The sequence below is a fragment of the Melopsittacus undulatus genome, chromosome 9 (assembly GCF_012275295.1).
Source record: "Melopsittacus undulatus isolate bMelUnd1 chromosome 9, bMelUnd1.mat.Z, whole genome shotgun sequence".
NCBI lineage: Eukaryota > Metazoa > Chordata > Aves > Psittaciformes > Psittaculidae > Melopsittacus > Melopsittacus undulatus.
This window is the reverse complement of record NC_047535.1, coordinates 8,938,888-8,997,431: the sequence shown is the minus strand read 5'-3', so window position 1 is coordinate 8,997,431 and position 58,544 is coordinate 8,938,888. Positions and strand designations below refer to the sequence as shown.

The 58,544-nt window shown below is 38.3% G+C and overlaps 1 protein-coding gene across 6 annotated transcripts; it reads right to left on the bottom strand.

Moving 5' to 3' along the window:
• Positions 1-214: 214 nt before the first annotated feature.
• Positions 215-35,953, bottom strand: IL16 (interleukin 16). 6 transcript variants are annotated; one of them, XM_031048638.2, is made up of 22 exons: positions 35,831-35,953; positions 34,816-34,953; positions 31,257-31,668; positions 22,137-22,273; positions 21,366-21,498; positions 19,119-19,212; positions 18,503-18,645; positions 15,612-15,722; positions 14,876-14,990; positions 14,585-14,658; positions 14,289-14,505; positions 13,114-13,231; positions 11,961-12,093; positions 11,004-11,091; positions 9,858-10,333; positions 7,518-7,659; positions 5,264-6,353; positions 4,574-4,757; positions 2,906-3,007; positions 1,954-2,203; positions 976-1,101; positions 215-720 (listed from the first exon to the last, which is right to left on the bottom strand). In XM_031048638.2, exons 3-22 carry the CDS (start codon positions 31,623-31,625, stop codon positions 527-529), a joined length of 4,296 nt encoding a protein of 1,431 aa, XP_030904498.2. In that variant the 5' UTR covers positions 31,626-31,668; positions 34,816-34,953; positions 35,831-35,953; the 3' UTR covers positions 215-526. The 6 variants fall into 6 exon arrangements, with proteins under 6 accessions (XP_030904498.2, XP_033921809.1, XP_030904500.2 ...); XM_034065918.1 differs by having other exon boundaries at positions 7,518-7,656; XM_031048640.2 differs by having other exon boundaries at positions 14,289-14,502.
• Between the last annotated feature and the right edge of the window lie 22,591 nt (positions 35,954-58,544).

The following is a 58,544-nucleotide window of genomic DNA, read 5'->3' as shown; positions in this document are numbered from 1 at the left end:
TCCTCTATGTTCTATGGTTTAAACAGAAAAGCTGCAGTTTTCTAGGACACACTGTCATTCTGACACACAGAATTGCATCCCCCTTTCTCTGCCCTCTTCACAGTCTGTAAGGTAGTGTTGAGATGTAGGCTTGTAGACATATTTCTCCTTGGAAAGTAAGGCAGGGAGCAAGACTTGTAGGACTGAAAACTTAGCACAGAATGAGCTTCCAATATTTAAGTTAATGGCTTTAAACAGGAGAGTACTATAGATGTCGTATATTTTATTACAACCAGTATATTATTAATAAAGTCATTATTTTATAATTCTGTACTTTAACATCTCTTTCTGAATGTTGAAATAAGAATCATGCACATCTTGTGCAAATCTTAGTTTATCTCAGGCAGCTTGTTCTGTAACTGCCAGCAAGATCATGTGTACTTTTCATATGCACTTTTGGAATATCTTGCTGTGCTAGCCAAATGGCTGCAAGTAATAAAACCCTTTTTTCTGTTTGTGATATTGGCAGTTGTCTAATTTCCTCCTCTTACAAAGTTTTGGATGAGTTGATGGTAATAGAGCTTGGATTCTTCCTCTTGATGATAGCTGTGATGGGCCCATCAGGTAATGCCTTGATTATATTCCATGCTTCAAAACGAGTGAGTCCTTGAATAGCAGTTGTGTGCACTTGTAGCAGCTCATCCCCAGGCTGGACAGGGCTGCTTTGTTCTAATGCAGTCCCTGGAGAAAGAAAATTATGTTCCTTTAATTCTTTGTGTGGGAGAGACTTTGATGTATCTTCACTTATTAAGGATAACCAGCATGTTTGGTATACACCACCTGGTCTCAGCAGGCAATGAATTACTGGCACTGCACAGGATAATGCTGTATTTCCAAACAATGTCATTTCCGTGGGTATAAATCAGCAGTTAGTTATGAGTTGTGCAGGTTTGCATCAGCTAAGAACCTGCCATGTACGTGTTTAAGTGTATTTACCTTTAAATATCCTGTTGACGATGATGGGTTTATCTCCATGAATAGATCCTTTCCCTCCTTCCAGGCTGAATCCTAAACCAGCAGGTGTTTTTTCTAGAGTTACAGTGCAGATTGTATGTTCAGTTGCTGGAAACAAATGGAACGTTAGCAGATGGGCACTACACAGTCTGAAAAGCTAAAACATCTGTTACAAAAAATGAACTTCAGTGTTGTTTGCAAAGGCACCATAAATTTCAAAATGAAAGAGAAAACTATAACTTTTATTTCCTCTTTTTACTATTATAAGGTCCCCTGGGAAGCTGGGGAGAGAAATTTGTGTTTGAATTTATGGCAGTGGAAATAAGAAGATGAAAGGTGGTGGCATTTGCTAGAATGAAAAAAGCATGCTCGATGAACAAAATTTAAGGAAAACTTACTTGATGTTAGTTATGAAATTGTAATATACACTACAAAGATGCTAATGTTTGTAAATGATGCAGTATGTAAATAAAGCCACAGATCTCTAGAGAAAACCCACAAAAAATATCTGAAGAATGTGAAAGTTTTTGCAAAAATTTGACCTTGCTGTGTTTCAGGTGTAGCCACCTGGTATCTCAAACAATAGCGCATTGCTTGTTCAAACCAAAATTCTCTTTCACAAAATCTTGTAAACTAGAATCTAATAATATTAAATAATCGCTGTTTACAGAGTTGTCATTATACCTTCACTTAGATCTATTATTACAATAATAATCTTTTTACATCTACAGAAAGGCATAGAGAGGATCACACTTGTTTATTTTACTCTAGAAATCCAATTCTTTCCCTTTCCAGCAAAGTTACTCCAAATATCTGTTCAGGAATGTTTTATTGACCATGCTGTCTTTAATTGTGGTTCTCAGATTGACTCAGCTGAGCTGCACTATGAACACCCGAATTTCAGGTAATGAGTAAACATTTAGCAGGTTAGGGGCTGGAAGGCAATGCCACTGGACTTACCAGAATCTGGTGAGGCATCACTTGCTACTGAAGATGTACTAGAGTTGATTGAAGCATTGAGATTTTCTCCATCTTTAGCTTTTCTAGTGACAACAACAGCTTGTCTGGGTTGTCGAGCCTGTCGCATGATTGCTGAAGCATCATTGTGAGTCACACCTTTAAGAGACTTTCCATTAATGGATAGTACTTCATCTCCTTTCTGAATAGTTCCTTCCTGAGATGCTAGTCCATTGGGAAACACTTTGTGAACCTGTTGAAGAGTCCAGTCACCACACATGCACCCAAGGAAAGAGGGGGAAAAAAAGGACAAACCACTAAATCAGGTAATAGTTTTCACAATGTGCATTTTGCGTCCTTTGTCAGGATCAAGTTGCTTCTAGGATGTTTCAGAACTGAGGACTGAAATAATTTGTACAGCATTCTCTTGCACACAGCCCTCCTCAAGCAGCTAGGCAACCTGTTTAGCCCATGTTATCAAGTGACCAAGGCCTTGCTGTCCATGATATGTACCTTGCTTATGCTACTTCCTGTCCTTGCTGCTCTGCTAGTATGAGGTAGAAGGCGTGAAGGTAGTCTCTAGCCTCCAGACCCCTTAAATGACTACATGCTTATCTCATTCCTCCTGACCACCCTACTTGGTCTTCTATAACCATGTGAATAAGATGGTTACTTCCTGCTGAGGGCTGTGTATTGTTCTGCCTTGAATTTCAGACCTGTTGGAGAGTATGGTGCCTGAAAAACAGGACACCGCTGCCAGTCAGCCGGAAAGGGCAGCTCTGCACAGTAGAGTCTTATTTTCACCTATTTGAGACCATGATTCCGAATCTTATCAGTACAGCAGCCTACTTTGATTATGCCAAAAGCCAGCCTCTGTAGTAGAAAACCAGTAAGTTGTGTATTTTTAGAGGGAGTTGTTGATTTTAGAGTATTTGTAAAGAAAGACGCTACTTACTGTTATCACTTTGTTTTCTAGATCAACGCCCCCAGCCAGGCTGAATCCAAGCCCAGTATCATCTTCTTTGTGCAAAATAGTAACGTGGATATCGTCAAATTCCTAGGTAAATAAAGAAATAAAGACAAAAACTTTCCAATATGTCAATATGATTAGGAAATCAGCATATTTCCTTTTTGTCTGTTGTGCATTTTATAATGAGACTTAGTGGCACAAGCATAATGCTGAGATGAGTAGTATTCAATTTTGATCAAATTTGCTTATCATTTACCTAGTTTACAAAACTCTATTCTGTGTCTAAAATTGTTCTGGTTTGTTAAATAGGTTATCAGTTGGATCTGGGCCATTAATTGAATTATAATGAAGAATATAGATGTACCGTACAAATAGAAAATAATACTGAATCATGTTAGAGAACCTTTTCATTGAAAAAATGGGAAAAGAATTTGGCACATAACTCAGATTGATACAAGTGTCAGAGCTTAAAAATTGTTTCTCATTCTTATTTTTATTTTTTAACAATATTCTACTGATAGGTAGATTAAGCTGTCCCTGGGTTATCCCAGAGATGAGTTTGTATAGGGTAACCACTCCCATTTAACCTAGTTGTCTAAGGAAACATGTCTTTTTTGACCACAATTTCACAATCATGTTCAGTATGTGAGCATCTGTAGTTGCATTTTTGATATTGTGTCTTGTTTACTTCCGTGATTAAATCCACTGGCCAGCTGCAACCAGGCAGAAGGTACATGCTGCTCAGGGTTTGTCCTGACAACTCTATGAAAACAAATGGCTTGATATGGAAGGATAATTTCCCATTGAGGGCAACATTGCAACATAGCTTTACTGCTAATAGGATCAAAAACATTAACATGGGAAGTTGATAAGCAACACAAATTGATACAAAACTTGGCATTCGTAAATTTGGCTTGTCATACTGCTTTTTGATTGCAGCATACTAACAAACCTTGATGCAGTCAGTAAGAATTTTGTTTCTGACTTGAGAATTCTCTACCCATGCTCCATGCAGTACGGACACAAGACAGGACTAACCTGGGAGACATGCCCCTGCACTTAGCCAAGAGGCAAACAGTATTATCTTAGACTCATTGCTGCATTAATGCAGATACACTGCTTTTGCACAGCTTGGAGTGCCTTAGCACAGCAAGCACATAGCTGCCAGCAGAAGATGAGCTATTTTCCATGTAGAGTTCTGAGTGTTGTCTGCTTTTTCTTTCAGTGTAAGCAGTCTCCAAAAGTCTTTACAGTTCTGGAATGCATATGTTTAAATTTGATTTTGACTTATTCTGAGCTTTGTTGCAGTTTTAGATTAATCCAGTAAGACTAAAAGTTGTTCAGTATCCCATAAATGATGCATTGGGTGTCTCAGACTGGCAACCCAAATGAAAAGTCTCAAAAATACAATGTCTACTTCTGCATACACTGACCTTACCCATTGAAGAAGTATTATTCTGTTAATTAAATGGGTATTACTTTTGCTTAGTTATCTTTGAAGACTTCAAGTTTTTTGATTGAGTTAAATGTTTCTACTGGTACATTTTGAGATGACTGTTTTATTTGTTACAATATCAAGTTATGAAGATTAACCTGGAGAATTAACTCCACAGCTTTCTGAAAATTATGCACAAAACCAAAAAGTAGGTTTACCTTTAAGGTGGCTTCATCTAGTGATTTGACTTCCTCTATCAGCTTTGCTAATTCTTCAGGGGAAAGCAGAGAGATGACAGACTGCCCTGACACACCGGATGCTTGAGGTGAGCCATGTTCCTGTTGCTCTTCCTCATTCTCATTGTCTGCTAGGCTCACAGTATATTCTCTCAATTCAGAGAGGCTATTGCATTGTGGCAAGAATAAAAAAGAAACATTGAGTTATGAAAGAACATACAAAAGCATAGCACAGACAATTTTGAAGCAGTCATCTTTTGACCTTATTACCATTTAACTGGGGTGGTAGCTCCCATAATACATATTTTAAATGCAATATGAATGTAAATTAATCACATTAGCATGTTAATAAGGTAGGATATGTCACATAAAAGAGTAGGAATAATCTCTTGGCTGCAGGCAAAACCAGAGTTAAACCTCCTTTATCATGGAGATGCTAAAAATATTCCAGTTTACATAGGAGGAGTTTTAACATATACATGTGTTTATATAGTACAAATTAAAACCAAATGTAAACCAAGAGTTATTCGACCTTTGTGCCCTAACATTCTTAACTTTGGCTGTGGTGTACTATTGTGTGCTACTGCCTTAGAATGCTAATCTGTCAGTGGATCAGCACAGGTGCTCACCAATGCTGATCTGTAAATCTGATTTTTAAATATGGTATCTTACTTCATTGAAAACCCAGTGTCCAGGTGATGGTTCTCACTTGCAGGTGAGAGGGAAGTCCCATCATCCCCCACAGAGGACTGAGACAATGTGTCCAGACTTTCCCATGCACTGTTTCCAGAAGAGGCTGGAGACTGAGGAAGGCAAAGCAAAGATCTCATTAAAGCAGATGACACCTGGCTGCTGATGGAATAGATTTTGCTACACTTTTCATTGTATGGATTTATTATCTCACAAGATTGGGTAGCTGTAAGTGGGAAGCTTCGTGATCTTAGGCTGTGTGCTTTTGCTACCCGTACAAGGTGGGAATTTGCAATGGCTTCTGTAGTTAAGAGACCTGAGGAATTTTCAGTGTTGCCATTATCGCATTTTTCTGAGCTAGCCACAAGGACCTCTCTGGGAGAGGAAGATCTATCAAGGCTCTTTGTACCCATGACCACAGGTGACTGTTGGCTAGTTTCACAATGTCGGAGAAAGGCTTGGTTTAAACAGGCTGGGGCCACTTCTGACCCTGTTGCAGTGGGAGAGTGTTCTTTCTGGATTGATGGCTTCAGGCTAAACCTTCGGTGTGTTTTTTCGGGTGACTGCGGAGCACTCAAGGATTCAAATGAGTTTATTCTTTGTTTTATTGATGATCCCCTAGGAGAGACACGGCATAAACTGGATTGCAGTTCTGTGCTGGAAATACTCTTGAGTTCAGGAGGACTTTGATCTGCCCGTGTTTTTACATCTGGATTTGCTTTCCTCAATCCTTTCAGACTTTGGCGAAACCACGCTGGCTTAGGTGCAACGGGAGGAGGGCCCTTTTTCACACTGTCATTTTCATCTGATTTCAGCACTTTTGAACCACCTATTTCTGATTCTGATTTCTTCAGAACTGTTTCTGAGCTGCTTCGATTTTGATTCTCTTTCTTTGTGTCCATGCCAGGTTGCAAATCTAAATGTACGTTGTCTTCACTCATGGTAGGATTGAATAAGCTTTTTATGCAGTCAGAAATTTTAACCCAAGGATCTTCTGTTGTTGTATCAAGACTATAATCTACTCGTGCTTGTCTTTTAAGTATAGGTCTTTGTATTGATGAAAGCGGATTCCCTGTATGAGGAAAACATTGATTATAAATGAGCAGCCTTCTACTTCCCCATTCCTTATCTATGCATTGTTATTAATTAATTATATTTGAATTTCTTTCAAGCCTCCAATAGATATCTTTTAATTTTCTAAAAGAACCTCTTTTAAAATTCACAACTCTTGAGCTGAAAGTTCTAACCCTTGACACTGGAATTAACAGAAAAACAAGGTTCTTCCCTCCTTATATACAAGATCCCTTTTCTAAAAGGCCTGCAACTTCTGAAGTTCTGGGGTGCTGGCATGGGCTACAACAGTTAAAACAGAAGGGTAAAGCCACAGTGATATTTGGAGGTAAGTGAAAAAGGTGATGTTAAATTATTAAAAAAAAAAAAGTTTTCTTTCCTACCTTTATAAGTATATCCTGCTTTAAAATAACTCTCCCAGTAAGATCTTTGATTAATATTTATGCTTCCTTAAATTTGTGCAGGCATGTCCAGTAGTATTTTTCCATTAAGTAAAAGCTTAATTCTAAATTAGGAATATCTTTTACTTCATAGGTTGATAAAGCATTTTGTTGTTAGACATGATAGAGCTGAATAGCAGCAAATTTTTTTTGTGCAGTTGCACAGTTACTGTTACCTGCTTCAGTATAAATAAAGAAAATTTCTTAGGACATCATTTTTTTAATGATCTGAGCCACAAGTTACAGAATTTCATAATGGTTTAGATTGTAAGAGACCTCTTAAGATTGTTTAGTTACCTTATCATTAAGTTTTCTTAATTCTAATTAGCACAACAAAATACTAATTTATTATCACTTATTTGTACTATTGCAATACTCGAGCCTTGAAACTGCAGAAAAACCCATTTAGAATGCTAAAAAAACCTTTACTATCAAATCTTCAATATAAATAGTATCATCTGAAGAAATACAGTAATAGTGTACCTGTCCATTATCACCTTTTTACAATAAATCATTTATTATGCTGCTTTTGAGCTAACTTTCCTTTTTTCTATTTCCAAAGATTAATCAGTAACTTTAATTTTGATCTGTTCAATCAAAAAATTACAGATATAGGTTGAAGTCTGCATTTAAGGAGAAAGATGAAGTCAGCTCAATACCCATTTTGCAATCCAACCTAAGTGCTAGGTTTAGCTGCAAAGAAAAGTTCATGGAACTAAACATACCAATATTTGCTTTTCTTTCTTGGTCTCTGCCGGCTGGAACAGCAGTTGTGCGTTCAGTATCATATGATGTAGGAGAAGTGGTAAAGTCACAGTGGGTTACATCAGTTTTATGTGCCTCTAGCACTGGCTCTCCAACTTCCTGCTGTACAAACAGGAAACAAGAGTGTGTCAGAATGCAATTATACAAACCACACCTCATGAATCTGAAAAGAAATATTGAACAGAAATCAAGCTTTCACTTCTGTTTGGGATTTAATCCTCATAGGACTTAATATATCGTAGATTACTAGACTGTTGGCATGATATTTTATGGTTGCACTTGTAAATGGACTGTGAAAAATGCAATTAATAGCTCAAATTTAGTAATAATAATAAACTAAAAGACTGCTCACAGTAATTTTCAATTTTTGCAAAACCACCCATTCAGTAGACTTTTGCAAATCAGTCAAGCAAACTTCCTCTAACTTCTTATGAAACTCTCTTTCCTGGTGAAGCCTTTTGCCCTTAAGCCTAAGCCAGACAAACTAAATTGTTAGTGCAGTTTCAGAGCTCTCCCTTTCTTGGTTTCACCTGGACACATAGGGTGAGAGGATTAGTTTGAGATTGCAGTAAGTGCAACTCTCAACATCATTAGCACATGCTGTAGAATTACTTGATACTTTTGTAACCGATGATACCAAATTACCATCTGCACTGCCTTGACACTGGAAGTGCTTTCTGCTATGTAGTTAAGTTTTAAGATTAATCTACTAATAGGAATCAAAACCGAACAGGACAGAAAGTGAAGGTCTAGAAACAAATGAGATTGTCCTGAAAAGAAAATCAGTAATGGAACAGTTTGTTAGCTTTTCTGTAATATAATTGTGTTTGTTTTGTAACTTTCTTATTCTAGGAAAGCTTTCTCTGTCTCCTGTTTACTAGGATCCTTCTTAAAAGTTGTGCATTGGTTCTGTTGCTATTAGATATGTACATCAGATATTCAATAGCCAATTTTGAAGCACTATGAACATATAGCTTGATCTTACTCTTTATTGATAGCAGTTATCTTTATACTGATGAAGTTCAGAGCACAGTCAAAAATATCAAACATTTTTGGCCATGAAAAAGCAACCTTATGCTCTACAGAACCCCTATATGAAACTGATATATGCAGGCCTTAAACTGACTAATACAAAATGTTTGGAGAATAAAGATTAAAAAAATAAGGTTTTCTCCTTATCATTTAGAATAACAGTACTGAAGGAGTAGCAAGTTGCATGCAGTGGTTAAGTTCAACAAGTACTTGTTTCCCTGTATTTTACTTCTGAAAGAGGATTTTCAGGTAGCTTCTGACAAGTGTTTCTACTGCTGTCTTCTTAGTGTGTGGTAAAAAAGTGACCTTACATGAGATGGTGAACTGAAACTTTCTTGGACATTAATATTATACATGGATTTCAGTCTGAGATAATTTTATTTTGATCTCTGCAGCTTAGGAACTGGCTTGGCTGTTTGGTGGGGTTGTTATTCTTCATTGCATTGAGATCTGTTCGTTCTACTGGCATATTACTAAACCCTGGGGGAAGAGGTTTCATTTTTAAACAAACCACAGCTTTGTTTCAACATGCAGATCTCTTAATCCCTCATGCTCATGCAAATATTAAACACTGTCTTTCTGTTCTAAGATGAAAGGGAACTGAAATATAGTAATAACAAATATACACTCAATTTTTCAAATACTGTAGCTCATGAACAAATATGTATGTGCCTAGCAATTTAAGTGGATTCATTTACTGTCTGGTCTCAAGAAATGTGCATGAGCCCCACATTACCTGCTGTACATCACTTTCTTCCAATAAGAATTCACTACTGAAACAAAGAAATTATTTCATGACTTCTCTACTTCATAAATGATTTGACTCTGTGAGTGTTGAGGTTAAGATCAACCATACCAAGCCAACCTCAGAGGCTATACAAGCTCCTCCAGTCCCAGCGCAGACCATGTCACTGCTACAGTCACACAGGAACCAGAGAGTGCTCGATACCACCAGTGGTACATATTCACAAGGTGAACAGTGAGGGAGGAGCTCATACTTGCTGCTGCTGTCATTGAGGTTTTAATTCAGATTCCTTGATATAGAAGAAAATTTCCTCCAGACTCTTCTCTGCCTTCTGACCTTAGTTTGAACATTATGTTTTGAACTAAACTGGCTTCACCAAGATACATGAATTATTTTCCAAACGAATGAGCCTCATCCTTTTCCCCCAGTTCTCACATACATACACACTCTCTTTCATCCTGCCATCCTTTCCTTGCCTCACAAATGTGCAAGCACAAGAAACATCTTGCAAGTTTTACTTTACCTGAACACTTGCAATAGGTGATACAGCCACATCTGACACAAGCTTTTCTTTTCTGTCCACATTACCCTGGTCATTACATGTACAATCCTGCTTAAAATATTTCCTTGGTGGAGGTTTGGGTTTTGATGATTTAGGTTTTCGAACAAAGATCTCCGATGATTTCTTAGTGTTTTGCAAGGGTTGACCTCCTTCACTACAAGTAGGAGGGGAACTTCTCTCTGACTTATTACCAGACAATGAGTATAGCAGGCCAGGTTGTCTGGTGATTGGTACATCAATGCTATGTACTCTTGCTTTCAAGTCGGTCAGTTGGTATGCAGCATCGTTACTACATGAGCATCTAGGGTTGTAGCTGCTGTCACTACTGGAGCGGGTCATTAGCTTCTGTGTCCTGTGGTTACAATGAGCAGCATTCCTTTCAATATGTTTTTCACATGGGTGTCTTGCATGCCAGCTCATTTCCAGCTTTTTAACACCTGTATTGGGAACATGTTCAAAATGTCCATTCAGATACATCGCTTCTAAGATTCAGCTGATAAAATTTGCAGCTAAATGGCATCATTGGTTGATGCAAATGTATGATATATACGTTAAACATTTGTAGAACAAGGATTCAACAGTTATGTTCTTGAACAACAAATAATGCTACATTTTTCGTATATATGTGTGTGTATATATAAATCAGAAATATAGTTTTGCTGATGATGATTATTACTTACAATCCTTTAGAAGAAATGGGGACACTAAAAAGAGTATTGTTGCAATACGTTACTGTGAAAGGATGTCATACCTGAACCCGACAAATAGCTCTAATCACAATTGTGTATGCCTTTCCTGATGAGGGGATTAACAAGCCATTTTTCCCCAGGACATCACCTGCATCATGCAGTTCTTTGTTATAGTCCTGTCACCTACTGACAGTTGTTTGAAAAGCTTTAAGTTGAGGCTATGAATTGGAAAAGATGGGTAACAGCAAGAGGAAACTTGCACAGAAATTTTTGCTGGCTATCAGACACATGTGGCCTTTCCTCCTCCCTCTGGTAATATATATTAGGAGGCATGTTAGGGGCATTGTCCTATGAGTTCCTTTGTTCCATTGTTCCTTTCTGCTTTAGTCAATTACCATGTCTCAATGAATGCACTTACCTTCAGTACTCCATTGGTGTCTCTCCTTTCCAAATCTGTTGTTCTCCACAGCTTGTGCAACAGCTTCTTTTAGCTGTTGCTCAGACACCTAGAAAATATCATGCCATTATACTTTCATGAGATTGCTGCTGGGTGATGAGTAGCATTTAAGAATTTATTCCTTTCACAAAAATTTCTAGGACCGGGAAGTAGTCTAATAGAAATGAACAGATCTAGTTATATCACACATAAATTAATTTTGAAGCTAAGTAAGTGTGCACTATTATGTTTATATATATTCCAGTATTGGTGAAGTATACTTATGGATATGCTATCGGTTCTTTAGGTAAAGTGGGATCTTTCAAAGATGCTCTTTTGCATATTTCATTAAAAGTGGATTTCTAGATTTACCACTACAAGAAAATTTAATACCATGTTTTTATGATAATATATATGAAAATTTATAGTTGATAATGTATATGTTTTTTGGTGTTACAAAACACTTTGTAGAAAAATCTTGCAAGAATATTTTACTTCAATATTGAATTAATTATAAAGATTGGCTGGGCAAGACTTAAATTTTAACTACTGAAAGATGGGTGCATAAGCATTTCTTTAATTTTTGGGATTGTGTTCTCTCTTTGAAATTATTTTTATTATTGTAAATTCTTTCTTGTGTAAGAAATATACTTCAGTTTTCTTCCTTACATCTTCTTTCTGTGTTCTCCTTATTCACAGCACAGAAACTCATGCAAGGCTGTCTCCAGTGAGTTTCAAATCTTACAGGATTATAATCAAGATACATCTCAGGTTTGTTTGTGGGCATTGATGTTTGCAAAGAGATTATCATCTTTGTTATCAACATTTTTTCACCTGTTTTAGATTAGCACCTACTAATCTTAACTTAGTCTTAGTTAAACTTAGTCTTAGTTCTCAGTATGTGCTTTATTGTAAGTCAGAAAGAATAAAGTGTGCTACCTGTGGTTCAGGGTGTCTGCTAATAATAATCTGCACTGCACCAGGATCACAATGGCTTAGCACAGCATAAACTTCATTAAGAGTTGTATTTTGTACTGAAGTTTCATTAATTTCAATAATTTCATCTCCACACCTAAGGAGAGATTGAAAAAAGAAAAAAGACTGAGGATGCAAACAAAACGGTTGTCTCACCCATGTGAAAATATACAAAAAGCAGATTCATGTGGTTGACCTCTAATTTGATCACAGATTAAATTGTTATGTCTCTTTGTTCCTGTTACAGAAAAGGGGATGGGAAAGAGTTGGACAGCAAGGTTTTTTTGATCTAAGTGCCTTATTGCATGCAACCTTTGAGCTTTCTTCATGCTCAGCTATGCACACGGTGTGTCTTTGATCTTTCTGCTGTACGCAGCTCAGCTCCTGCTACCACCTACGTCTTCCTTCCTTCCTTTGTTTCAAGTTAACACTTCACTTTTCATGCCTCTATGGTCTGCTAGTGTTATTTAAGACTAGAAAGGATGTAACATTTCTGCTGCTTATTAATAACTTGATAATAGAAAAAAACACAGTTCTTTCAGCTAAGATCTTAGCCATGTAGAGAAGAAAGTTACAGGGCATCTGAAGTTAAATCAAAAAAGCCCTCACTAGAAATTCTGTGTTCTGTTCAATTCTAAATATTTTCAACATTACAATACTAATTGGTCATAAATCTTCAAAAGTTAATTTCTACACTGCCAGTAAATCTCATTTCAGCAAATCCGTATTTCTATTGGGTAAGAAGGGATAGAATTTGAGGAGCTTACAACAGGAAAAACTAGTGCTCAAACAAGGCAGATTATGCCATATGTCTGGGTTTTTCCAGATACTTTCTCACATTTGGAAGTCTCCTCCAGGAAGAATTTGATATGTTTGTCTAAGACCTTCAAAGTTAGCCCAGCCTGGACAGGAGACAATCATTTCATGGGGTTGCTATATACAGAAATCCCATGTACCCTAAATAAGGATGCTCACACCCTCAGAATAGCACACGTGCTCTAAACTCCAAACTTCCAGAATGCAGTATTGCTTCCTGCCCAAACAGATCAAATGCAAAACCATAAAATAGAGCAATGAAAAACCTGTGGCATAAGACAGACCCTCTTTCCCATCCTACCTGAGTCTTCCATCCATATGTGCCACTGAGCCTGGTGAGAGGGTATGAATAAAAATCCCTGAAATACACTGGAAGTAAGGGATGCTACATAACCCGATTCCAAGGCCAACACCTGGCTCTGAAAGAATTAATAATAATAATAATAAAAGACATAAGAAACAGTCAAATCAAGCCATTGGAGAGACCTCTTTTAAAACTGTCTTCAGTTTAGTTACTTTTTTCTATACAAACCAGAGCCTTGTGCTCATGAATGTTTCCCATTCAATGTTAACTGTTGTTCCTACTAATATTTTTCTTTTCCTTTTTTTCTTTTTTCCTCTCTCCTCACTCCCTGATTAAAGTGAGTGCACCCCAGTATTGCTTGGGGGTTCCAAGATCTCGTTTGCAATTCATTACTGGTGTGTCACAGACACAGAGCAATCCATTCTGTCATTACAGAAGAATTCAAATGACTTTAGAAGGAGACAGAATAGGAAAAAAAAAATAAGGAGGAAAAAATATCAAAAGAATTAAGGATGTGTGGCTATTGTTGATATTTGCTATATCATCTCAATCTTGTTTCTGTTTTATATAATGCAGGTTAAGATTTTTGTGAGTTTACCATCTTTGCTCTAGACAGTCACTTTAATGTCAAATCCCAGGCTGAGTGTTTGGTAAGTCATACTGTTACTGCATAGAGACTTTTGTTCGTTGCTTTGTTGCCATGTTTAAAAGTTTATTTCATTCTGCCAGTGGTTGTTTATAAATAGAAGATGATGACAGTTGGAGAGGAGGTGAAAGAACTACAATGGTTAAGTATTTTATTTGCTTTTAAGCCTTTTAAAAAATGGAATTAACTGCATGCATAATTAAGTGTAAGAGTTGCATAATCTGCTTAATAATTGGTAGCTGTTGCTAAGAGGTTTACTTTTTCATATGCAGGATATGAATGTGATTTTAGTACTTGAGTGGAAAAAATGAATTATTGGCTCTTGAGGACAGATGGTGTTCAAATTCCTGCTGTTGCTACATAATTGTTAGCACTAACAAGCATCAAGATCTAATTTAGCCTAGCAAAAAAAAATTAGTTCAGAAAACGAATCAGGTTAGTGAGGAAAGACATTAAGAGAGCAAATAAACAGTGTTTTGTCAACCAGTGCCTTGTTTGCCAGTGCTCAGTTAATTTTAGCCCTTACCTTTGTTTAGGGTAACTTCCATTATGACCCTGTCATTGGGCTTTGTAGCATTTAATGAGAATCCTGCACTTTCTGAACTGAAAGAGCTGTTTTCTTTGGTTATGCATGTACTAGAGCTCAGTGATTGGCACAAGTGGGGTGACAGACAGCTGGAAGCAGAATGAGGTGTGCTGAAGCTTGTCCTGACTGTAAGTGTCAGAAGACCCTTTTTGGCCTGCTAGAAAGAAAAGATAATGGATGAATGAGTTGAGTTCATGTGTGTAAAGACAGAAATTGCTGAAAGGAGAGTACATGACCTTGAATTTTTGTAAAGCATCATAATGTGTTAATCCATGCATAGATTCTCCATTCAGTTCCAGGATTTCATCACCTGTTTTTGAAGAGAAAATTATACTATGTTATTATTACTGTATTGTGCAATAGCTTACATGATACATACATGTACTCAAAAGGAGTCTTGCAAATACAGTAATGGATGTAGGTGTAAAAGTGACTAATGGTTCATTTCAGCTTCACTTTAATTTGCCTTTAGGTATCATTCTTTGGGAACCTGGACTGGGAAAAGGGAGAGAAGTTGTATTTCCCACCTTCTTGTAGCCTTCCATCAGCAGCAGCAGCTCCACCAGGAAAGATGGTTTTGACATAGATGCCTATTGGTCCATAAATACTGTCTTTTCCTCCAACAATGCTGAAGCCCAACCCCTAGTTTTTTGAAGAAAAAGTGTGTGAGAGCCCATTTTCAGTTCCTACAATATTTTATTTGCAGTTTCTTCTGTGTTACCTACATGGGCAGTATGGTCAATGGAGTAGTATAATCCATGAAGAAACAGTCAAACACAGGAAGGTGTCTAAATGTCTTTTTTTATGTCTTTGAACAAATAGGTAGCCTTGAGATATTAATTTTTTCTGTTCTCCTTCCTTTCCTCTCCCATAAATGAGATTGATAAAAAAACATATCAGATCTTGATATTACTACTAATTTCAGACACACAGATGGAGATCTCATGGAGGTAGCTCTGTCTCACCTTCTACCAAGCTGTTAATGTGTTGTAAGTTTAAGCAACACCAATAGACCTTCCTAGGTAGATACCTTTTGTCTACTTATTCTTTGCCTAGATAGTGTTGCTAGCTAGATGGGGATGTGTTATTGGAACCTGAAGACTGTGCTTCAGCAAAGAGATACTTCAGAAAGTTAAGAACCAGCTGAATGGTAACTTATCACTCCTGGAAACTCTAATATCTGAAGTCACTTCCCTGTACTTTGCAGATTACATTTGTGAAATGAAGTAAAACTCTATGGTAAACCAACAGTGCCAGTCTTACCTTCCCTTGTCCTTTCATCAGTACAATGTTTGAGATAACTGAAGCCTGTGAGCCACAGGATGCATGCACTAGCTGTGCTGTACTTAGTGACCTAGATGGCCTTGAAATTGCCTGCGAGCATAAAAAAAGAAAAATCATTTTAATGCAGAACCACAAATTCTTGGGCATATATTAGGACAACTTGTTTGTTTCAAATTTTCTTCCTCATAACCACATGGCATAAATAATACCATGTATTAAAGCTTAAAAAAAACCTAAACAATTCTAATTTTCAGAAGCCACTTGTTATTCAGACCATCACTGCTTATTGAAATTGTCCCACAGTAACTAAGCCAGAGTGAAACTAAGAATGTTATCCCTCGAAATGTTGCAATGTTATAGAAAGATCTATATATGCTCTCACTTGATTCTCCATGTCACAATTCCATTTGTGGCCGTTAGGGGCTCTAAACAAGTATTATTATATCTGCCTGTAAGAACTAAACTAAGAAACAAGAAATTCTAACTCCTTCCCTCATCTTGCAACTAAATAACTTCCTCCTGGGAGAAATAGAACCTGCTTTCAAGCATTTCTCCCAGAAAGTTCTTCAGACTGCGAACTACCCTGTGCTGCTTCTGTTGAGCCACCACATAGGCTTCTTTCTACTGCTGAAACAGGTGAAGCACATCCTTTTTGCTTGATAACCAAGGTAAGAAATTTCTCGGTGCTTTTCCTCCCTTTATTCCATAAATAGTGGATTTCCTAACTTCAGCCCCTGAGATTTGACCCATTTTAATAAAACTTTAAGGAAATATTTAATTAAAATCTCCTATCTGAACATGGAATTTGGTATTGTAAAGTGATTTAAGCACTGGCAAAAGTTATTTTAAAGCTAACTATGCATGAAGTTCAGCAGGGCCAGTGTTAATTGTACTTATTACAAGTCCAAGAGAGTTCAATGCTTTTTTTGTAATGCGGCAAAGTGAAACAAACAGGTGTTGAGGCATGTGAAACATCAGCCAGAATTTCAGCTTCTGTATACGCTATGAAAATAAGTCTTGATTTTGACATGAAAACAAGATTAATTGTTCAGTATGGGATTGGAACATGATTAAGAGGGAAATGTCTGTGTAATACCAAAAACATACTCTCCAAAAAGCATAACTCTGCCAGATGGGGTTGATTACTTATTCCATTGTTGAGCTTCTGAATGGGCAAATGGAGGTTTTCAGTTTTCTTTTGCTTCTGTGTGGGGCACTGTATTTAGTATTTCTGTGTGTGGTGGGTAACAATGCTGAAAACCAGGATGCTGACCTAGAACTTCAGCCAATGGGTGCATATACCACATAGAACCCTCAAGCAGCAGGAAGCCCAGCATATCTCTGAGGGTCAGTGTGTCTGCATGAGTGTTGTTAGGTTTGGATGTGCTTCAGCTTGTCACCTCCTCACCCTGTGGAAGCCCAAGGCACCCCCAGGGTGGGGAACTGGCCAGGAAAAGGCAGGGAGCAGCAGTGAGTCCCCAGCCAAGCCTTAGGCAGGGTGGGAGGTGGCAGCTGAGAATGAGGAACTTCACCTTCATCTCCCCACTCCAGGCTTGAGCTTGGGGACCTTCATCCATAAACGCCAACACCCTCTCTACCCTGCCCATCCTTCACTCTCTCAGTCATCTGTGAATCACTTGGTATCCATCTAGAGAGCAAGAGACTGTCAGTCTCTAGCCCACATTAATGGCGTTGTTTAAGTATGACTGATGAGAAAATGAACATGAGCCAGCTTCAGTGTGCACTTGCAGCCCAGAAAGCCAATCGTACTCTGGGCTGCATCAAAAGAAGCGTGATCAGCAGGTTGAAGGAGGTGATCCTGTCCCTCTACTCTGCTCTTGTGAGACCTCACTTGGAGTATTGTGTGCAGTTCTGGTGTCCTCAACATAAAAGGACATGGAACTGTTAGAACAAGTCCAGAGGAGGCCGTGAGGATGATCAGGGGACTGGAGCACTTCCCATATGAAGACAGGCTGAGAAAGTTGGGGCTGTTCAGCCTGGAGAAGAGAAGGCTGCGTGGAGACCTCATAGCAGCCTTCCAGTATCTGAAGGGGGCCTACAGGGATGCTGGTGAGGGACTATTCATTAGGGACTGTAGTGATAGGACAAGGGGTAATGGGTTAAAACTTAAACAGGGGAAGTTTAGATTGGATATAAGGAATAAATTCTTTACTGTTAGGGTGGTGAGGTACTGGAATGGGTTGCCCAGGGAGGTTGTGAATGCTCCATCCCTGGAGGTGTTCAAGGCCAGGTTGGATGAAGCCTTGGGTGACATGGTTTAATGTGAGGTGTCCCTGCCCATGGCAGGGGGGTTGGAACTAGATGATCTTAAGGTCCTTTCCAACCCTAACTATTCTATGATTCACTGTGGGGCAGAAAGTGGGATGCCTCGTGCAGCCAGCAGAGCTGAAGGCAGTCACTATCAGCCATGATGTGACTGCGGGGCTGGTGGTGGCGGGGCCCAAAGCTCAGGCCAGGGTTTTATCACCACCTGCCCAGAACATCTCCACAGACAGTGGCAGGAAATCGCTCCGGAAGGGCTCTTCAGGGATGAGCTCTGAGGCGGCTCCGCGTGGCTACCATCGTGGTGTGAACCACACAGCAGGATTGACACACACTGTAAAATCTGCTGGGGCAATGGGAGGGAGAGGATGATGAAGAAATGGCAGTTTGCTGGCACAGAGCCTATCCCACTCTTAGTCCTCACAGAGGACGGATGGGGCTAAAAAGTGGAGGAGGCCACGGGCGCCATCTTCTCTGGCCAGCTCTGCAAGGTAGGTTTTGACGGGAATGTGACTGCTGAGGTTGTTGAAGCATTCTAATTGGAGGCAGTTTTGTCTGTGTTTCAGGTGATTTTCTGTGTCACTTACTGGGGTTCTGCCTCCAGAGAAGTCCAGCTGTTGGGAAAGAGATTTGCGGCTGGTGTAGAGAGCGTGGGGGTGCCGGTCTCTGAAGGGCACTGCTTTCTGGGGCATCGTGCAGTCCATATCTCCTATCCAGTATGAGTTTATGCCTGGCAGACATGGGGGAAGAAGCATGGTTATTTCTCAAGCATTGGACATTTCTGTAAATTCATTTTATCAGGTAAATGTTACTTAGAAATGTTTTTTCTCTTGTAAATCTCTCTGTGAAGGGAGTGATCTTCTTAATCCTCACTGTGGTGATAGCCGTTGATATTAAATACAATAAAAAGCAAACATTACCTACCAAAAAAGCACTGGCCTATTTAGAATACAGATACATAATACATGTATCTAATACAATATAATACAGAAAATTGGATCCTTATGCACAAAACATCTGACTGTAGGAGACTGTGAATATAAAAGCTGGTGCTTTTATGCATCAGCAATTTTTAGCTAAGGATCCCAGACTAAATTTGGACAACAGCTGCAGTTTCTTTCATCACTGCAGTACCATCACACGATGAAGGGCTGCTCACTCCCAAACTATTACCAGAGAAAAGAGTACTTCTTTGCAACTTACTGGTTGAGTTACTGCGAGTCCGTTGACATGCAGCTTTATTGTGCAGAAAACCATTTTCTATTTCCAAAGACTTTTTCTTACAGGTTGGTGTTTCCTTATATAAAAAAAAAAAGGAAAAAAAATTGCTGAAAATTATCTAAACTTGAAAATAAAATTTCCCCTAATTTGGCTTGTATAAATTTCAGCTTGAATGAAAAAGCGTGGAGAAAAATAAATTATTTAACTAAACAAGATAAAGGATAAAGCAGCTCAAAATGTTGCTATAAAATTATTATAATTTGCCCAAGTAATAAGATAGAATTAGATTCAGGTTTTTATACAAAAAGAACAGAAAATTGATTGGAAACCTCCAGTTGGCACAGACAGGCAAGTATTTAGATGTATGGGTAAACTGTAGTCATACTTGTTTAATATCTTGAAATAACTAGTGCTTTTGTGTCATTGATCTCTATGATCCCAGAAAGGCCTCAGCTTTGCAGTGGGGGATAGGTGTCTAAGTTTTAATTTCAAAAAGATACTTTTTAGTCAAAATATGATCCAATTGCTTAAAAACCTTTGTGGACTAGGCTTTAGTGTTTTGCAAAGATTCAGCCCCTTCTACTTGGAAACTCTTTGTTGCTTTGGAAAATATGGCCACTAATTCTAGCGTTTTAAAATCTGCAGATGAAACATTCAGCTCTCTAAATGCAGGTTTTTAGAACAGTTTGAAAACAAATTATCACATCTGAATGAGAGTTGATGTTGGGAATAATTTCTGGATGGGTATGGTTCCTGAAAGTCCTGCTTCTTTTGCAATACGGGGAATGCCATTGAGCCTGAGGGAACCACAGTTTAAGGATAAACATTACTAAATACAGACAGCATATGCAAACTGAAATATACGAGACCTCCAAATGTAAAAGAGGTAAGAAGGCCCCAAGAGCAACATCAGAGCAGGATCTATATGTTCTGGATCCAAACAAGACAAACATTTTCTTCCAGAAGCCTGACTTGGAGATACCTCAAGAACGAATGATAATTTTTCTCTTCGACAGCAGGTGGAGGCATTGTCAAGTAGCAAAGCCCTACTAGGGCTTTCCAGTCCCATTCCCTTAGGGCATTCTTCAAAATAAGAAATGTGGAGAAGATAAAGAGGCATTTTGAAAACGATTTTGCAGTGTTTCTTTTGCCAAGCCAGCTAGCTTGAAAAGCCTTTGCTATTAACCCTCAATTAATTTGGTGCAGGCTTTAAATGCACAAGTCACCTGGCTGCCACTCAGGTGGCACTATGCTACACAAGTTTAATGTAGTTCATCTCTGGACACTTAGGCTTTTAAAATAGAGAAAACAAACAGAAATCTTGGCAGAATACAATAGACATCTGGGTGAGACAGTTCACTGGCATATTAGGAAGAGGCTCACTCAGACCTGATAGCAGCTCCAGTCAGGGTTTCTTTCTCAGCCTAGGATTATAACATAGCTTTCTGTGAGACCCATTTGCAGATAATAGAAAGTGCCTTTTTCTCCTTGAATATCAAGATCTGGACTCTGCAACAAATTTCTTTCTGAGCTCTATCATCTTCAAAGTGGTAAATGTGTGGTAGGGGACTAACTCTGTCCAGTCATCATCCTCCAGAATTCCTCCAGAATTTGCAAGCAAAAAGCCTTTGGTGCCATCTGGTTGGTATGTGGATGAGAGGCCTGAAATGCAAGCCTGAAATGAAGTGTGTCTAATCCAGTGAAATGGACTCCGTGAAAGAAAGATCAAAAGGGTTTTCCATGGAAAGACTTGGTGATGATCCAGGGTTACTGACCTGCTAATGCTGCCTCCTGTTCCCCTCTCTCTGTAGCACACTCCAGTAACATTCACCATGGGAGGTTTTTAGATCCTAGACCCAGAGAACTACTTCAGTACAGTGCCTGTTGTCTGTCTTCTGCATTCATGGATCTTCCCCTTAAATCCACCTCTGTCTTTGCTCAACTTCCAAATGGAAAATTAACATTGGCAAGCTAAGTGTTTCTAAAAGGAGGGGTCATACAGCTCTTGCTAGAATTTCCCAGGGGCTTGGCCTCCATAGCCTCTGTTTATCTGGGGAAACAAAGCTATGCTGAAAGTCGCCAGAGTCTGACCACAAGAGGTTTGGGCTTTTGTCAGGAAGAGCAAAACCATGTTCTGTGAATGTCTGATGTACAAATTCCCCCTCTCTCTCAAGTTAATTTCAAATCACCCCACAGCTTGTGGGAGGGGACCACAACTTTCATACTTACTTTGTTAGCCATCATGATGTTCACCAGCCGTGTTGTTGGGTGAATGAGAGATTCAGCCTCCTTGCTGGACAGATCTTTAAGTGATTGTCCATTTAGTGTTAACAGTTCATCCCTTGGGCTCAGACATCCATCCCTTAAAAAAAATAGAAAAAAGGAACACATTTGCATATTGTTTTACAAAGAACAGTATGGCACTATTGTGCTATGTGTCTCACTGAGGAATCAGCTGCAATCCTTCCTTTGCTTGAAGAGAGATGCTGTGAGATGTCTTGATGTGTGATACACCCCACCTCCTCCTAGGATTTTTCCCTGTTGCTGCTTTCTTCTGCTCAGTCCTTATGATCAGTGACTGCCTTTCCACATACTGCTTACATTTCAGCAAAATATTCCTCCTCCATTACCATCCTGCACTTGCAAGTTGCTTTATACCCTGTCAGGAACTTTGTCTTACATTGCTAGGCTGGTAACATCCTACATTGCCCTTTAATAGGGCAACTATTTGAAAACTTGATGCTACATATAGTTTTTCATTCTTCCAGGTTTTGTTTCTTAGTGTGAGAAGCATTAGACCCCTGGAAGTTCGCAGTTTTATTTTTCTAGAATCTTGACCTGTCTCTCCAACTGGAAGTGGTGTAACAAATGATTCCAAACATCTCAGCCTTTCCCTGATACTAAGCTTCAAGGCATAGCTTGTCACAGAAAGCTGGTCATGCGAAGTCTGTGCAGACAAATGGCTCCCTAATAAGCCTGCTGACTCCACATGTACTGTACCTGTTTGCTGCTGTTCCAGCAGGCACGTGGCAGCCTGTGAGCCCCTTCCAGAGAGATGCACATTTTGGGCTCCTGGAGAGCTTTATTCCTGAGCTGCTGTTCCCTGTGGTTGCACATAGCCTGCAGATGCAGCTGTCCTATTCAGAAGATGAAAGGTTGCATGAAAGAAAATGTACCAAGGATCTTAAAAGTTACTTAGTTATCTTGAACCTTTTTAAGAAATACAGAAAGTGCTCTTGTTCTTAGAACCAGATTGCCTCCAAGTAGAACAGGAACAGGCCTTTAGCACTGTGCAGTTGTGAAAGAATAATTGTGTTATTGAGTCAGTGTTTTAAAAAAGTTGTTTTCCTACAGGCTTCAGTGGCTTCTGGCTACAAGAGGGAAGTATCAGAATAGAGTGCCCCTTTACGTAGAGGGGAAGAGAACAGATAATAGACTTTTCATAGTAACTGGACAAATTTTGTCTATGTTAACTATTATAAGAGAGGAAAATAAACGTGTCAGAAAAGGAAATACTCTGGAAAACAGAAGAGGTCTGAATGGAAAATAAGTGTATACAAAACACTAGAAGCTCCACCCCTGCTGCTGCCTTGTTAAGAGGAAGCAGGGGAGCAGAGAGGTCTGCAAAAGTGACAAGATTCTTTGTCCACTCCAGACTGGTTGAGGTTGCTGTAGTCTGTGTGTTGCATATGGAGGACTAATTACAAGCACATTTTTAACAGAGTTATGAATCGTTAACAAGTGGCCATACAGAAAGAGAAATAGTGTCTTAAGTCATATGAGTAAATAAACAAGGAATGGATTGACTCAGGATGTGGAGGACAACATTCATCTAGGAAATACACTCCTGCAGCACATATGCATGTATGCTTAAAAATATAAGAGAGACAAAAAAAGATGGAAAGCTAGCACACAAATTCTTTTCCATTTGCTTAGTAAATCTCCTAACTCAAGTATTAACTCATTCTGCTCCTAACTGAACCCACCTCCTCTGCCCTCGCCAGCCTTTCCATACTCCACAAAGTGAAGAGGGCTCTCAGTGTATCCTGGATCCAGGCTTGTTCCCAAGAGATTTGTATGACTGAGGTATAGATTTCTGAAGGGGAGGCAAATTTCATATGTTAGGACAGGCCACAAGACATAGCGGTGGTCAACTGTCTGTATTGCTCCCAGGTCCCCTGGTCAAAGTGGCACAAACTATTTCCAGTAATCTGCAGTCCTTTAACAGCACAAGGAAAGCTGTGTAACCATCTTCTTCACCATCAGGGGTTAGAGTTCATCCAGCTCTGAGGGCTAAAATCATTATTTCCTTTGACCACAAATCAATAGGCATCACATCATACCTGACTGACAGCAAACACAAACTTCGAATTTACAGCAATGTCAATAAATTTCGTTGTCTTGTGAGCTGACTGTTGAAGCCTGTTCCCATTCTGAAGCTTGCCAGAATAAATCTATGTTTGTGAATGAATGAAGTATTTAACTTGGAGCCCTAGGCTCGATGCAGGCTGAATTCAGTAGGTAATGGATAAGGGCTATACTTGTATTGACTGGCCTGCTCACTTGGTGGGTTTGTTTTTATTCCAGATTGTCTGCCATTAATGAGGAGTGTCTGAATTTTAGGAAGACTTTTCTGTTCATGAAGAATGCTTCTAGTGAATAACGGGTAAGTGTATAAGCACAGACAGAATTCTAGTTTAAACCAGATTGTTTGAATTCTATATTTACTTTTCACCCAAGGTAAATATCTTGGGAAATACATAACTGAAATCAGGACTATGTTGTGCTCTTTTTTATCTTGTGTCACTGTTTTGAGATTTTTGGTGTGATAACAAAATAAAGATTAGAATTCAAATGTCTTAAAATTTCAGACCTTGAGTAGCAAAATATGTGAGCTACCTTTTCCATTTGTTTACTTAGGTCATTTGTTTTAGGTATCAGTAACAAATTACAGGCCAGATTCTGTGTACCTGAAGCATCCATTAAACTCACATTTTTCAGTAGGGTTGTTGGAAAACATGAGAACTGTAAGATCTATAGTAAAGGTAGGAAATTACTCTGTTGGTTGGCTAAGTATTTTGGGGTGTCAGCTGATCATGGGTTGGGGTGAAAGAATAATTGTATTATAGAGTCAGTCTTTTAAAAAAGTTTGTTTTTTGTTGTTTTTTTTTTTCTGCAGTCAGAGCTCAAATTTGGATTTGCCACCTTCTCTTGTTAGGAGTCTTTACTATTGCATACTGCTCCCTTAAAATAGCCATGTATCCTCTCATATTGGTCAGGCATGCACACAAAAATCTGCATAGCTATTCATGCTTCATTTTGCTCTTGATTTTAACTTAATGTTGGGCCTTTCAGACTGTTCCCAAATCCTGTTAAGAGCACAGTCATGCTTATATCCTTCCTAAATCTTGTTCATGGTGTTTATAAAAATCCTTATAATTAATTGTCCAGAAGTTACTTGGCTTTAATCAGTTTCACAGGACATCACAAAGTGCAGTGGGTTTGGCTCTGAAGTTTTTCATTGCAGTACCACATAAATCCTTTGGGGAAGGAGTTTTATTTTGTACAATGGGGCACAGGTCATGTGGGAAATTAGGGATTGTATTGGGTCATACATGTGAAATGACACCAAGTAAAACCCGATATGAATATTTTTCCCAAAGCAATAAGTTGTATGCACTTAGTCAGAAGGAAATTAGAGGTTAAATCTGTTGTACACTGCAGAAAAATATTGGGAACAATTTTTGTTTAAATCTGTAGTTATTTTACCAAGATGCACTACATTTGAAATTAGCTCCATGTGTCAACCCTTTCTGCAATTAATTTATGTGAATCATTTTAAAAAAGAATAAGCTTTTATGGGGCTGGAGGGACATGTGGCAAATATCTGTATGTTGTCAGCATCTACGCTTTTTTTGCACTTTTTTGGGTCCTGGATATAGATCACTAAGTTCACATCCAAGTTATTGCAACATGACAGAAAATTAATAAAAGCTGTTCTTTAGAAAAATAAACATTTGACCAGTTCATGTGCCAGCAGTCAACTTGCTTTGGGTTTTGTTCCTTAATATTTTTTATTTCCTGTCTCACTATTTTATGCATAGAAATACTGCTGATGGTTCCAAGAGTATCTGTCATCCTACCCCTTTTTAAAGTGTTCTGTTTGTTCTGAAAAGTGATTTGTAGCTCTGAAAGTAATTAGTGCTGAAAATTTGCTAAAATAAAGTTGGCAGGTGGATTCTAGGTCAGCCTTACCTTGTCTTTATTAGGACGTACGTTTAAACACATATTTGCTGTAAGTGAATAAAATCTCTCTGCTTATAAGGGGCTTTTGCCACCTTCAAGACTCTGAGGAAACTTGTATCTGCATTATAATATCCACTCATGACTTTGAAAACAAAATGAAGAAAGTCTGTGGCAGTGCACTATAAGCAAAATATGTCTTTAGACTGAATCTGCTTGGCTGCACAATGAAGAGTAAAGGTCGAGTTCAAGAGACTTCTTGAACGCAATTTTGTCACAGGTGACAGTAGATTAATTTTTCATGTGTTTAGTTCTGAAAAAGTAATTTGTGCTTCCAGGCCAGCACTCCTGCTCCCTCCCTTTTTTTTTTCTTTTTTTTTTTTTTTTTACTTTTTTTGCTTTTGAGGATGTTTTTCTATCTGCCATTTAAGAGATTTCTTTTCCCTTCATGCTTTCATTAGGCATTTCTAGCCTACAGTCCCATCTCAAAACATCTAATTCCAGATGTTGTTTAGAAATAAGGGTAACCATGGCATCTGTGGAAAACTGAAAAACTTTTGTGTGCTCTTAACGTAAAATACAGTGGTTAGATTGTCTGAAACGAAGTATTATGCAAGGCTAGTTCAAGTAAGGTCTTTGACTCAGCTAACCAAGTGTATGACAATGAGGTGATTGACTACTGGTTTAAAAAAAAAAAAAAAGACCAAAAAATAATCTAACAACAGTACAATAATGAATTTAAACATTTAGCTTTCTGCCCTCCTAACTGTGAAATGGCTGGGATTTCCAGGGGGAACAGTAAGAGAATGCAGTCTTTGGGAGGATTTTCTTCAATAACCATTTCACTTCTGCATCAATTTTAGCAAAGTCCAGATTCTGTCTGGCATAAACTGACATGACTCCACTGACTCTGACGATGCCTTGGTCTTTCCAAAATATTTATAGTAGATGTAATTTATTTTCCCAGCAACATATTCCCTTTGCAATTAATTAAATGGCAGAAGCTAGAAAGCCATGATGCAAGAAGCAGGGCATGGGATTAAGGTTCTGCCCAAGGCAGATGATTCAGTACATCAGATGTTACACATGAACCTTTCCACCAATCATTTGGCCTTTGGTATGTTTTTCTGGGAGTCTTTGCCCTGGCACACATTTTGCAGCACACACTGTCTTAACATAACAACCTCTTTCCCAACTTACTTTGGAGATAACATGGCCCTAGTGTCACAAAAGCAAGAAGGCCAGGAAGATAGAAGGAGAAAACAAGTAGGAAAAAGGAGGAGGACACATGAATGCCTAAATAAATGCAGTCTCCTCTCTTGGCTTTGTTTTTTCCATCCTGTTCTTAGGCTCATGTTAGAGATGTTACGGTCTGTTGCTGTAACACTTGTCCTGGTACCAAAGGGCCAGCTGACTGGTACTTGCATAAAAGTGAGTTAATGGTCTTATATTCTGTGGTGGCCAAGGGAGAAAAATTACCTTTGTCCTTCAAGCAGAGGGTCAGGGACCAAAGGAAGCAAGAATAAAGAAGTCTCTAGAACTGAGTGAAACCATACAGCCGGATCAGCTTGGATCCAAAGTTTCTGTAAAGAACCAGCCCTTCCCTGTTATAGCGTATTTTAGATGTCACTTCAGCACTTCTACTACTGCCCCTCTGGCTGGTAACTCTAGGTGCTTCCCAGGGCATTGGTGGTGCAAGGAAGAGGTAATGGAATGCTGCTTGAAGCAGCTTTCAAGCCTGGTGGAGACTGCTCTTCTCTGAAGGAGTTTAAATGATCTAATCTTGTGTGTTCTCCCTACAACTGGCATAGTTTCAGGCTTTGTAGTGACACGAGCAGGCACGGGCATCTTCCAGTGTTTGCTGTGTTGGTGCACAAGGTATCAGACACTGCTCACAGTACTTTTATGTTTTCCTTTCAGGTCACTTGAATATAGTTGATTCTGTGAGAAGTAAACGGTAAAAGAGATCTGTTTGTTTATACACTGACACATTGACTTTTCAGCTCTGTTCATACCAGAATAAGCACACCACATCATGAAAGCTAAGTGGCCCAGGTAACAGATGACACCCAGGTAATTTTGGGTGCTCTAGATGCAATGAACAATAGGCAATATGAGTGAACGTTGGAACACAGAAACCGAATGAATTAAAGGACTGTTCATCTGCTGTCATAGTTGCTGCCACTACATTAGAGATGGGGAAGGGAGAGGAATCTTTCCTGTTTAGAATATATAATGAGATACTTTGAAGAGGATGTATAGATTAATGGATTGGACTGAGAATTTTCTCAGGTGCTATCTCACAAGGCAAAGTTGTTATGTGCTCTAAGATTTTGATGCAGCTTCTCTTTGCCTGGGTTATATACATTATATACTTCTACTGCTTTCTTGTACAATCAGTCAAGCAGAAGGAGAGAGATGGCTGGGAAGTTTATGAAACGATAGTCCTTAGTGGGAACATCTGTAGCTGCCTCCCTGCTGAGAACAGGTAGATGAATGAAGCTGCTGATGCAATGCACAGGAGATGCTGAGGACACAGAGAAAACAAGAAGGAAGTATGTGGCATTTGACAGGAAGTGGGTAGTAGTTAGATGATGTACTTTGCTGCAGATATGATTCCTTCAGTGCTCCTGACTTCTTTCCTCACTTGCTTTAAAGTATCCCATAACCAACTGTTTTCTCTTTTCCTGTCTTTGCAGTTCCACACTCTCTCTACCATCTCCATTTCCTTTTCCCCAGATTGTTTCCTGTTTAATTCCATTCTCTGAACATCACAGTAGCGTCTTTTCTGTGAAAAAAAAAATACTGGGAATAGGACTGCAGCAGAAAAGTGAGTTAGATATCTGTGGCTGTAGGATAGGCTGAGGTTAAAGTAGGACATAACAGCTAAGGACAGTTACACAAGGCCCTGTGTGACCTAAAGTGGCCATGTCTTGGCAGGGTGGGAATTGCCATCTGGTCATCCAAATGTCTGAGGTAACTGCATAGTTCACATGGATGGAGAGCTAAGGTTTTTGCCATGAATATAATGAACTGCTAAATAATGGTGGATGAGCTTCTATTTAAGACTTGTCTCAACTTTATTTCCTTCCACCTGTTTTATCATCAGAATTTCAGCCTTCTGAAATTCTCTTGTGTATAATAAGATCTGAGTTCCAGCTCAAAGTCTTTTTTACAGGTAGTGCAGTAAGAACAAAGTGCTTGTGGTGATTCTCTGTAGTTTAATATAGGTTGTGCTCATGCTGCAGTGCTTCCCTCAGTGGCTACAGCAATATTTTCCATTGCAGACTGAAATGAATGGAATTGATGTCATGATGCATAGATGCTCTGTCTTCAAAAATCCTCCTCTTAGCTCTCATTTCCTTATTGTAAATAGTACCTAGTTTCTCAGACTGTTAGTAAGGGACACAGAAATATTCTTTGGAATCCTAAAGATTTTGAAATCAGGAAAAAACACCTCTAATACATATGCATAAGTCCTGAAACACTGATTTGCTCATGGTTATGGTGAATCCCATACATGAGAGTATGTCACAGACACTTAAGCTTTGATACTTATGCTTTTTGAACACAAGAGAGAAATTAATATTTGGAATACTGATGTACCAGTTTCCCCCTTAGCTCTGGTGAAGAAATGCACAAGGCACATTAAATCATGCAGCACTTTCAAACATTCTTCTCTCCTTACAGTGTGACAGCAAAAATAAAATGGTACAGTTCTGTGAGAGTTATTAGCACCTTCAGAGTCATGCTTTTAGGGCTGCAGGCGCTAGAAAGCAGAAGAATAGTGGAATATCCTCAGCAACACCACAGAAAGAATGGAATCAATTTTCCTGAACAAAGACAAGGATCCTTCAGCTCTGAGTCACACATCATGAATTTCTGAAGTGTCACATGGGGAGAGTGAGTGTTATGCTGGGACTTGAAAAATACTTGTTGACTCCTTTCTTAAAGAGAGAGGGTTTAAGCTTAAACTCTCTAAGACACATGGTACAGGAAGATTTTCCTGATAGGCTCATGCCATATGGAAGATAGAGATCATTGATTTCATACCACAGGGCAAAGCCTCAGCAACAGTAGTACAGAATAAGGTCAGTGTAGCTGTACCAAAGTTCATCTCATTTAGCATTCTGAGATAAGACTTTTTAGAATCACACAGTGATCTGTGGCTCTGAAAGGTATGGAAGATTAACAAATAGCATCTAGGAAGGTTTATATTGCTATGAGAGCTCTGGAGAGGGAATTTAATGTACCCATTTTTGACAGTGGCACGAAGCAACCCACATGCTGCTGCAACAGACTGAGTTGCTGACTAATTTATGTCAACACTCATCCATGATCCTGAACCATCCTGTTCAGTGACACTAACAGCCTAAGAGTGGATTTATACCCTTAGCAGTTGTATTTTATCTGCAATGGCATTGCTTATGAGACTTGCTTTGTTCCCCAGATCCCTATTTGAGCTGCTTGCCAGCTATAAATCAAATGGTTTAAACTTACAGTCTGCAGTAAGATACTGAGTAGTTTCACATGGGTATCAATCACAACGTCTATTGGAGCCCTGTGTATTTGCAGGTATGCAAGCAAATAGATTGTGGCAGCTGACATATGCCTGAGAAGGTGCTTCAGCTTTGTTAAAAGAGAGTGGACTTCATAGCAGCAGCTCTTTCTTCAGTCACTGAAGGAAACCAGCAGAGTTCATATGGACTATTTCTGAAAGGGAGGAGGTGGTATGGTTTTGCAGGTGACTGAGTGTGTTCTAGGACTTGGGTCAGTGACACCTATTTATATTTTCTGTCAGAATGTAATAGAAAGTTGGCTTGGTTTTGTCCTTATGCTGGGACTTTGCCAGAGGCTGAAACATCTCATATCCGGAACTCTGTATTGCTGCAGCCTTTGGATTATTGAGCTGCGTGCTGTGATCATTAGCAAGAAATTCAAGGAGTAAGGGAAGATTCTGATTTTCAGTGGCACTCTGCTACTCTGTGTTTAGATGTAGAAGTCTAGTTTTATCCAATTTCTATTGAAGGTATGTAAAATAATATAAATAAGAAATATTTTAGCAAAAGAATCAGTTCTTTTACATTAACCACTGTTCACACAGGTGAAAGCCATATAATAAGGGAGGTGTCATGAGGACCCAAACTGCTAAAAGACATGTCATACCAACAGTGAGGTCCCTTTCATGCATCACACCAACGTGCAGAGAGAAAGTAGAAAAAATAGGATATTTTCCTAATTCAGTATTGTCAGAAAACCAAGATAATTCCTGAAAAGGAACGTTCTAAAGGCATCTAAAATATATTGTTCAGACTGAAAAATCATTCAGATTCAGGTTAACATAGTTCTTGATTAAAGAATAGTGTTGTAATATGAGGCTGTTAAGACTTTTTACATCTCTAGGAAAAAGTGTTATTTCTGATGGTTTTAGAATCATCACTACCTCCTTCCTGAATCAGAGAGAAAGAACATCTGCTTGCTGAATCTCCTGAGTCTTTCTTAGTATTACTATAGTTCATACTTAAAGAGTTTGTGGATCTCCTGGCATCGCTTTACAAATGTACTTTACTATAGTGGCAGTTTTATATTTTGAAATGAATACTATATTGCAGGTAGAAAGCACCAGCTGTCCCAGTCTGAATACACTGAGAGTGGCCTAGCAGGCACTGATTCCAGCAGAACATCAATCAGTGCAGTGCAACAACACAGCAGGGAAGCTAATACATTTTCATACTGTTTATATAGAGCAGGAACACTGCAGGCTCACAGGCTCTGAAAGAGCTGAGTACAATCTTGTACTCCTGCAAAGTATGAATTAATCCATTTAGGAGCTGCTGCAGTGGGAAACATTACAATATACTGCACCAAATTCCCTACCTTAGTGAGTAACTTTCTTCTCATGCTGTTGCAGTTCTCGTTTGCTGCAGCTTTGGACTGGACTGTGCTGGTGATCACGCGTGGAGGATCAGGTGGGCTGTCTTCTGTCTCTGATGTGCATGGCCCTTGTGTTCTAGGACAGCAGTCAAAGTCCTCCTGACCCCAGCTGGTAGAGATCTCAAAGGGATCAGGGTATTTCTCATCAGGACTTGATCCATCGTCACTGGTTTTGGCATTACAAAGTATAAGTGATCTTGAAATGGAGCGAAACTTTCTTGACTTCCTGTTCCCAGCATTGCTCTTTCGATCCATCTTCAGAGAGCTGGTGGTGCTGCTCTTTTTCCTATCATTCTCCCATTTATGAGGCATGATAGTTTCAAAAACTTCCTCTGCTTCTCTGGTGCTAAATATCCTCCAGGAAAGGAAATATAAAAAGTAAGTTGTAATATACCCCACTTTCTCCCACTTAATAACCTACACTACTGAAAAGCCCTAATGAATAAATCGAATCAACAGAGCCTTTCAGTCTGCTAACAGCCACGTGATATCTTATGACTTGCTAATTCTGTTTCTGTGCAGTGCTCTACTAAATTCTCCTTCACCTTTTCATTCTCTTTCCATGCTCCCCAAGCACAATGGAGTGCTTTTAATAAATGTTTTTCATGCTTCCATTGTGCTGCTTGCATTTAGCTTCTGCTGAATTTGCATGTTGAAATCCCAAATTGAAAAGGAAGACACTTTAAAAGCATCTATCCTCCTAATATTATTTGGAAAGAGGAAGCTCCTTCTGAAGTTTGATTCATGAAACAACTGCAATTCCAAGATTAATCAAATTGTTAAGTTCCTTGCCTGTCACGTCTGATTTGTAAGTGGTTTAGCAAAAGTAGACCTTAGGCATGAGAGAGTAAGGAATGTTAGGCTGCTATAAAACTCCTACCTTTGCAGACCATACCTCACTTAAGACATTTAACAGTAACAGAGAGATCCAATGAAGCACTTAAGATGTGAATATCTGATTAGGGATTGAAGTCTATAAAGGAAATACAGCTCCAATACATCAATCAGAAAGTGTCCCATTACAAATGGTCTGTTTCAACGTATGATTCAGCATACAAAATTAAAAGAAAACTGAAGAAATACTATTCAATCAAAATATGGCAAAAGTTGGAGCTTTTGTAAGTAATGAGCATGTTAACAAAGGGGAGCTTTGTTAAACTGTTTGCTTTTTCTCTCAGAAAAAAATTTCTGAAAATATTTGGTAGGTATGTCAGTGCTGAAAATTCAGCACAAGGAAGCCTACATTAATTACTTTGACTTTCTAACTTAATTTTTATTATCATGTTTATTACACGTACATTCTTATTGGTTTTGCAGTGCATGATTGATACTGTATGCTGCCATTCCAGAAAAAATGCCTCTTGAAACTTAAGTATTTGCATAAATCAAAGATGCTGTAGTTGTTATATACAAAATTGAAGATCCATGTAATTTGAAAAACACTTCTCAGTTATATTATTGAGAGAAAAGTTTGTACATTGTGCTCCAAACTGGGTTGTTGTGTTTGTTTAGGACTTTTCTTCTGCTTCTATGCAGGGTTAGGCAGGTATGTAAGCACTAGGTAATTGAAATGTCACTGGTGATACAGAAATAAATGACAGCAGATTTTCTAAATAATTCTTACAACAACAATAAAGAGGCCTGCAAGTTCTGACCAAGCCAGATTCATACCATAGAGCCAAGCCAACCTTATAATAAATCTGCAGTATTATTTCCACCCCTACTCCCCTCCTCTTCCTCCCAGTAATGAGGAAAACAAAACCAGACTATAAACACTATGCCATTGAGTACCTGTCTGAGGGAGTTTTATGGTATTGCTGGAAAGATACAGAATTCAGTGTGAATCTGAAGCCATTTGAATTTGTAAAAAAAAAAAACCAACTTTGCACACAGCTTTTTCGGTGTGCAGTGAGGAGCAGCAATGAAGTCCCTTCATCTCTCAAGAAAAAAGATGTTTTTTATGCAGTTCTTTCTGGTATTTTTGATAGGTAATGCTCCTGCAGCCTTCCATCATAATGTATTTCCCATCATACCAGTCCTAATATTGCTCTGCTCCCTGTTGTCAGTTTTCCAAATCCCTAACACTTTAGAAACTTGTGCCTTGAGTATTGGAACTCACTGGATTTCCCAGCAGGAGAGTATTTCAGGGCAAAGTTCAAGTCTGAAAGTATCCAGAGAACATGACACGTTCCACAAAGCTGGTGTGTTTTCTGCCCCTGTCCTGTGTGTCTTTGGGATCCCCTCTGCTCCTGTGGGAGAGTCGAACCCCATTGGATAGGAACATTGGAACTGAAGTCACTGGGCTCCCACCTTTACCCTCACTGGCATGAGGAAAGCTTTCAGGGTCAAACTGAGCTACCATTTTCTCCATTCCCTTCAGTACATAGAATGTTGTACTTATTTCTTTCATCAGTGTCTCTTCATATAAATAACAAGATTTGCAACCATGGCTGAATGTAGCCACTATATGGATGGAGAACTGCCCAACAGCACAGCCACACTCCCTTCTGACACAGAGCACGTGCTGAATAAAAGGACATCTGACTCCAAGTGTAAGGACACAGTGGTCAGAGGAAATGGGGAAAGGTTTGATATAGATGGAGCTCAGCTCTAACACATGGGCTTTGTGGTTGACATGGAATCTTATTTCTCTAAGATTGCTCTTCCCTCCTGCACTGTTGAGAGAACCTACTTTTCAGAGCCTGTATGTAATAATTCATTTTGAAGTACAGAGATGAAAAGTGCTCAAAAAGCAATAGGATGGCTAGGGTGAGGGAAACTTTTGCAAGTACCTATCCTTAGCAACCTGGGTGGAAAAAAATGAGGTACTTGCTAAAGGTGTCTAGAATACACATCCCTTGAAAATCTGCAGTAGGAATCAGTGCTTCCTCTGTGATTCTGGTGATTGCTATTAGACACTAACAATAAGAACATTAGAAATGAGCCCAAGATGCACATTCAGACCTAAACAAACTTGCCTACAGGGGTAAATTATAAGAAAAAGCACTTTTCATTCAAGGATTTCAATGATGTACAAGCATTAACTGCTCTTATTTCCCCAAAGAGAAAGAATTAGAAAACAGCTATTAAGCACATGGGTAAGCAGAAGACTTGATAGCTTAATGGTCAAAATACAGCTCTCTGGAGACCAGAATGCTAGAATGAAGGATGGAGAGATGCAGTAGTCCTTTCTTGCTCTGTCTAAAGCTGCTGAACTTAAACACAGAGCACTGTCATCAGTACTAAATATTCCAAGGGATGCCTCTCTGACTATGCTAAGTATCTGGGATGCAGGGAACACATATAAGCACCTGTTGAAACACTGAAGGAGACATTGTTTTAAGTGCATTATGCCATCCCACCCCCATGCAATGCTCTTGAGAAATTTTACCTTGTGCAGAGTGAATGTTTCTCTTGCCCTGCTGCATCAACTGTTTCCTCCTCCCCACCCCCAACAGAGCTCCATCAGCTCAAAGATAAAGTTTAACCCTGAATGACTTACCTAATGTCTTAAAGCAAGCCAGTGACCGAAGTGAAAATAAACGCAGTAGACATGAAGACTTCCAGTTAAATACTTGTTCTTGCTCTGAAGTATTAGTTCACAGCCCAAGTCTTAACTAAGGCAACATCCTTTCCAGAACTGCTGATTCAGGATTGCATAAGTGGAAGAAATATAGGAGGTACCAAAAACATAGTCTATAAGTTTTCCAATAAAAATATCCAGAAATGTTATTTTATACAGAAAACAATATTGCAAGTGCCAGAGAAGCTTTATGATTCATTTCCATCTTCCACCAAATTTAATTCAAGATATCGATGGCACGGACAATTACTTCAAAGTCTGTTCTCCAAAACATCCATCTTTTTCTCCAGTGCACTCACTGCTTGTCATTTTCTTTTGCCATTCTTATACCTCCAGCATGCCTGATGGAAGTTGTCTGTGGTTTGTAATGCAAACCAAATGTTCCTTCTCTGTTTCTTTTTTATTTTTTTTTCCCCAAGCTTTATTTTTCCAGCTTTAAGTCTAAAAAGCCCTAACTCAGTCTGTCTTCTGCAAACAAAATACATGATTTGATCTGTGCCCATTTGGTTTAAATTTTTGGTTGGATGTTGAACCAAGCATTTACAAGACGCAAATACTTCGGTGTAGCTGCCAGACTGAATGCTGTTAACCAGACAGTAGGAAAGATAGAACTTGTATTGACTAGCAAGAACTAGATGAGTTTTACATTACCAAGTGCTAACAGCACGATATCTTACATCCCACTTTAATCTAGATCTTATGATCTTTGTCAGATTCATTACTGAACAGTACTATTAGCACTGAACTATTGCAGATGTCTAGGATTTCCAGGCAGTAGGAAGAGCGAGAGATTTGGAAGTTTTCTAATAAAGAGTAAGAAACTCTTGAAGAGTTGAATTTACTGTTAAAAAAATAAATAAAAAAAAGGAGAAAAATACCTAATCCTAAAATAAAAATTCAAAAGGAGGAACTTACAAGAGCGAGGCAGACAAACCTGACTCCTGCAGAAGGCTGTTCCTCTTCATAGGCCTGGCAAAAAAAGACAGAGTGAATAATTGAAAACACACTCTCACGGTGCCACGTGACTCAGTTTCAGTAATTTTGCTCAGTACATTGGAACGGAGCTATTGTTTCCTAATTGAAGAAAATGTCAGCAAGGATAGATAAACAAAAGCAATGGGATGCAGTATTGGGGAAACTGTTTCCAGCAGGGTCCCAGCTACCCAGACTAGGCAAGACCATTTAAGGAGGTTGTGTCATTTGTTTTTACCCATTGCTCACTGGTCCTACGATTGATGGGGTTCGGGAATGTGAAACCTACTTGGGGGAAGGATAGGGGGGCAGCCAGAATCTGTGCTAATCAAGTGCAGGGTTTCCTGCTGGAGGCCGAGATGGCAGGCATGTTTCTCATAATTTTTAGCAGATATTTTAAGCTAGTAAGAATTTCATAGACCACTTCTGCTCCAGTAGCAAAACAAAGCAGGAGTCACTTTTGAATGCCAAGCCCTTGTATTGTTCACCATGAAGTGGCATGGACCTTTAAACCTACCAATTCTCCCCTTTATGGGCTAGACTGCAGTTCTATAATCCAACCTGATCAAGGACTCAGAATATCTGGGTTTTTTTTCCATAGAGCATCCAGGAAATAAGAACTATTTCACAGATTGCAAATTGCCTCAATTACACTTTCATTCACTATGAAGTAAATGGTTCACAGTCTATTCTACTGCTGTGGCAACTCCCACCATGAAACACTGCTTGAATTGTACCCACCATCAGTTGTGGAAGCAGGCAGCCACCTTTCCGCCATGTCCCTCGTCAGTCCCCAACTGTCAATCTTGAGTTCTGCTCACACTGACAAATAAAATCTTGCCCAGAAACCTACTTTCTCTCAATGAATTTATGTGATAAGGTGCTTAGTGTGATTGTTACCCTCAAAAAAGATCCATGAAAGAATTGTCTCTGAAAGAGTTTACTGAAATAGTGAGTCCCCTTTGGAAGGTCCTCACAAACTAGAAATCCTATATTTTTCAGGAAAAAGTAAACAGAAACCTGAATTTTACACCTGGCCCTGTCTGGTCATGGAAATGGTCAAGAGGAAAGTGCTTAGACACCTCCTGCCTTATATGTTCTGTGGCTTGAAGGTCCTGGATCTGTTGGACTATCACTAAACTTGCAAAAGAGAGAGAGAAATTATAAAATATGTTTAAAATATTGCACTGATATGGTCTCATGTTTAGTAGTCCTGTGATTTCTAGACAAAACATGGACTGTGAATACAAGCATCAGCCCCATGAGTATGATGTACGTCCTGGGAGAAAAAGCGAAGATGAAATCTCTGCTCTGCCTAGTGTCTACAGGAGCCCTGAAACACTCTGTCCTGAAAAAAATTGGCTAATTTATACTTTAAGTGTTTACAAAAAGAAGAGAGTTTGCCACTATTATCCCAACAATTAAGATCTCAGGATATTAGTTCCCCAAAGGAAAACTGTCATAAAGAACAGAGTTTTAGCCTGGATCACTGGATGACAATAGACATGGAGCATTACCCAACTCCTTTAAATTCTAATCTTGTAGAAAGAACAAGACTTGACACTGAGTAGCGAACTACAGTTATCAAGTAGCTTTTCTGGAAAGGAGGAGAAGTAGGGAGCTGACTTTATGTTTTGGGAAAGAATTCTTCACTATATTTGAATAGAGACAACAGTGGCCTTGTACATAAAATGAGGTTTTATAGTGCTAGTACTGTACAAATGAAATATCAATGAGGAAGCAAAGCCACATACTGTTTACCACTTAACTGTCTTACACTGTAGCACACACGTGTTTTTGTTTAGCAATAGAGAACTCATTCACACAAAATCTCAACAGTCCTGAGTTTTGATCCAAACTGATTGAGCTGGAAGCTCAAAAGCGTTGGAAAGCTTTTTTCTTTATTTTTTTTATTATCTTCCCATTGTCACATGCTATTGCATTTCCTGACTATGGGCTGAATACCATAGTGCCTAAGCCACTGGGAGTTTTGTTCATTCAGAATTTGAACCTCAGCCAGGGCTAGGAGCAGAAACATAAATATCACAAGGAGGGGCAGATTTTTCATGTTGTTTCACTCTAACCTTTTGCAATTTTTTCCATCTTCTCTGTACAGTAATCGTGCAGTGCCCAGTGGTGAACAGAAAAGCAGGGTTTTAGAAGCCATAAGGAAAAGGAGAAAGAGAAACTCTGCTGTGCCTGCCATGTTGCATTAACAGTTTGCTTTGATACTGGATACTGTGGTCAATCTTCACTACTTAGCTCTAACATGTTGTACCAGGAAAAGGTCAATGAACACTGATCAGAGGCTGGAATTTTGTATTCGAAGACTGAAATTATGTGGAGTCTCCTTTACAGAAAGGAGCTGTATAGATAAAGGTTTATGAGATATTAGGTACTATTAGGAAAATCAGCTGTGTTTCTTTACTGCCTTCTCATGTGAGGGATGGGAAAATAAGAATACAGTAAAATGAAGAGAGTTCAAACAAAAAAAAAGGAAGTACTTAAAACCTAGAGCAGAATTAATATGTAGAAGAAGAATATAGCAGAAATTACAGGCACTTTGAAGTTAGCTGTTTTGCCTTTGATTTCAGTAGGATAGAGATTTCCCCCCAAGGCGTGAGATGATGGAGATAATATCTGTAAAGGGAATAGTATGCAGAAAGGGCAGCAACTCTTGCTTCAGAATTAAAGTCAAACAGTACTGTTCACAGGTAATAATGCCTCTGCCATGGGATAAGGTATTAGTTACCATAAAATAGAGTAACTTTTCTGATGTCTGGAGTTAGTACCTATTGGAGGTTGGAGAAGGAAATAGAGGAGCCACTGAATTTATTCTTTATGACAGTGCTCTTTTTTGTCTGACTAAAACCAGGATGTGTCTGGAACCATAATAGACACAGGAGCTGGTCCTTCTTTTCCCCAAATTATTTTCCATATCCAAAGTTTTGGATTCTAGTGGACAAATATGAAGGCTATTCAGTACTAAATATTTTGCCTGTTGCTACTGGTGATAACCTTTTCCAAAAAGGAGCATATAAATTTAAACAGAACATTAGTACTGGGCAAAGCAAACCTAAGTAATGATGGCACTTAGCCTCAGTCCTGATCTCCACCCAGCTCTGAATATTACTTGTGTTAATAGGAAAGCAAGCCAGTAGTTTGGAGTGTTCTAGTTTTTGTCCTTTCCTTACATTACTCAGCAAGCTGATTAATTACCTTTGACTTAAACTCAGTCACAAATTTCATATTTTGCCATATTCCAAGCAGTTATGTCGCACAGGACAATCCATCTCCTCGCTGCTAAGCCAGGACTGGATTAGTCATCACTGCCTTGGGTTTCGCAACTTTCACTCTGCCCTTCCATCCATCAAAACATAGCAACATGGCACATTGAGTCACCCTGTGAGCACAGTTAATCCAGTATCCTTCTCCTTCTTGCTAATAGCAATTGCTTCAAAAGGATTACCTTGTAAAAAATGAAAGAGATAGTAGCTTGCTTTCAGGAAGATTTTCTTCTGAGTACTTTCTTGGTAACGGTAGGCTGGCACTCTGAGGTTTTGTACGTATTCCAAAATTGTTGGAGCTTTTTACATTATGATTGGATAGCCTTGTTTTAGCAGAAGCTACAGCTGCCTCATAATGGATAAGTATTGCATTATGTCAAATTAGGTAAATCACTTTCTAAATCCTTTCACCACTTAGTACCTAACTTTTGCCAGGAAGCACAAAGACTTTTTTTTTCTTCTAAAGATGAAATGAATCCTGTGTAATGCAACTGTAATTTATTCATTTCTGGCTCCCATTAAGATTTTGATTTCAAGAGTATCCAGAGGCAATGAGTTTCATGTATTACCTAAAAATGTACTTCCTTTTAATTGTTTGAAATTCATTGCCTCCAAGATTTGTTCCTAATACAACTAGGAAAAATATCCTGATATTCAAGTCTCTATTGAATCCTTCTCTTCTTGACCTCTGTACTGACATCATCTTCTATCTTCTACATGCTTTTATCTTTTCTTCTTCTGCCCCTTCTTTCTCTCAGCTTCATGCTGCTTTCATATGGTTGAATCTCCTCCTTCTTCAGATCTGTTTTTAAAAATCCACTTCCTTTTGTGAACATTTATTACCTGACTCTTTCATAATGGTGTCCTACTCTGCAGCATTCTAGACTGTTTTCCAGTGAATTGCTTTCCTGTGAGTTCATAAGAGTTCCTAGACCTTATCTTTCCAAAAATATGTGTTGCATGACATGCACTCACACTCTGATTACTAACCTTATTCTGGTGTCCTTACTTGTTGCAATGCCTTAGAGATAGGCTGTAAAATATTGTTTACATACTTCCATGGAAGAGTGTCTAATACTGAGTGTACATCCATCAAAAAGTATATTTACCTCATCTTGAGAACACATCCTAGAACTCTGTGAAGAATATGTTACTGTATACGTGCAATGCTTTGTTTGCAGAAACAGTAGCCCATGTCATCTACATAAATATTGTGTTCAGAGCATATGATTGAAAAATGACAGCACTGTGTGAAAAGCTTTGACTGTAGCCATGATGCAATGTATGAGGTGCAGCAAGAATTGAACCTTTTTAAAAGTGCTGTGGGTTGTGTTTGTTATTGTATTATTTTTGTACTGGGTATATAGACTACACATAAGAGATTATCTTGGGCTTAGAGAAACATGACAGAACATTTATGTCAGCTATGAAGCTGCTAAATATCTGGTACTGAAGAAAAGGTCCATCATTTTCTTAAAAGCCGTTGATCAATACACAGTTTATAACTGTGAACCAGAGTAGTAAAAACATGTGAGCTTCCCTGTATAGCATCATTCTAATTTAAAACAAATATTTTAAGAAGCTATGACTTTACCTCTTCTCTCTGCATTTCCAGTTACATACTGTTCCTTTTTCATCAGACTTTGCATTCCTTTTGATTTATGTTCCCTTGAACTGTAAGCTGACATAAGGGGCCCTTTAGGTTGAATGAAAGGAGAATTTCCAATTGCCAAAATTATGATTTATCAGGAAAAAAGCAAAGGGCAAAGAAAAATGAACTTACTCTTCATAAAAATATCATATGAAAATTTTCTCTGTATTTTTCATGAGTTCAGTATTAAAGGTGCATTTGGACCTGTCTGGTTTTACATTTTATTGTGAGTCTCATTTGGATTCTGTCATATTCATTGCTACTGCCTCCTCCTTTACTCCCTGAACAGCCAGATATGAATGAATGGCAGTACTAAAGGGGTGAATATGTTTAGTCCATCTGAGTACCAGTGGCAGAATTAAGTCCATATTTTACACTCTGGTACAGGCACCACTTTCTACAGAAGCCTGATCTTGGTCTTACTGAACTCGGGTGTCTATTGTCCTTTACTATGTCACAGATAGCATAAATAGTCCTGTCTTGCTTTGCTGTACTTGATGGTTTAAGTGCAGTTTTGGTTTTGTTTGTTGTTGATTTTTTTTTTGAGGGGATTGTTGTGGAGTTTTTGGGTTTGGGGTTTGGTTGGGTAGTTTTGTTTGCTTGATTATTTTTAAGTAGTACTGCCAGTGATTGATGAATTATGCAGTCTCTTCTTTTGGATACCTATGCCTGAATAAGATGACTTTACCACATTGTAAGTACAGTTGTCATTTTAACTTGCAAGGCTTTAGCAGCAGCTAATTCTGATTATTTGTTCTTCCTAGTGCCTGGCAGAGGCAAAGCTACTCAATACAGGCTGTTGCTTAACTCTGAACTAAGGAAGTCTTGAGGACCCTTCACATTTATGCTGCTTTACTTTGTCTCTAAGGCTGTGACAGCTGGAATGAAGCCAAGTGGATGAGTTTTATTTGCTGTGTTGAAGATAACAGTACAAAGCTGTGATGGCAGCTCTCTTGCTCTTAACTTCTGCAATACTGTAGCTTTTAAACACTAACTTTAGTTGGAATGCACACCACGTATGTGTTGGCACATTATTTTTGACAGCAAGATGTGACTATATTATTTTACAAATTCCTCATAAGTGAAATGGTATAATCTGTCACACAAATAGCTCCCTGGTAAGACACAAACTGAAAATGTTTTTGGTGCTTCATGAGATCTGATGACACTCTCATAGGTGTGGATAGGTGCTGGAGTCAGCCATAGCATCCTAAACAGTCTAGGATCTAGCATCTTTAGAGGTGACTTTTCCTCCATGTTTTGAATTCAGCCTGCAACTTCTGAGCAGTACCTGATGTTAAATAGCTCGGAGCTAGTGACTGAGAGACCTCAGCTGAGGATTCCTGACCTTGGGTTTTGTTTTTTCTACAGAATAGCAGGTTTCAAGTCCAGAAATAGTTGTAAGTAGCTAGTCTAAGTGACCTGTCAAAGACAAAATTAACCTATAATACCTGTAAGCACTAAATCTGAATGTAAATGAATTATTCTGCTAATCTTGAGGACTTGCTACACCCTCAGAGATTGTTACACAGGTTAGTTACCGTTTCTTTTAAACATTGCTGTGTCCTGATAATAATTTGCTTTATTTCTGTATTTGTCAAAAAAAGCTTAGCTATTACTGCTTGGCACTACTTCAGCACCCTTTCTGAAGATAAGGAAGGGAGACCATGGGGTGGGAGGCACCAAAGAACTTTGTTTTATGAGCTAATATTTGGTTGCTTTGTGTTTTTTGTGATGACCTCAATTTAAATGTTGGCTAAAATAACTGTTAGGTCGGCAGTGTCTGTAGTCCAGGGCTACCAGATAGTAAGTAATTAAGCTCCATAGCATCAGGGGGTGAAAGGGATACTGTCATGCTGAAACCAGGACAAATACCCTCATCCATAAGAAATTGGTATTACTCAGATGACAGGTATTATATTCATTTTGCAGCTGAAGGAAGGAATGAGCAGCTACATGATTCAATTGTGTGATAGATTGCCTCCAGAGACATGGCTGTCTTGTGAATTGACTATCTGGGAAAGGCTGTCTGGATATGCACAAAAAGCTAGTATGTCTGTGAATGTTTAAAAGAGCATGTTGAGGATCTCATGATGCCATGTATTCCCATAAGCTTGGTCCTGGGTGTAGCCACTGACACAGGAGTAGACATGTGCTCAGGGAGGTCAGATTTTCCAGCATCTTTTCCTTATTTATGCTCATTTTTGATCCAGAGAGTATCTACTAGTTTCTGTAGAAGAACTAATATTATCTCCTTTTGGATTTCTGAAAAGAAAGAGTCTTTTGAAATTTAAGTCCCAAGTGGTTGTCCAAAATCATGTTCTAAGACAGCCGTGACACCACCAACACAACCCAGGATTTCCTTTTTCCTTTTCTTTCCTTTTTCTTCAATATCTTTAAAAATTGCTATAAACTTTGTCTTTTAATTCATGGAAATGAATCTTAAAAGACTTGACTCACACATTCAGGAGTTAAGAATATCTACACATTTGGGGGATGCATACAAGGACAGAGTTTTAAAGTTTTTTTTTTTAGTATTTCTGGCTAAAACAAAGGACTCAAATGTATAAAATGAGCATAGCAAAAATGTTCAGATTTTGACAATGTCATTTTAAGCTCAGCATTAATCTTGGGTGATGGCATAAGTTACCTATAACTGAACATTACCAACCACATCTAATACAAACCACTCACTATAAAGCAGTAACAGTCAGGCATGGCTCATTTTTTGGCAGAACACTGTACTGAGTCTGGAGATCTGCTTCCAGCTCTGATAGTGACCTGCTGTTCTGACTGTGGATAGGCTTATTTTCTATCACTTCTGAATCCTTGTCCTCATCAATGAAAACTGGTTGTGGCTTTCACATTTTGTCTTGGATGTGTGGGATGGGGATTTCTCTTGATGAAAAATGTTGTGAGATAATTAAATGTTTGTTGTTTTGTGTTTTTTTTTTAATGGGACAATAAACAAAATAATTAACAGCTATTCATGGAAAAGAACAAGAATTTGCTCATGTCAAGTAATGATATTTTACCACAAAATATCTTGTATTATGCAGAATCCATTGCATACAAAGTTTATTCCATATGATAAAGCATGCAGGTTATTTTATAGTGTACAGTGTGTGTCATACTGTAATATAGACAGCATAAATATTATAACAGCACTAGGCTAATAACAGAAGCAGATCACATCACCAGTGCTCTCTAATAGCAAAGAGCTGTAAAAGTGATGAAGAGGCCATCGTCTGTTGGGTCAGTCCTTCAGCATAAATTGCAGCAATTTGGCAGCCCCCCAGCTTTATGTCAGCAGTTCACAGCCACAGACTGGTACACTGGGGGAAGAGGGGAGTGTGTTGTCCCCACCTCCACCCTGACAGCAGTCCCCCTGCAGAAGAGCAGCAAAAGGTGCTCCAGGAGCCCCTGTCCTGTGTCTCCCAAGGGGCTGCCCAACTCAGAGCATACTAGCATCACAACAGAGGTTACACTGGCAATATGGATAATACAACATCAGTATATGTGTGCTATACTAGCCTGCATGTTTTTCTGGTAGGCTCATACTGTATAAATCAGTTACTAATGAGGCCCATAATAAAGAGTACTTTTAAGTGAACACTGCATTAATAATGCTGGCAAGGCTTCAAGTCTACAGATGTTATTTATAGTATATGACTAAACAAATACATATCCCCTTTGAGGCTGAGACTCTGGAGCAATTTACTGATTTCCTGTATAGGGTAATTCATACAGAGATTCAAGTAAATATTGCATTTGGATGTCTTGGTTAGAGCTATGCTCTGAAACTGTAGTGGATAATCATATTAATGTTTAATTTTAAAATAGTTTGGAAATATCTATGTGTGTTCAGAGGATAAGATACTACCCCTATCCAATTCTCATAGACAAATGAATTTTTCTGCATTGTTCCTTTAAAGAAAAATAAAATATTTAAAGAATAAACCATGCAGTTACACAGCAGAGTTGAAATGAGTACAAAGGCTTATAAACAATTCTGGGAAAAAATGGGCTTAATAAAACCCAAAAAGAATAGCAATAAGCCCATATCCCCTCTCCTTTTCATCTCATTTTGAAATTAATTAATAATTCTTATTTATGAAAATTAACTACCAATCAGAGAGATTATGTTGATTTCAAATTATTTTGAATAATGAATCATTTGATTTGCGATATTTTTTCTTTTTTGCCTGTTCCAATATTGCAGGTTTAGAGAGGCCTCCAAAACTGAAGAAAGCTACAAATTCACAAAAGACTCTGGTCCATTCTACTGGCTTTTATATGTGTCAGGAGAAACTGGACAAATACGCAGCAAAATGAAAGTGTCCTAAATTAAGGTATGTTCACGCAAAGCATCTTTGTGTTAAGTCATAATGCTGATTGTTACTTCAAATTTCTCATATCATTTAAAAACAAAACAGTGATGACAGTAAATAGACAAAAACAGTTTGTGAAACACCTCTGATTTACCTCTCATTTATTTACTGTTCTCTTAAATTCTTAATTTAAACCAATTGAAAATTGTACATGCTGACGTAAAAAGAGATAACTGCATGATGCCTAAATAATTTGCTATAAAAATATAACTTACCATTGCCAAGTCTCTTCTTAAAAGTCCACTGTTATCATGCGTTCTTGGTTATAAACTGTGCAGCAGAGTCAATTCCCAGTGTGTTAAATACTTGACAAAATAATAAATGCAGTGTAACTCCACAGTGTTTGGATATTTGACTGTAACTCCTAAGCATTCAAAGTGACTACTCAGTATAACAACTTTTCCTTTGCAGAAAATGCCTTGCTATTTGCCAGCAAATCTTTAATGCTTTAGATTGGGTATTTCCAACTACCGCCCTACTTGCTAGGCAGATGTGTATAAAAGAGATGTTATTTCACTGAATCAACCACTGAGATCGTAACCCTTTTCCTGTACCACAAACAGAAATGTAAAACCTCAGACTTTCCTTCTGGACGTTTACTGACTTGTGTCTGTTGTAAGAAAGCAAAACACAACCAGTCCAAGGGCTAATATATGGAAAATGTGTTAAAATGTTTTAGATCATCTCATTGCTTCTCATTCCTGCACTTCATTGGTTAACTGGCTCCTTCTGTGTTTATGTAGTTGGATGGTATAAATGCAACACCTAAACTTCTCGCCCAAAGTTGAAATGATTCATTTATTACTTTTCACCTCCCTTCCCCCCACTCCACCCCACACCCCCCACCCCACCACCCCCCCCCAAAAAAAAAAGGAGAAAGAAAACACACAGTGCTCATTTAACCCAAGTGAGTGAAAACGCCTTTCATAAGGTCTGCAAGGGCTTTGGGAATTTTTTCTTTGGTGAATAAAGTCTGTGTAGTTGGAGGAAGAGTTTTGTCTGAAGATGGCAGAAATCAAGCTAAAGCAAATAGACACAAGCTAGGATGCTTTTGCTGTGTGAAAATAAGATAATAGTAAAGGAGGTGCAAATATTCATATTAGATTGCTTGAGACAGATTCATTTTTTCAGGAGTGGAGGCAGGAGAGAGGAGCTATTTTGGTGAGGGTTTGTAAGACTGCTAGTTCTTTGCTGTCTGTAATTACATCACTGGTCAATGTTTATTTATGGGTTTTTTTGTGAGGTAATTACCCTAAATAGATAATATGTAGGCTTTCCATCTTCCTGGGTTCTTATAAATGTTAGTTAATTAAGTGTTACAGCCAGAGTGGAGGAAAAAAGCACAAGCAAAATCCTGAGTGAGGGCCATACTAAGAAGTGGAAAACTGGACTGAGTAAAGACATTTCCTCTCCTCCTTTTTTTGTCCTGGAGAGAAGGGGGCAATGTGATAAGTCACTATTCCATAGGATGTGCCACACTGATTTATTATACTGGCTGTGGATCCAGCACTGTTAGAGGGAATTGCAACGGGTAACCCTTGCTCTCCTGCCTGTGTCCTAGCAATCACCTAAGTACCTCTAGCACAACTCAGTGCTATTCTGCCTTCGTTCATCATCATCTCCAGATGGGTATTAGACTTAATCAAATTCTAGCCCTAACAGCTTGTTTCAGGACCACAGCTGGAATCAGCATGTCTAGACTAGCACTGATTTATTCCTGGCTCTCAGACTTATGTGCATGCTACCATTCCATATGCTTCCTGTTAGAGAGGTAATAATGCCATTTTACAGCACAACTTTAAATTTTCTTTTTTTTTTCCCTCCTGTTTTTATTGTAATTAGAATTTATTTTGCTTGTATGGAAAAATGTCCTGCTCTGGACAAGGCTGCTGCCAGTTCTGCTGGAACAGAGCAAAATTCCAGACAAACAAAATAAAGTTCACAAAGGAAACAGTTAAATTTTCATCCTTCACTGTCACAGAAAATGCTAAACACATTCGTTAAGTTATATAAAACTGCATCAGTTCATGTTTCCCCATTCTGGTTTCACAGCCCAGAACAGCAAAAGGACCTTGTGACATTTCTAGGCTCTGACATCTCAAGAGTTTAGTAATAAAAATAAAACTCCCCAGCAGAAAACAACACTCCACACCCTCCCACTGCTGAGCAAATGAGTTTCCCTTTTTCCTCACTTACTCTCAGACTAAACAATGTTAAATTTACAAATCTGACATCTGTTTATAGAAAGCACTTTACCCTAGGAACCACAGAGGTTGGTGTATATCATTGTCCATAATCCACAGGGCAGCTTTGAATCTAGTATGTCAAATGATTAGGAGAGAAACCTTCTGCCTTAATACCTAAGCAGTCTATGCACGGAGGCATGCTATAACTCTAAGGCAAGGGAGGGAGAGAAGGGGTCCTCTGTGATAAATTAAGTTCTGATTTCAGTCTTTCTCATTTATCATGGATAGTAATCGATAATGTCAACAGAATCATGCACTTCTTGGTGGTCTGCAGAACATGGGGAATTAGGCTTCTGTGCAGGTACCACAGGGGAGGCAAATTAATGCATATCCAACAGTGCTGACAATCCTGACAGCAGACACTGAAGGAACTAAGCTGGTGAGCTGTGCCTGCTGTGACGGGAAAGTAGGTTAAAAGGCCATGTTTGGAGCAGTGGGGTAACTGGTGTGAGACTTCGGAAGCAGCAGAGGATAGTTCAGATATGTAAGTGCAGGGCACAAGGGGAAGGAAAGGAGTAAAGGAGGAAAGATCTCAGGGTGCTAAACTGGATTTGAGGAGTAGGTACAGCATGAATAAAAGGTGCTTAGTATAGGTATCAGCTGAGCCTATGCTGTATAAAATGTGGTGCTGGATTAGGCCCTGCAGACTGGGCTCCAGGGAGAGCAGAGAAGAGGTTTCGTTGAGGGACTGACCCTTTCCCTTTCTCTCTGGAGCAGCAGTGAAATGACATTCAGGCTGTGTGCTCAAAAGCAGCTCATCCACAGTCTGTATGCCACTTTTCATCTATTCATCTCAGTAGATATAGCAAAGGTCAGTGGCTCCTGCTATCCTTGTTTACAAACTGATGAGCAGAGAAGTTGTTTAGAGAAAGTATTTTGACTTCGAAGGCCATGATGATTCTGACAGCCTCTAAAAATCTTTCACTTTATAGAAGTGCCCCAAATCCCTTTTAATTCCCTTTTCCAGATGGTGCCTGTTTCTTTTCAGATAATGAAAACTAAATAATCTAATCTTAAAATGAAGAACACTTTATTGATGTATTTGATAGTCTTGTTATTATTTCTGGTATTAGCCTCTAATCCATCTTTAATATAGCCTGACATTTTGTTTGCTTTTTTGACCACTACTGCACACTGAGTAGAAGTTTCCATTAAGCTGTTCACAGTAACGCCTAGATCTTTTTCTTGAGTGATTTTGCAAACCATCTGTGTATATGAATAATTCAAGTTATTCCTTTCAACACACATTACCTCACACTTACCTACACCAAATTTCAGCTGCCATCTTGTCCAGTTCCTTCCTTTAGGTTTTTGGTTTGTTTGTTCTTTTTTTTTTTTTTTAAACTTGTGGCTTTTCTACACAATCATATATAATTTCCCAATTAGGATGACTCTGCTATTGCATGCTTGCTTTCCAGGTGAGTAGTATATATATTAAATTAACCCCAGTTTTGGTTCAGGTCTTGGGATCTCCACTTCTTCATATCCCTCCCAGCTCAAAATAACCATTATCTGGTATTGTGTACTCAGTCTGGATACTTTCTGAGTCATATTTTTCTTAGTCCTCCACTATTCTTTACCCTTAAACACCTTATGCCTTTTTAAATATACAGCTAGGTTATACCTCTAAAGTTATACTTTTATCCTTTATTCTAATATCTTTAATAAAGAATATAATGGCAATTGGCTGTTAAAATGCTGTATGGACAAAAGCAGCCAAAGTAGTTATAGGTAAAGCTAGCACTTACCTAGAGCAGCAGAATACCATGAGAGAGAAAATTGTAATCTCAATGCACAAAAAGTCCTTTCCAGTCTCCCAAGAGTAGCATGGAGTAATTCACCAACAGCTGAAGTCAGCAAAACAGCTCCCAGGTGTCCTTAGCCTGACTACTGAGCCTAAGCACGTACTTCTGTGCATCCAACCTCACTTCTCCATCTCCCCCTCCCTCCTTCCTTGACTCTGGGGGAAACAGTTTGTGCTGGTCTCAGACTGCTCAAGCAAAGAGAAATGAGAATAGGGGGGTTGGAGGATCCAACTTTTTCCTTTAGCTAGCCCCAGGCCACCCACCCTCACTATGGACTTGGATGTAGCCTTGAAAATGGATGCATGTGCCAAAAAGCATCAAGGAAAGAACAGCATGCTTACTACTGAATAAAGCATTAAGCAAGCCACTCTATGTCCAAATCTGGCATCCACTCTTTTTAGCACAGATGTTAACAAGGTGGGAAGAGTTCAGAAAACAATTATAAGTCTGAGGAATGTGTTTTGCAGTAAGGGACTAAAGAATTTGTTTTATTTTCTTCCAGCAGATTCTTGCAACGTGATTTCTTTGTTGTCTGTGTACAGACAGAATTCAGAGGACTAGGATTTGAAGGCAGATATATTGGAATCAGAAATACGGTTATATGAACGTTCAGCATTAAGGTAATTAGAACTGTCTGGAATGTTTATTCTGCTCTATGCAACTTAACACAGCAGAAATACACTTTTTTGGGGGCATAATAGCTAATCTCATTTCAACAGTTAGTACTCCCATAACCAATTTTGGGAGCTGTTTCTGTTTAGTTTTTTCTTTAAAAGCATGCCCAGCCATTCATATTTTCCATTAATATTCTTCTGTATTGGAAGAATGTAATATAGTAATTGGCAAAATCTCATAAAATAGATCAAATTCACTAATGGTTTGTTTTCTTTACCTAAGTGAAGCTATTAATTATAACTTATTAGGTGTTGCCCTGATTGTACTCAACATACAAACCTTGCATAGATTAATGAATTTTGAGCTGTAAACCCAATACACTTTCTATTCTATAATCTTTGGCTTTATCATACCAGGATCTTTTTGCAGTTACAGGAACCATACAAGGCAAACTGTTTTTAACTGTGGCTAAGATGGATTTTTTTGATCTCTAAAACACTCTTTGAATGAACATTTTTAAATTTGATCAGTGAAAAAGTATCAACACAATACTTCATAGCTTATTATTGAAGACTGTAACTATGGCTATATTTGACTATTGAATTATAACATGATCATTCCTTATTTCTGTGCAGAAAATAGTCTGTGTTCACCTGCAGGAGTTTAATATCATATCGGATCCTGCCAGGGGATTAGCTCTGCAAGTTTAAATGTATTTTGAAAAGCTTTAGATGGTGTTCTTTTTTTTTTTTTTCCCCTCTGTAACTTTGTTCTCATGGATGTGTTTTCTGAACTCTTCAAGAAGAGTTTTTCATTGCCTATCAGTTCAGTTTCAGATTTGTTGTCCCACCCACATGAAGCCTCTTAGCCAGCAATGCTGTTCTGTTGTAGGCACAAGAACTCTAGGTGATGAATACTCTCATCATGACAGTTACAGAGGAGCATTGTGCTCACTTACTTGCACTGTTCATTTGGAGAAATTGCTGCCCTACCACAGAATGTTAGTAAGTTCTTTCATAGAATGGCTTCAAATATGTTTGGAAAACCTTATTATGCATTTATTCAAATTCTGACATCTGTCTTTACAATATAAACCTTAGGTTACTGCAGAAAACCTAAAATTGCTATAAGTTACATGGGCTGACCAAAAAACCTTCACCAGTTTTTGGCTTATACGTAACACTTCTAAAACCAAGCAGCTAATTGTTGTGTATGTAACAGGTCAAATATGTGGTATAAATTGACTTTTTCTCAATTCTTTCTGTAATGAATGAACATTCTGTTCTCAGAAATAATTGCTTAGATGAAAAGGTTGCACACATCAACAATATATTGCAAATGGTTACTCCCCAGATCCTTGTTAAGCTAATTTCATAGGAAGCAGGAATTTGTGTTGGTGTTTCTGAATGCTGTATAAAGTCTAGTGTTCAGTAGAAACCATTCACTAGTCCCAAAGTGTGATACTGTGTAAAATGAGTTAGCACTTAAGGACAAAATTCCATAACTGCTTAATATGGTACAACCACTTGATATATAGTTAGATATTAATTAGCCTGGGACAGAGGAAAGTGTTGAGTTGCAAGTACTTCTGGAAGCATCAACATTTTTAGTGAGCAGTGATAACAATAAGCTATGTTCTGTCAAGGTCTGTACATTGTAATTATTGAGATGGAAATACGGACCTCTTTTAAAAAAAAGCATCATTTATGTCTGAAAAAGAAATGTGGATAAATTGATAACTTGGTCAAGATTGATAACTTTATTAATTCAACTTGTGAAATGTGGTGCCATTTGAGAGCAAATGTATATATCCACAAAATACTTTTTACTATCTTCCTTTAGGACAGAGTCATGTCCATTTGACAGGAAGAGACACTGATGCACAGGTACATTAAATGGGGAATGAAAAAGCATGATACATGTATGAGAGAGAGCAGAATAGAATTTTGTTACCAATATTAGTGAGAAATTGAAGGAGTTTTTTCCCTGTTTGAAACAGTAATCAAAGATCCAAAGCTCAAACACAGGTCATTTTTGGCCTGCTTAGTCTCTTTGCTCTTTATCTACTATGATCACTGATCTACAATGGTGCCATAAAATCAAAACACAGAGGTAGTTACCACCCCTCACCTGAGCTGCTTCAATTTACCATGCACTTAAGAAGTGAGCTCAGCCCCCATTTTTTGTAATTATAATCTATTATACATTTTACTTCACAATAGGGATAAGCATGAATTTGTAATGCCATACACCTACGCGATCAGGTTTGCAGGTTCATACTCAGACCTTCGCCTCTCCAGGCAACAAGGCAAGAAGTACTCCTTAGTTACCTTTCAATCTGCCCGTTCTGTTAGAGTTGAATACTGATGGATTCAACTATGCCTGCTTGGGACTCCCAAAAGAGTGTTTTACCATTACCACAGCAACCTGCTCAAGTTGCTAACATTTGTTCTACTTAAGGTCTAAAAATATTTTATTGGTCATAAAAATTTTTGTACAATACAGTGACTTCTGCCAGAATTGCTGGTTTGTTCCAAAGCTGGTATTTCAATAGGAAAGTTTTGAAAAGCAAATTTCAACTGCCACTTTGGCAGCAAGTTCACAAAATAGAGTAAAATAAATTAAGACATCCCAGAACTTATGCCACCAAAGTTAAAAGTAATTATGAAATACTGATCACACAGTAAAGTGATCTAGGTCCTCTACTCAACATGTGCTAGAGACCATAATATATCCCTGGCCACTTAAGATTACACTGAAGGAACTATTTAGTTTAGGTAGTTTCAAAAGAAACCAGTTAATACTTTTAGATGAGGAAAGATTGTTTTCCTGCATATGCTGAACTACATGCTATTTCTATGTCAGCACCAAAGCATCCAGGGTATGTATGTGTACACAGTGCCAATTCATTTTTATTTCTATAGATATGTATATTTATATAGCAAAATATGCCTCTCTTCCATGGTCAGTTAAATTCACTAGTTATTTGCAAGACCATAATACATCTTGGGTGTTCTGGCTAAACTGATGCTGCCAAGATTGTCAGCAAAAAGACCGGAAAAGCTGATGAACCTTAAACTTTTCCCTAAACAACTGCTCAGTTATTTCTTCAGGATATAGAAGAGGCAGAAAGCCCAAGCAAGAAGAGTAGCAGGAAGCCAGGGAGAAGGATAGAAATTGCTGCCTGACATGAATTTCACAAACTGCTGTGTATCGTCTTTAAGAGATCCTATAAAAATAATCCATGTTAATTAGTATTTTAAGAGTTTTAAGAGCTTTTTCCCATAAAGGAAAGGTAACTCAAACTTTAATTCAGTGCTTTGCTTATTCGCTAGTTTCTTGGTTTCATTTTGTTTAGGGATTTAATATTTTCATAAATTCTACAGGTAATATTTTCAGAAATGGCTAACTGCCGTTTTAAAAATTATTTTCTTAGACTAAGATCTTCAAAGGTATGTACAACCTAAGTCCTGCAGTTCCTAATGTGAATAAGCTGCAGAAACAGCTCTTCAATTCTCAGGACTGGTGTCACTTTTGTAAATGGGACTTAAGTTGGTTAGGTATTTTTAACTATGCCATATAATTAAATAACTAAATATATGTATAAAAGTAAACATTGCCATGTATAATTCTTATTCCCCTCTGTGGGTTTGTCAGACCCACAGGGACAGCACTGTGGTTTGTGGGCTCTTCTCCTAGCAACTCCTATTAACGTCAGAATTACTTGGACAGCTACAGCTCCATTTCCCACACACTATGAGTTTATTATTTGGTGCTGGTTTATGTATAGATTTCATATGTCTTTATCTCTGTTTATGTACCCCAGGTCTACATCAATTTCTCGTTATCTTAAAACCATTTTTAATAACCAGTTTATGCCATTACTTACTGAACTACTTGCTGTAGTTATTCGTATTTGGGAAAAAAGAGATGCAGATATGGTCCCTGCCCCAAGGAGCCAGCCTATAATTAAAACAAGACCAGCATATAGAAACATATATACTAGCAGGCCTGTAACTGGATGGTCTGTTTAATTTTGTTTTGACGTACTATACCAAGCAGCATTTAACAGATGTTGGGAAATTAGTTCTCTGAGCTTCTCGTATAAACATACACCAGAGATCCATGTGTATGAACTAATTTCATCACCGAATGAGGGTATTAATGTCATCAGACATTTTTTAATGTTTGTGCCTATTCTACTGCACTATAAGTCCTCCTTGCCAAAAATTACAGAAACTTTTCGAAAGCTAGGTGTTGTAGCAATGCTTTCTAGTGCTGCACTGATGATTCTCTTCTCTTAGGTAACAGACTGCCTTGTACAAGCCCAGCAATGAAAAAACAAACAAAATTGTCAATTGTTTCATTACATACCTTTTACAACAGTTTTGACCAAAAAAATTCCCTTCCAAACCAAAATGAGGATGATCTTTATTGCAGATTGTACTTCTCATTGTAACTAATGCTAACCTAGCATGCAAATCATGTAGTTGACATTATATGGCTGTTCATATCCCTGCTGAAATAGCACACATCCAGCAAGGTGACAGATTTTTCCACTCCTCCTCTTATCCAGGAGGAGCACAGTATCAAGAACTAGATTCCCTTTTACAGCTTCCAGGATGAAGTCAAACCAGCATGAAGCAGGGGGCTTAGAAGCTGTGGCTTCCCCGTCTCAAAGCTGTCAGGCAGAGAATAGAGGTGACACTTAAACAAAGCCTCAAATAGAATAGAAGTGTAGTTGACAAAATGACAGAGATTGCCTAAATTCCACTTGTATTTAATGTATTTTGATTTCATATCTGTATTATTATTTTGTGGCCTCTTAGTTTAGTTTTCATGCATTAAAAAGCCTTAAGTGTTTCTAAAGCAACAGCTTTGGTTTTAAAAGAACATTCCATCTCCTCAGTCCCCCTCAAATTACAGCAGATATGCAATGTTAATTTAAGATGAGTGGGCACAGATGTTATCAAAATCACCCTCTTACCTGCCAACTCCACCAATTTTTCCAGTGCTTGGATACTTTCTTCCACTGTTGTTTGGAATTTCTTATTGTAATGTTCTCTGTGTTTTTTCTGCTGTTTTTTTTTTTCCTTAGATGTTTTATCCAGTTACCAAACCTGCCTATGGCCTCCTCCTCTGATCAGTTGAGCTAAAACAATACTTCACAATAACCACAGAAAAGAAAAACAGCCTCTTAAGGATATTGATGTAATTAAGGTGACAGGCCACGGACTTGTGCTGAGTGCTTGAAGAGCACTTTATAACCACAGTAAATCAGTAAGTTTGGGATAGATGGCACGGCAGAGGAGAAGTGATGTGATTGGAACTATGATTTGGGTAAGCATTAAAAAGAGAGGGAAGAGGAAAAGCAGATTTAAAACTGGATTTTCATTATCCAGTGTTACCAATGTGTGAAATAACTAGTTTACTAGTCAGCTTTTCTTTGCTGACTCTATGAATTCTCTGTACCACTTCTTTGCTTCAATAATGTGCTGCTAACACGTCTGTACAGCACAACATGTGCAGATGTAAGTTTTCTCAGTGCCTCAGGCCTCTGAAAAGCTATGGTAGCACAGCAGTAAATCTGAACTAATGCACCCTGTCTCTCATCAAGGACTAATAGCTCAGGATCAGCTTCATGCTAACAGCTTATGAGCTGCCTGGAATGGAGGCAAAGTGAGTTTTCTCTTCCCACAATGTACTTGGTAGAGCTATCCATATTGGGTCTCACTTGGAAAAAGCGTTAAAAGGTTTCTTAATACTCGATTTTGTGTTTCATTGGTATATGGCAAAGTGGTTTGCAGACAAGGCAAACATCACTGCCATTACCCGAATGGCAATCTGAACTATACTCCAGAACACACTGTGTCTCTAACTGGCAGTTGAAGGATTGTTCAGATCCTGCACTAATATTCAATCACATAATTCTTTGCATTAAATCCTGTGTTTATCAATTAATGACCACAGTGACCAAACCAGACAGTGGTGCATTTTACACCTGATTTTTTTTTTCTAGCTTAATACCTGCAAGATCAAAGCAGAATTTTGTCGATCTGCTGTGAAAATGTGCAGAATTATAATCTCTGTAAATTAGAGTAAGTAATAACAGTGCCTCTATAAAAAACATGCAGTGGTTGTCACATCTTTCTATGTAAAGACACATTCGTACCTTTATATAGAAAGTGAAACAAAAGCTCCTAAAGATAACTTCCTACAAGTATGTTTTGGTTACAAATTACTTAATGTTTCAATTAGCTTTAAGAAGCTGACTACGCAATACACAATGTTCTACGTTCTTCTAGCTCCCTTTGTTGCTTAACTTTATTTTCCAAAATCACCATAAAACATTAATGGGATTTCCTAGCCCAGAATTCAGGCCTGATTTAACTTGATTGGCTTTTGTGCCTTTATTTCAGGGACTCATTTGGATTTAAACATTTCGTGGTCTTTTACATATGTAGCAGTAATTGTGCTATTTAGAAAAAATGTGGTGCCATCATGTGGACAATATAAGAACTGTAAAAAATAGTTTTTAAAAACTAGGTAACAGATGAGTATCTGTATTTGATATCATAAATCAGCTGTATTATAAATATCTGTTATATGGTATAAGAAGCTATGCACACATCTGTGGACTTAAAACTGTATCAGGTAAGAAAATTTGATAATGGGATCAGGAACTGCTGATTCTGTTTTCTTTATTTTCCAACAGCTTGAGAAGTTCTTTCCCATGAGCAACAGACTGATCAAATCATGCACATAAGTCTCCCAGCCATTTTAATCAGCACCAAATTCCAACATTACCTACTTCTGTATCTATCCATCTGGTTTTCCTCTAAGACTTTACAAAACTTGGTTTTGTATAGCCTACATTGCTTCTTTTCCACTTAAATGCTTGCACAATCACACAACAGCTCCTACCCATGGACAAGGCACTCTGCCCACACAGCTCTCATTCCTTCATGAGTTCACACAAAACTTTGTTTCAGCCGTGGTTCTGGTTTAAGGCCTCTTCTTGTTTCTTACATTTAACTGAGAGGAAAGAGACTTTGCCAGATTTGAAATAGCTATCCCCAACACTAGTAAATGCCCACAACAGTCAAAATAGAAACATTGCAGTGCACTCATGCAGCCAAAGTTTTTCTAGTCTAATACCTACAAAACTAAGCAGAATTATATTAATCTGTTGTGAAAACATGCAGAATTTTAATCTCTGTAAATTGGTGTAGTAACAGTGTCTCTGTAAAAACATGCATAATATAAAAACATGTCAGGTTTCATATATTTACATAGAAAGTGAAAGAAAAAGTTCCTAAAGATAATTTCCTCAATAATACCCCATCTATAACAGACCTGTGGAGGTTTGCACATGAGGATTGTGATTGAAAACCTGTCTTCTGCGATACACTCCCCCAAAGCAAACCTGCATGTCCTGCTCTGAGACCCTCTATGTGAAGTGCTAGTTAGCCAGTCCCACAGTCTGCTGATTTACTTTATAATGAACAAAGGCAAGAGCTTTTAGAGCCTTGTCAGTGGGTTTGAAACAGCCTATCTGGGAATAAAGCTTTGAGACATGTTTGGACCAGTCCCTTCTTCTGTGAAAATTTAGCGGTTTTGTGTTGGTATAACTTAAAGTTTTACTTGATCTTTATGAACATGGATGGCTTTTTTGAGATTTAAGTAGTATTTTACTCAGAAATTCACTTCCTTTGTTCTGAAAGAGCCCACTCTTGTGGTACAGTGAGAAATTGAATATGTATGCATGTGGCTTTACTAAATGGATATAATGGAATGTCATACATTAAGATTCTCTGTGATGCTGTTTCAGCTTCCATATAAAGGCAGGTAACTATGAAGTAATGACATCTGTTTTCCATGTCTTTGCATCTCATGCTTGGTTGATTTTCTTGTTTAAAAAAACACATGAGTTCCAGCTGCAATTTACCATTCTTGGGCCATTTTTTTCATGTAGCTTCTCCAGTGTATAATTAGATATGAACACAGATTGCAATCTTTTTCTGACTGGATAAACTTACAGTCTCTTTTCTACTTTAGGATATATTTTCATGAGACTTGTTGGGGCTTAATTTTAACAATTTTACCTTGCTGTCAAACTTGGTAGAAGTGATTATGAATTGAAAAATTCTGGGGGTGGGAGGCAAATGGAAAATGGTGGTGGTTGGAAAAAGCTGACAGAAGTCTCTAGTCTGTATCACTGTGCTCAAGTTCTTGATCAGTTGGCATTTAAATGTTTAGAATACATGGCCAAACATTAAAAAAAATCAATTTATACACTTTTTAAGTTCATTTCCATAAATTGGAAACCAATCTCAAGATAGAGTCAGCTCACTTGTGATTTTTTAATATTTCACAACATTGTGCTAGGCAGAACATGGAACAAGCTCAACAACCAACTTTCTGTCAGATGAACTTTAATGTCGAAGTATCCAATGCCAGATTATGAGTTTAGTTTTCAGTCAGATGAACTTTAATGTTGAAGTATCCAATGACAGATTATGAGTTTAGTTTTCAGTGTTCTGGAAACTGTACGCTCATTTTAAAAAGTGTGACACTGGTTTGGTTTTGGAAGAATTGGTTTAGTACCCTCTGAAAGCCAGTAATTTAGTGAAAATGTACTAAATTTCCCTGATTTTGACATTTTTTGCCATCAGTGAATG

Bases quoted from the DNA above. Each gene is read 5' to 3' on its own strand.
- IL16 (XM_031048638.2), bottom strand. From the start codon at position 31,625: ATGCCTCATAAATGGGAGAATGATAGGAAAAAGAGCAGCACCACCAGC. The intron at 10,334-11,003 runs GTAAGTGCATTC...TTCCCAATACAG, and splicing joins ACACCAATGGAGTACTGAAG to GTGTTAAAAAGCTGGAAATG. The intron at 7,660-9,857 runs GTAAAGTAAAAC...CTGTTTGTACAG, and splicing joins CACCTATTGCAAGTGTTCAG to CAGGAAGTTGGAGAGCCAGT.